We start from the raw sequence: 56,720 nt of genomic DNA on the forward strand, positions 1-56,720 counted from the left end.
GAGCCCATCCTGGCAGCTCAGGACGCCAGGTGGGAACCTACCCTGGACAGGGCACAGTGCTCACACACCCACACTCACTCGTGCTGGGACCATGCAGACTCACCAATGAGCCTAGCGTGCACAGCTTTGGGACATGGGAGAAAACCCACGCAGACGTGGGGGAGAATGCAAACACCACGCAGACAGTGGCCCCTGCAGGAATCGAATTTTTCTCTTACCAATGTCATGACGAAAAGACATGGAATGAAATGACGTTATTCAAGGACCTGCTGTATGTGAATACTGGCTAACTCAATGAGCACTTACTATGTTCCAGGGATGAGCACAGACCCTACCCATGTACTAACTCATTTAATGCTCACAACCATCCTAAGAGGTAGGTTCTGTTCTAAGCCCCAGTGTACAGATATGGAAACAGGCCAGTGAGCAGAGAAATCACCTGCCCCAGGCCACCCAGCCAGTAAGCCCCACACTCTCATCCACAACACTGCCCGTGGTTGCTGGTGGGTTTCCTGCTCTTGTTCACCCAGCTCAGCGCCTGGCACAATGAGAAGTTCTGTAAGCCTTTATTGAGTGAATGAATGCTGCCCATTGTCCTGCACCTACAGAGCTGTTTTCCCTGCTATTGAAGGGGCATGACTGGAGGCACAGGCCACAGAGGTGACCACACCAGGGCAACCTGTAGTGCCAGTGCCTGGTTCCACCCGGGGGGCATCTGAGAACTGTGTCCTTCCATTCCTGAGTCCAGCACTTCCCAGGCCAGGTCAGCACTTTAATTCCTTGGGAAGTCTGTGTTTATCTTATTTGATTCATTTTAATTTTTTAAAAGTTTTTAGAAATAGAGAAAGGGTCTCACTTTGTTGTCTAGGCTGGTCTCAAAGTTCTGGGCTCAAGCAATCGCCCACCTCCGCCTTCCAAAGTGCTGGGATTACAAGCCTGAGCCACCACGCCCAGTTCTGTGTGTTTGTTTTTTTTTTCTTCCTTCCTTCCTTCCTCCCTCCCTTCCTGTCTCCCTTTCTCTCTCGCTCTCTCTCCCCTTCCTTCCCTTCCTTCTCTCCCTTCCCACCCTCCCTGCCCTTTCTTTCTTTATTTTTTTGTTTTTGTTTTTGAGACAGAGTCTCACTCTGTCACCCGGGCTGGAGTGCAGTGGTGCGATCTTGGCTCACTGCAACCTCCGCCTCCTGGGTTCAAGCGATTCCTCTGCCTCAGCCTCCCAAGTAGCTGGGACTACAGGCGTGTGCCACTACGCCCAGCTAATTTTTGTATTTTTAGTAGAGACCGGGTTTCACCATGTTGTTTGGCCAGGATGGTCTCGATCTCTTGATCTCGTGATCTGCCCCCAATGTACTGGGATTACAGGTGCCACCGCGCCTGGCCTTCTTTTCTTTTTCTCTCTCTCCTCTCTTCTCTCTCTCTCTCTTCCTCTCTTTCTTTCTTCTCACTGGAGTCTTCCTCTGTCGCCCAGGCTGGAATGCAGTGGCATGATCTCTGCAACCTCCGCCTCCCGGGTTCAAGTGATTCTCCTGCCTCAGCCTGCCAAGTAACTGGGCCTACAGGCACACACCACCACGCCTGGCTAATTTTTGTATTTTTTGTGAAGATGGGGTTTCGTCATGTTGGCCAGGCTGGTTTCCAATTCCTGACCTCAGGTGATCTGCCCACTTTGGCCTCCCAAAGTGCTGGGATTACAGGCTTGAGCCACCGCGCCCAGCCACTAAGTCCCCTTATTTCTATCTCAAGCCCAAGTTGTCAGGAACTCACTGAGTTCTCCCATCTATGGAGGAAAGAGATCCATCTCACAGCTTTGCCACCTGAACACCCTGGGACAGCTGCCCAGGGGTCTGGGCTGTAGTCTAATCTGGTCAGTCTTCTTTCCTCCACTCGGATTTTTCTCAAATAGCGTCCCTTTCTCCCCAGACTAACCCATTTTCCTGAATTCTTCTGATTCTTTTCCACATCTTGTTCCCCTCTACCCTCTAAGTCTTTCTTCTCCCCTTTTCAGCTACCCATTTATTTCCATATTCATTGTAAATACAGTTATTTGAAGTCTTTTTCAGATTGTTCTATTATCTCAAGTTTCAGGGACAGAAATTCTATTGTGATGTATGCTGTCTGTCTGTTGCTCATAGTGATTCAGTTCCTGATGCATTTGATACTTTCTGATTGTGAGCTAAAGTTGGATTTTTTTTTTTTCTCATGGTGGATCAAGTGGCCTGGGTTGTGAAGGCTCCCTCCAGACATGATTTTTCCTTTGTCACTGTACTCCTGGCCAATGTAAGAATTCCTGTTTTTCTGGTGGTGGTTGTTACTGTGGTAAAATATAGAACATAAAATTTACCATCTTACCCATGTTTAAGTGTCCAGTTCAGGGGCATTAAGTATGAACATTCATAGCATTGTCACCGTCACCACTGTCCATCAACAGAACTTGTTCCTCTTCCCAAACCAAACCTCTACACCACTAAACACTAACTTCCCATTCTCTCCTTCCTCTAGCCCCCAGCAATCACCGTTCCATTTTCTGTCTCTATAAATTTGCCTACTCTAGCTAGGTACTGCATATAAGTGGGATCATGTAAGATTTGTTCTTTCGTGTCTGGCTTAGTTCACTTAGCCTAATGTCTTCAAAGTTCATCCATGTTGTAATATGTGTCAGAATTTCCTTCCTTTTTAAGACAAAATAATAGTCCATTGTATATGTGATCGTACATTTTGTGTATACTACTCTATTCATTCATTCATTGATGAACATTTGGGTTGTTTCCACCTTTTGGCTATTGTGACTAATGCTACTATCAACACTGGTGTAGAAATATATTTGTTTGAGTCCCTCCTTTTTTTTTTTTTTAAGACGTTGTTTTGCTCTTGTTGCCGAGGCTGGAGTGCAATGGCACGATCTCGGCTCACTGCAACCTCCACCTCCTGGGTTCAAGCGATTCTCCTGCCTCAGCCTCCCGAGTAGCTGGGATTACAGGCATGCGCCACCACACCCGGCTAATTTTGTGTTTTTGGTAAAGACAGGGTTTCTCCATGTTGGTCAGGCTGGTCTCGAACTCCTGACCTCAGGTGATCCGCCCACCACGGCCTCCCAATATGCTGGGATTACAGGCATGAGCCACTGTGCCCGGCCAAGTCCCTGCTTTTAACTCTTTTGGGTATATACCCAGAAGTGAAATTTCTGGCTCATATAGTAATTCTGTGTTTAATTTTTTTGAGGCACTGTCACAATGTCTTCCACAGTGGCTGCACCTTTTACATTCCCAGAAGCAATGTACAAGGGTTTCAATTTCTCCATATCCTTGTCAACACTTGCTATTTTCTGTTTTGTTTTGTTTCTTAATAATAGCCATCCTAATGAGTGTGAGGTGGTATTTCACTGTGGTTTGATTTGCATTTCCCTAATGGTAAGTGATGTTGATCATCTTTTCATGTGCTAATTGGCCACTTGTATATCTTCTTTGGAGAAATGTCTTTTTGACAATGAATAATTGCATGAATAATTGAATAAATGAACAATGAATTTTCAAGTCCTTTGCCTATTTAATCAGATTTTTTTTTCTTGAGACAGGCTCTCCCTCTGTTGCCCAGGCTGGAGTCTGGAGTGCAGTGGTGTGATCTCGGCTCTCTGCAGCCTTGACCTCCAGGGCCCAAGCAATTTTCCCACCTCAGCCTCTCTAGTAGCTGGGACTACAGGTGCATGCCACCATGCCCAGCTGATTTTTGTATTTTTTGTAGAGATGAGGTTTCACCTTGTTGCCCAGGCTGATCTTGAACTCGTCTCAAGCGATCGGCCCACTTTAGCCTCCCAAACTGCTGGGATTATAAAGTGCTGAGCCACTGAATCGACTTCAAATTGTTTTGCTGTTGTTGTTGTTGAGTTGTAGGAGTTTAAAATATATATCCTAGATATTGGCCAGGTGTGGTGGTTCATGCCTGTAATCCCAGCACTTTGGGAGGCCAAGGCGGGCAGATCACTTGAGGTCAGGAGTTTGAGACCAGCCTGGCCAGCACGGCGAAATCCTGTCTCTACTAAAAATACAAAACTTAGCCAGGCATGGTGGCACACGTCTGCAGTCCCAGCTACTTGGGAGGCTGAGGTGGGAGAACCACTTGAACCCGGGAGGCGGAGGTTGCAGTAGCCAAGATCACACGAGTGCACTCCAGCCTGGGTGACAGAGCGAGACCCTGTCTCAAAAACAACAAAAACCCACAAAATATATATCCTAGATATTAATCCCTTATCAGATACTTGATTTGCAAATATTATTTCCAAAAATGGGAAATTGTGTCCTTTTTTTTTTTTGAGACTCTGTCACCCAGGCTGGAATGCAATGGCTGGATCATCTTGGCTCACTGCAACCTCTGCCTCCCAGGTTCAAGCAATTCTCCTGCCTCAGCCTCCTGAATAGCTGGGACTACAGGCGCCTGCCACCACACCCAGCTAATTTTTGTATTTTTAGTAGAGACAGGGTTTCACCATGTTGGCCAGGCTGGTCTCGAACTCTTGACCTCAAGTGATGCACCCACCTTGGCCTCTCGAAGTGCTGGGATTACAGGCATGAGCCACCACACTCTGCCCCCGAAAGTTCTTAATTTTAATGAAGTCCAATTTATTTTTGTTTTGTTGCCTATGCTTTTGGTGTCATATCCAAGAAATCCTTGCCACATCCAATGCCAAGAAGTCTCCCTTATATTTTCTTCTAAGAGTTTTGTAGTTTTAGCTTTTATGTTTAGGTCTTTAATCCATTTTGGAGTTAATTTTTTAATATACTTACGGTAAAGATTCAACTTCATTATTTCGAATGTGGACATCCAATTTTCTAAGTCTTCTTTAAAAGACTTGCCTTTCCCTCATTGAACGGTCTTGGTACCCTTGTCTAAAATCATTTGACCATATGTGTAAGAGTTTATTTCTGGGCTATTCTATTCCATTAGTCTAAATGTCTGTCTTTATACTAATACCATACTATTTTAATTATTGTAGATTTGTGGTTACATATTAAAATCAGAAACTGTAAGACTTCCAATTTTGTTCTTTTTCAAGATCGTTTCGACTATTTGAGGTCCTTTGAGATTCCATATAAATTTTAGGATGGATTTTTCTGTTTCTATAAAAATATTATGATTTGCATTTCCATAGGGATTGCACTGAATCTGTAGATTGCTTCAGGCAACATTGACACCTCAGCAATATCAAGTCTTCTAATCCATGAATATAGGATGTCTGTCCATTTATTTGTGTCTTCTTTCACTTTGTTTGGCAACATTTGTGATTTTCAGCGTACAAGTCTTTTGCTTCCTTGGTTAAGTTTATTGCTAAGGGCCAGGCGCGGTGGCTCACACCTGTAATCCCAGCACTTTGGGAGGCCGAGGCCGGCGGATCACGAGGTCAAGAGATCAAGACCATCTGGCCAACATGGTGAAACCCCATCTCTACTAAAAATACAAAAATTAGCCAGGCATGGTGGCGGGCACCTGTAGTCCCAGCTACTCGGGAGGCTGAGGCAAGAGAATCGCTTGAACCCGGGAGGCAGAGGTTGCAGTGAGCCGAGACCATGCCACTGCACTCCAGCCTGGGTGACACAGCGAGACTCTGTCTCAAAAAAAAAAAAAAAAAGTTTATTGGTAAGAATTTTATTCTTTTTATTCTTTTTCATTGCTTTTATAAATGAAATTGTTTTCTTAATTTCCTTTTTGGATTTTTCATTATTAGTGTATAGAAACAACTAATTTCTATGTGTTAATTTTGTATCCTGCAACTTTGCTGACTTTATTAATTCCAATAAGTGTGTGTGTGTGTATGTGTGTGTAATCCACCTTGGTTTTGTTTTTATTTTTACCTGGAGACTCAGGCAGGGACAGGTTTTCTTGTCATCTTCCAAAGCCCGTGGGTAGGCTTTTACTAGGTCCCTATTCACTGAGGAAGCAGGCTTCAAGGATCCCAGCTGTCCTCAAGAGTACTGGTTCCAGCTTCCTGCTTCATGAAGGCCAAAGCCTGGGTCATGGCCCCTGAAAGGTCAAGGTCATTATAATGCCAGCACCTGGCTGCTAAGCCTATTTCCCTTCCAATACCCTCCCCTCAGAGCTCCTGGTGCATCAGCTCGTCCAACCTTCTGCTTTTCTGCTGTCTCTTGATTTAAGAAACAGACACATTATATTTCTACATATTCAGAGCACAAGGGTCCCAGCATCCCACTTCCAAATGAGCACGTCAAGCACATGCATTCAGAGGATACCTGGAAGCCAAAATTTTGCCATAGTGAAAGGCCTTATTCCTGAACACAGCTAGAGTGGGGAAGACCTTGGCTCCTCCCCCGACAGGCAAGAGTTTTGCCTCCGCATGGGGCTGGTGGCCTGCCAAGGCCCAGACAACAGTGGGTTGTCTACTGTTACTGAGGGCCTACTGTGTGCCAGATACCATACTAGGTGCTTTACATACATTATATGTCATTAAGTCTTCCCTCTAGTCCTGTGAGGTAGGTACTATTATTGTCACTGATTCACTTGAGAAAGCTGCCAAAACACAGATAGCAAGGGGCAGAACCAGAATTCTGATTTAGGTTGGCTCAGCCTTTTATCAAATACATCTGGTCTTCCTCTGTCCTTTCAAAAGCCTATAGCTTTCGCATCTTGCCCACTCCTCTGCGGGTAGGGTCTGTGGTTTCCTTTCTCTTATCTATCCTCAACACACAGTGGGTGTGACCTGGGTGCAACCAGTCACAGCTCTGCAGAGGTTACTGTGATTTTGCCCCTGAAGGATCTATCCACAACTTAGGAATTCACACAGCTTTTGGCCTGAGCCCCCGTTACCGAGGGAAAGGAGGTTTTTGCCAAGGACTCCAAGGGGAGTGCACTTGATGCTGGTCGGGACCCAAAGCACCCAGCCCTCCCTGAGACATTGTGTGAGTCGGGCTGGGCCTCAGACACGGCCCCCACTGCCCCACCCCAGCCAGGGTGGTGCTTGTGTGGGAAGGACTTTAAATCCAGCTGCCAGACCCCTGGACGGGAGAAGGAGAGACGGCTGGCCACCATGCACGGCTCCTGCAGTTTCCTGATGCTTCTGCTGCCGCTGCTGCTACTGCTGGTGGCCACCACAGGCCCCGCTGGAGCCCTCACAGATGAGGAGAAACGTTTGATGGTGGAGCTGCACAACCTCTACCGGGCCCAGGTATCCCCGCCGGCCTCAGACATGCTGCACATGGTAAGTGTGGCCACGGCCCTTGCTGGCTGGGATAGAAGGGGTGCTGGCCAGGGTCTGTCACCAGGCCCTCTTACCCTGCTCCTCATGCTGAAGCTATTTCAGAATTCCTCTCCTTTTTCTGGTCAGTGACAGAGTCCCCGAGTCCCTGACATCATATTACATTACTTTAAATGGCAAAAACCACAATTACTTTTGCACCCGCCTAATAAAATTTACAGGCCCCTATAAGCAGCCTCATAATACAGATAAGGAAAGTGAGGCTCAGAGGGATTTGTTGGGGTCACACAGCTGGCAGAGCCAGACCCAAAGCCCTGGCTTCCCACTCCAATGAGCTTTCCCCAGCACTTCCTCAAATGCATGTGCCCTCGGTGGGGGAACCCGGGAAGTTCTTAACACCTTTGTGAAAACGGTCTTTCACATGCCTGCCAAGGAGAGGACAAGAGGAAGCAGGGCAGCAGGATGGGCGTGGGCACCTGGGGTAGGAGGCAGGTGCTAAGGAGGTGGGTGACAGCAGGTAATCCAGAAGCAGAGAGGGCTCTGGATCACATAGTCCAAGTTCTGTCTCGGTCACCTACAAGACCTGTGATTCGAGGCAAGTTCTGTAACCTTGCCGATCCCATGTCTCATCTGTAAAAGGCGGTCAGAATTAGAGCTACGTATACCAGTGTGGACTGAATCTCACAGATATCCTACTGAATGGGGGAGGAAATAAAATCTCTAAAAAATATATAGTAGGTTCTCTTTATATGAAGTCTGAAAACATGTAAAAATACTAGTTATGTCCTGGTGAAAGAAGCAGACGTGGTAAACATACATGTACATGCACACAGGAGACAGAAGCCAGGTTTAGGGTTGGTTACTTCTGTCAGGAAGAGCTATTTATGGTAGGGTGAGAGGCGGGCTGTCTATATGCAGGATTAAAGGAGATAAAGTGAGAAATTCACCCACTTCCTGTCCTCCCTGAGGGCTGAACTAGCTTGTCCCCTCCAGCCACCCTGAGGTGGCTGGGGAGGTTGCTGGGCAGTGTTCAGGGACCCCTGGAGCTGGTGCCTGAGAGAACAGATGCACCTTGGGGAACACAACAGTGAGCCTGGGGCCCCAAACCTAAGTTCTAAGCTCAGCCCAATGTGATCTGGCTGAAGTAACTCTGGGTGGACCTCTTTCCCTTCAAAGGCCTCTGTTTCCAGATGGAAACATGGGGCTGGCGATCCCTGCCCTGGGCGTCAAGACAGGATGACATGTAAGAAAGATCTAGGAAGAGCTCTGCACACACACCCAGCACTGCCGTTCACAGCTGTGCCAGCCTGGGCATCGAGGAAAGGTGGACAACAAACCAGGAGTCACAGATGCAGCTCTGCCAACAGCTCCCTGATTGATGCCTGCGACTCATTGTTGGGCTTCAGTTACCCCATCTGTAGATCCCTGATGCCCTACAGTCTTGCCGGCTGAGACTGGGGGCCACACAGGCTGGGAGCTGCTTCTCAGACAGAGGTGCACCTTGGAGTGGGGCAACATTCTGGGAGGCAGTTGGGATACTGAGGGGATATGCTGCTGCCTAATGGGGAGTGATATGAGGAGGAGGAGATGAGGCTGGGGCTGGGATGCCAGGAAACATTCAGGACAAGACTCAGGTTCAGCCTCAGCAGTGGTGAGGGCAGGGACTCTGCAGCCAAATGGCCTGGGTTCAAATCTTAGCTTTGTTACTTATTAGCTTTGTGACCTTGCCCAAATTAAACTCTCTGTGCCTCAGTCTCGTCATCTGTAAAATGGGGATGGTAACAGTGGAATAATTCCCTTGTAGCTATAGTGGTTGTAGGGTTAAGTGAGTGAATATGTGTAAAGCACTCAGAAGCAATGCCTGGCACACAGTCAGTGCTCAATAAGTGTCTGATTAACACAAAAGAGGGAATGGATCCAGGGTGAGGCAGGTGGAGGTTATCATGAACTCTTCCTTCTCTCTCAGCCTCCAGAGCTAATCAGCACCAGTTTTGCCACCCCGAAGGTTCAATTGTCCTTGAAATCTAACCCTTACCCCTACCCCCTTCTCTTCTCAGCACAATCCTGGTTCAGGTTTCTTTCATTCTTCCATGCAAGGACTCCTAGGATAGCCTCTACCTGTTCCCCAGCTTCTGGCCTCTGCTGTCAGAATGAATAATCCCACACATGGGCCTGACCCTGCTCAAAATCCTTCAGTGGCTCCCATGGCTCCCTACTGCCTCAGGTTAAAGCTCCAGCTCCTAACTGAGAAGGTTCTGTGTGTTCTGGCCCCTGCCTATCTCTCCATCCTCCTCTCCCGCTTGCCCTTTATTCTTCTGTAACCTGAACAGCTTGTCTTTTCCCAGCCAAAATGTTTCCCAGCTTCATGCCTTTACTGATGTGTACCTTCTGATTAGGATGCCTCTCCCCTCCAGCTGACTAATGCCTCATCTTGTAACACTTAGCTTGGTGTCTCCCTCTCCACCTTTGGCTGGGCTAGATGGATGGCCCTCTTTGGTGCCCCTATAGTACTTGTTGCACATCTGTCATTTACCATGTGGTGGCCCAAATGACTTTTATGTCAATGGAAACTTGGGCTTCTTGGTTCCTGCTTGACACAATGCCCAGGACTGTTGAATGAATGAATGAATGGACTTGCTTCTAGATGGTGACCATGTGGCCAATGCGGGTGGGTGCTGAGAGTCTTACAACTCCACAGGGGGCTCTAGATGACTGAATGAGAATCCTTAAGACCAAAGCAATGATGCTAATGGTGGGGCTCCAGATATCTAGTCAGAATGGAAATTACAGCCAGGCTCTGTAGGGGGAGACTGCTTTAAGAAGGGCCCTGTCTCAGTCATCAATAGTTGACAAGTATCTGTTGAGCACCTACTATGTGCCAGCACTGCGCCAGACACTGGGGATCCATCCATGCCCTACCGTGACGACACTTACAGTCCAGCCCGGCACCTCGCAGGTGATCTCAGACACCCTGACCCTGGTCCCCAGTGCCCTGCCCCTTTCCCACTCCCAGTCTCCCACTGTTGCCAGAGTTGAAAGAATCTCAGGGGCCAGTGATTTGGGACAAAAATGTCCAGAGAGGGAAAGATACTCACCCAAGGTCACAGCTGTGGAGCTATCCCAGCCAGGTGCACCCATCCCCATGCCAGGCAGCGGCTCCTGAAAGCCTTGAGTGGGTGGGGAGTAGGTGTGGCCACACAGCCACCTCCCCTCAGGATCACCCAAGCTCTTGGCGCTTTATGGGCTGTCTGGCTCCCAGAGCTGGCTGGGCCCTCATAGGGTGGAGCAAGAGCTGCCGCCAGGCCATGGATTTCCAGGAGAAGCCAAGGACAGCGTTTAATGGGATCCAGGTTTCCCCTCCTCAGTCCTTTGGGTCGGATGCCTTGTTAATCCCTCTTCCCACCCACACTCGGCCTGTCCTGTCAGCCAGGGACACAATCTCAAAGGCCCCGAACCTAAAATTCCTCCTGTCACCATCTCACCTGAGGTCCCCTCTGGAGAACACTGTCACTGGGGTCTGACAGTGGGTTACCAAGGCTCTGAAAGTAGGCCCCTTGGTGAGAGGCCTGCGACATTCAGTGTCACATAGAGACGCTTAATTTTCTTGGAGAAAGGGGGTTGCCGTTGACAAGGGTTGGGAGCAATTAGGAACAACACTGGGACGGGAGCCTGCAGAGGGCAAAGGCATGGGGGCTGGGTGTCCCAAGGGGAGGGTCGGGGCTTAGAGGGAGAGGAAGGTGCCAGCCCTCAAGTCAGGTTCATGGTTGAGGGGGAGGGAAATGGGCTGAATAAACAACCCAGCCCCTCGACATCGATCACACCGTGATCTTGTGCTCTTCAGAGAAGTTCAAGGGGGCCTGGGAGGTAGGCAGGGGCATGTATGGCCACCTTTTTCACATGAGGCTTTTAATAATAACACTGTCACCAACACCACCTCATCCACTCTTCCCAGCCCTCTGAGGGTGCGGAAAGGTTAGACAATATGTGCAGTCACACAGCTGGTGAATGGTCCAGCTCCACGGCCTGGGGTGGCATCCTCCACCGTCCCACAGACGCCCACCCAGAGCAGAGACCTGTTCCAGGCCATGCCCAAGAGTCACCCCGCTAAGGAGGTGCCGGAAGGATTTCCCCACGACCTCCTCGACCTTTTGCTTGGTCCCCACAGCATCTGTGGGCATCCTCACCTCCCTTCTCTCACCTGCCCTGCAGAGATGGGACGAGGAGCTGGCCGCCTTCGCCAAGGCCTACGCACGGCAGTGCGTGTGGGGCCACAACAAGGAGCGCGGGCGGCGCGGCGAGAATCTGTTCGCCATCACCGACGAGGGCATGGACGTGCCGCTGGCCATGGAGGAGTGGCACCACGAGCGTGAGCACTACAACCTCAGCGCCGCCACCTGCAGCCCAGGCCAGATGTGCGGCCACTACACGCAGGTGTGGGCCCGGCGGGCGGGGCGGGGCGGGGCGGAGCCTCGCGGCGTGGGGGTGGGGCCACGTGCTCCCTGGGCGGGGCCACCTCTGCCATCACCCCTCCTAAGCGTCCTCGCTGCAGGAGGCGGGCTTCACTCCAAGCCCCCTCAAACGCTTTGCAAATCTTGTCCTCTCACTGCAGCTAATACGCTGTCTAAGCCTCTGACGGAGTCGGCTTCTCCTAGGCCGCTAGGCCAGGCGCAGTAGCTCACGCCTGTAATCCCAGCAATTTGGGAGGCCGAGCTGGGAGGATCGCTTGAGGCCAGGAGTTGGAGACCAGCCTGGACAACATGGCGAGATCCCTGTCCCTACAAAAAAATACAAAAAACTTTGCTGGGCGCGGTGGCGCGCGCCAGCTACTCTGGAGGCTGAGGTGGAAGGATCACTTCAGCCTGGGAGGTTGAGGCTGCAGTGAGTCGTGATCGCGCCACTACACTCCAGCCTGGGCGACAGAGGGAGGCCCTGTCTCAAAAAAAAATAAATTAAATAAATTAATTAATTAATAAAAAGGGGTGGGGGCGGTGGGACATGTTAGGTGTCACAGACCCAGTTTTGTGGACGTGGTTATTGTCCTAGGCGATACTGTACTGGGCTCCAAGTGGTCCCGCCCCACTTCCCCCAGAGAGTGCAGGGCTGTTTGCCCCAGCAGCAGATAGTCCCTTAACTTCTCTCTGTGGCTCTTTTGCATTTATTGTGGTGTCTAATTTGCTACTTCTCATCTGCCAGGGACTAATAATGCAAATAGACAATTTTGCTTAGTTTTTCTTTTGCATTTAACAATTATGCATAACGATGAAGAACAAATTGTGGCTGAATGAAAGGCTTCAGGGAGATTTCTGATAGAATTTCCTGCTCCTCAGTCACACTTTGCTCCTGTCTGGGTTCTCACTGCATTTTGAAAGTTTGGGCTTGCAGATAAGATGTGTATGTGTGTGTGTGTGTGTGTGTGTGTGTGTGTGTGTGTGTGTGTAGGGGAATTAACATTAGTATTACTGAATTATTTTTTCTCCTCCCAGTGCTTATGTGTTGTACAAATAATAACATGACAAACAAAAGAAAAGAAACCAACCATCTTCCCACCCACATCCACCAATTCCATTTCTCAGTGTCTCTTTTTCATGGTATTTTTAGTCTTCATCTTTAGGGAGGAAATCCCAGCAGCACCCACCCAGGTCAGAAAGTTGTGAGGGCCCAGCACCCTTCCTGGCCCTTTCCCTCTGGATCCTGCCACCCCTCCCTCTCCCTCCACCCCCACCCACTTGCTCCTGCAGGGATTGTTATCAGGGCCCAGCAGGGAGTGAGTCAGCCCAGCTCCACCCCAGCTTTCTCTGGGGCTGAGGGTGCATGCACTCTGGAGTCGTTTCTGCCCAGAAGGTGCTCAACACCGGGGAGACCTTCAGCTGATTTCAGCAGAGATTCCTGGGCAGATTGAACCTAGAACCAGCAAGGCAAGGCTGCTGGTCTCACCCCATGGCAGCACACAAATGTTGTTTGACTTTTTGTTTGATAAAGATAGAAGTCTTTCTAGCAGTTAAGAGACCCACACTGAGAAACAACCAGAACAGGTCCTGCTCACCTGTGATTTGGGGGAAGTTCCACTTCCAAAATGCTTCCTCCTGCTGCCCTCCTTGGACTTTTCTTGTTGCTGAGGTCTAAAATTCTACCATTTGAGGTTCTTTCCTTTGGATATATCCTTCATTTAAAATGCAAGGGCCTCTAGGAAGAGCCCACAGAAAAAAATTAATGAGGGTATATCACAGTCTTGGAGCTGAGGGAAGGTTTTGAGAGGAAAAGAGACCTGGCAAAGTGGTATGTGTGGTTGGCAGAGGAGAGTAGACTGTTAAGGACAAACTCCCTCCATCCCTCCCCCTGGTTAGAGTTTTGTCCTGAACCTGCATGGCCCTGGGGACGTGGATGTCACAGGCTATAGGGTGCCTCTTCTCCCCACCCCTGTAAGGCAGGTATAGTGGGATGCCAGGAAGGCACCATGCCACCTCGCATGGGGCTGAGCTGCTAGGTTTGCCCTCCTTCAGGTGGTATGGGCCAAGACAGAGAGGATCGGCTGCGGTTCCCACTTCTGTGAGAAGCTCCAGGGTGTTGAGGAGACCAACATCGAATTACTGGTGTGCAACTACGAGCCCCCGTGAGTGCCGCGGGGAACCCTGGAGATGGAGAGGGGGAAGAAGGCACAGGCAGAGCCAAGGGGAGGGCGGAGTCGGCCACAGCCTGAAGGAGTGGGAGGAGAGGGGTCAGTCTGGAGCTATACCGTCCAGGGAGCTGTGAAGGCACCGATGGGGGTCTGCTGTCATCCGCCAGAGAGGGCCAGGAGGAGCCCAAGGTCGCCCAGCAAGTGAGTGGCTGGCAGTCAGGAGACCCAAGGGCATTTCCAGAGTAGGTGTGTGTATAGGAGTTGGGGAGAAGGTTGGGAGGGGTCGACCCCCTCCCCGCAGCATCCTCCTGACCTCCTGTAGGGGGAACGTGAAGGGGAAACGACCCTACCAGGAGGGGACTCCGTGCTCCCAATGTCCCTCTGGCTACCACTGCAAGAACTCCCTCTGTGGTGAGTCCACGGGTGGATGGGTAGGGGCAGGGGGTGTGGAAGGGATGCGATGCAGACTGGATGGTCTAAGAGCCTCCCTGGACTGAGCGGGGCGTGGGCAGGGAAGGAGCCTGGCGGGATGAGACCACCGGGGGCCCCTGGCGGCTCCCTTAGCCCTCCACGCGCCGCCACTTTGGCGCCCAGTCCTTCCAAGTGGCAGGATTTCAGCCCTTCAAAGGGAGGTTGTTAGAAAGTCTGGCGGCTTCGCGGGGTCCCGCGCGAGGTGGGCGTGGCCACACGTTAGGGTCTCGAGGAGCGGGCTGGGGCCAGACCGGTGGGCGTGGTCAGAAGGCTTCAAACGGGCTAGGCCAGCCTTGCTGGGGGCGTGTGAGGGATGTGAGGGACCGGGATCCCGCTGGAGAAGTCCCCTGAAAAAGGGCAAGTACGAATGTAGAGAGACTTGGACCAGGAGGTGGATAGAGGAGCAACTGTGTCAATCACCAGAAGTAACGTTTCTTTTCTTTTTTCTTTTTCTTTTTTTGGACGGAGTTTTGCTCTTGTTGCCCAGGCTAGAGTGCAATGGCTCGATCTCTGCTCACCTGCAACGTCCGCCTCCCGGTTTGAAGCAATTGTCCTGCCTCAGCCTTCCGAGTAGCTGGGATTACAGGCATGCGCCACCACGCCTGGCTAATTTTGTATTTTTAGTAGAGACGGGGTTTCTCCATGTTGGTCAGGCTGGTCTCGAACTCCTGACCTCAGGTGATCCACCTGCCTCAGCCTCCCAAAGTGCTGGGATTACAGACTTGAGCCACCGCGCCTGGCTTGTAACTTTTATTTTCAATGAGGGGCATATCCGCTGGAGAAGTGTGTGTGCGTGTGTTTGTGTGTCCTGGTAGGACATTTGGTCGCGTCACTTGGTTTGCAGTGCCAAGAGAGATGTGGGGTCCTGCTTGCAGCACTCATGCCCGTTCTCGTCTGTCTTATCAGAACCCATCGGAAGCCAGGAAGATGCTCAGGATTTGCCTTACCTGGTAACTGAGGCCCCATCCTTCCGGGCAACTGAAGCATCAGACTCTAGGAAAATGGGTACTCCTTCTTCCCTAGCAACGGGGATTCCGGCTTTCTTGGTAACAGAGGTCTCAGGCTCCCTGGCAACCAAGGCTCTGCCTGCTGTGGAAACCCAGGCCCCAACTTCCTTGGCAACGAAACACCCGCCCTCCATGGCAACAGAGGCTCCACCTTGCCTAACAACTGAGGTCCCTTCCATTTTGGCAGCTCACAGCCTGCCCTCCTTGGATGAGGAGCCAGTTACCTTCCCCAAATCGACCCATGTTCCTATCCCCAAATCAGCAGACAAAGTGACAGACAAAACAAAAGTGCCCTCCAGGAGCCCAGAGAACTCTCTGGACCCCAAGATGTCCCTGACAGGGGCAAGGGAGCTCCTTCCCCATGCCCAGGAGAAGGCTGAGGCTGAGGCTGAGTTGCCTCCTTCCAGTGAGGTCTTGGCCTCAGTTTTTCCAGCCCAGGACAAGCCAGGTGAGCTGCAGGCCACACTGGACCACACGGGGCACACCTCCTCCAAGTCCCTGCCCAATTTCCCCAATACCTCTGCCACCGCTAATGCCACGGGTGGGCGTGCCCTGGCTCTGCAGTCGTCCTTGCCAGGTAAGGCCCATAGCATCTGTCCCACTTTCCTCCTGGCTCTGGAATGTCAGTATCCTGCCCCAGCATAGGTGGTATGAGCATGGTGGGGCATGCGCCCTCTGAGTAGGAGCTTCCTCCCTGGCTGCTGCCCCACCTCCTTGCATGGTGGGGTGGGCGGGATGTCAGGCACAGCTGTCTCTAGGCTGAGGCAAAGCCTCTTTCTTCCCACAGGTGCAGAGGGCCCTGACAAGCCTAGCGTCGTGTCAGGGCTGAACTCGGGCCCTGGTCATGTGTGGGGCCTTCTCCTGGGACTACTGCTCCTGCCTCCTCTGGTGTTGGCTGGAATCTTCTGAAGGGGATACCACTCAAAGGCAAGGCCTGGTGCAGGGGGCCCTGGCCTCATGCCCACCTGGATTGCCTTCCTCCAAGTGAGAGGCCACAGCTTCCTGGGCAGGTCCTGCTCTGTGGCCCAGCAGCCCCCCTTCACCCCAACTTCTGGCCAGATTCCAGGCCAGCACTCTTGTCCTCCTGGGAGGCATCTACAGGGCCAGCCCCTGGCACTGCCCCAGGAGTGCCTCGGCTCTGGGTAGGCCCATCCTTCAGCTGGCTGCAGACTGTTCTGAGTGGTATTTATATGTGCCCACTGTCAGGTTGTCCTGTGGCCATCAGTTTCTCTCCCAGACAGAGGATCTCAGGCTTCCCAGGAACCCCCGGGCCCCTCCCAATCCCCTGGCCTCTTCCTTGAGCCATCTGAGTCCAGGACTGTTCCCCAGAAGTGCCTCTTGCCTTCTCAGGGTGAAGAGGTCAGCTGTCCTCCTGTCATCTTCCCCACCCTGTCCCCAGCCCCTAAACAAGATACTTCTTGGTTAAGGCCCTCTGGAAGGGAAAGGCTACTGGGCATGTGCCTCATCACACCATCCTGGAGGCACAAGGCCTGGCTGGCTGCGAGCTCAGGGGGCCGCCTGCGGACTGCACACCGGGCCCACACCTCTCCTGCCCCTCCCTCCTGAGTCCTGGGGGCGGGAGGATTTGAGGGAGCTCACTGCCTACCTGGCCTGGGGCTGTCTGCCCACACAGCATGCATGCTCTCCCTGAGTGCCTGTGTAGCTGGGCATGGGGATTGCAAGGGGCAGATGAAGGACAAGCCCCACTGGAGTGGGGTTCTCTGAGTGGGGGAGGCAGGGACGAGGGAAGGAAAGCAACTCCTGACTCTCCAATAAAAACCTGTCCAACCTGTGGCAACTATTCCTTCTCTTTCACATCCCCCTCCTCTAAAACACTCCGTTTAGTGTCTCCTGTTTGGGACGCACCCTTCATTTCCTTCCTATAACTCTGGCCTCCCCCTAATCACAGGTGGCAGGCAGGAAGGGGAAGAGCCAAAGGAAGGCCAAGGGCGCTGAGCTGACTCCCCCAGCTTCAGGAATCACCAGCGGGGCCTAGGTGGGTTTGGAGCCCAGGATCAAAGCATGGCATGCGGCCTCTTCACGGGGGCGCTGCTCCTCAGACCTTTCTGGGACACAAGGTCAGAAATGTACGTCAGGCAAGGCTCTGCCAGCCCCAGGTGCTTGGAAGATTCCTAAGAAAGGGATCTGGAGTCCCAGAACCTCCCCAGGGGAGCACAGCAGGACCGTCCAGAGGTGCTGAGGATCAGGAAAGCACACATATGTTGGGGTAGCAGTGGTGGGTGACTGAGGGTGGCTTGGGTGGTAGGGAGGGGCAGAGCAAGTCTCCAGACTACCGCTGGAGGGTGAGCAGTCAAACAGGACACCACCCAAGTCAGGCCAGGGCTGGGAACCCACCTGTAACCAAGGAGGACACTCCCCTTTTTTACTTTCTTTTTTTTTTGAGATAGAGTTTTGCTCTGTCACCCAGGCTGGAGTGAAGTGGCGTGATCTCGGCTTACTGCAACCTCCGCCCCCCAGGTTCAAGTGATTCTCCTGCCTCAGCCTCCCAAGTAGCTGGGATTATAGGCACCCGCCAACATGCCCAGCTAACTTTTGTATTTTTAGTAGAGGGTGGTCTTGAACTCCTGACCTCAGGTGATCCACCGGCCTCAGCCTCCCAAAATGCTAGGATTACAGGTGTGAGCCACCATGCCCGGCCTACTCTTATGTTTTTTCCAGTTCTATTCAGATATAACTCATAACATAAAATTCACCCATTTAAACTATGCAACTCAATGGTTTTTACTATATTCACAAGGTATATTCACAAGGTTGTGTAACCGTCACAATTTTAGAACATTTTCATCACCCCAAAAAGAAACCCCATACCCATTAGCAGTCACTCCCTGTTTCCCTCCAACCTCCCCAGCCCCAATCTACCACTAATCTATTTTCTATCTATATGGATTTGTCTATTCTTAACATCCATATAAATTCTTGACATATCATATATGTTATGGTCTTTTGTGACTGCTTCTTTCACTTAGCATATAAATATATATAATTTGTTTTAGACAGGATCTTGCTCTGACACCCAGGATTATAGCTCACTGCAACCTCCAACTCCTGGGCTCAAGTGATTCTCCCATCTCAGCCTCTTGAGCAGCTGGGACTACAGCTTGCTTGCCACCATGTCCAGCTAATTTTTACATTTTTTGTAGAGACAGGTTCTCACTATGTTGCCCAGGCTGGTCTTGAACACCTGGCTTCAAGCAATCCTTCCAAAGGACTGAGATTATAGTTGTGAGTCGCTGCTCTCAGCCAACATAACTTTCAAGGTTCATCCATGTCGTAGCATCAATCGGAACTTCATTCATTTATGTTGCCAAGTAATATTCCATTCTATGGAATATTCATTACATTCTATAGAACATTTCCATTTTATTTGTCATCGGACACTCAGGCTGTTTCCACTCCTGAGCTACTACGAATAATGCTACTAAGCATTCATATACCAGTTTTTGTGTGAATGTAAGTTTCCAATTATCTTGGGTATATACCTAAGGGTATATATAAGAAGGTCCCCAAAGGCCTGTCAGAGGCCCTTTCAGCTTTGCCCATTGGATGAGGTTTCCCAGGATGGGAGGAGGACATTCCTCCTGTCACCCCTCCCTTTGCCAGCAGCTGAGGTCTCCCCCTGCCCAATCCCACCCAATCTCCTTTCTCAGATGAGGACCCAGCATCCTAGTTTCCAGGACTAGTCGACAGGAAACACACCAAGTGCTAGGAGGGCAGATGGACAGGGTCTCACCCCCCAAAGATCAAAGGGTCTAGGGGCATTTCGCACACACAAGAATTTGAACTGAAAACTTCTTGTTTTATTAGATTAAAAACCTGTACTTTGCTCAGCCAATAACTGGGACACAGTATCAAAAGAGGTTTTCATGCCATTTCTGAGTGTGGAAGATGGCTTGGGAAATGAAGTTGAAACCCCCAAATTCAGGAAATTACTTGGGGGACAGCAGCAGCCCTCCCAGAGGTGACTGGCCAAGGCCACTAAAACCTTGCTCTCTACTCTGGGCAGCCTCTCTGAACTTCTGGGAGGAGATCTTCACATCTAGCTTAGCTCAGGCTCCAGAGATACAGGTGCCCCTCAATCTGGGGGGGCCTTAGGAACTAACCAATGCAAAAACAGGATCTGAGGGTGGAGCAACAGGAAGAAAAGATACCCCAGAACAGTGGTCAGTGCTGTGGGAAAGCACACTGGGCTGGAGAGAGGCCGCAGGGCAGACTCCCCTCTGAAGGGCCTGGGAACCCGAGGCCCTCCTTCTCTACAGGCCTGCCCTGCCCACCCCTGCATGTGTTCTTCCCACTACCTTAGCCCTCTTGGGTGTTTCCCTAGGAAAGTTAATATGGGTGACAAAGTTATGAGACCTTAGTGGCCTCAACCAGTGTACATTTACATAACACCCACACAGGCACACTTCTGCGTTCCTGGGAAACAAGGACATGTGAGGTGAAACTGCCTGTGAGTCCACTGTTACTAGGCCACTGGGAACACCCACTTGTGCACAAGCATCCCAGGGACCTTCCCTTTGGTGGGGGTGACTCAGCCCCTACTTGTGAGGGAAATATGACCAAACTCACCAGACCCCAACTCTCACAAGCCAGGTCACCTCGAACAAGGGCACAAATACCTGGGGGAACCCAGCTGGGCCTCAAAATATTTGTAAGCTTTGTCTGCTACAGACTCCAGTGCTGGGCAAAAACCATTTGATGGAAGGGAGGTCGCCCGTTCTGATGTAACCATGGCCACTACACCAAGTGACTCTTCGTAAAACTGGAAGCTATGTCATCCTCAAATGGTGCTGAGATATGACAGTCAGGGGTGTGAGTGGAACACTTTCTGAAAGGCCTGTCTCCCTGGCAACAGACCTGCGCACTGGTTGCTGCTGTGGAAACTGACACCCCAGCCTCATCACCCAGTGTCTCCCTGGAGACTCAGCTACACCAAGCTCTGGTACCTACATCTCCAATCTGGCAGCCCCCTGCCCTGCCTCTTCACAGCCCCTTCTCACACCAACAGGAAGGACTTGGAAAGACAGACTCTATAGATAGATTTTTAAACTTAGAAAAATAAGAGACTCCCCACAAAACTCCAAATCACCAATACATTTATTTGCGGGAGATGAGGTGAAATCTTACCATGAACTTTAAAACTGGGTAGGACTAGAGACACTGATCTGCCCAACCTCTGGGTATTCACAACTGCACAGGTAACCAGATCCTGCACGCGAGGCATCACCATTAAACAGATGAGCATTAGATGAGGAGGACACATTCTGAGTAGTTGCATGATTTCCCATTCAGAGGCAGGTGCTGCCCTCATATCAGAAAAGTAGTGTTGAGAAAAACACAGGCAGAGCCTGGCCATTTGCCTCCTAGCATAGGCCTAGACATGATGCTGGCCATGTGCCAGGGGACCACACCCTATGTACAAAGCAGGAGAATGATGCTCCCAGCTGAGCTGCAGGATGGGCGCTGGGCTGACTGGAGGGGTAGACGGGGTGGGGTCTGACCCCATTAGCCTTTCCCCATCCAACCTGGGCCCCCATAAGCCATTCTCTGGCCCTCTGCACAAGACAGACTCAGCAAATCTGCGAGGTATGGGGATTCTGCCAACTCCCCACCTCGCCTCACCTTCCCTAGGTCTGCCGGGTGACCAAATCCACTGGGTGCAGCCCCACCCCCGCTCAACCCCACATCTGGACAGACACATGGCAAATATGGAACTGAAGCCCGGCTGGGCTGGAGTACATCTGGTTGTTGTTGGGTTGGAGTCGTCTTGCAGGTGTCCCAAGGTGGTCAGGCCTCACCCACGGTGGCCAGGTTGAGACTGTGTTTTTTAGATGATTCAGGTTACTCCAGGGCGAAGCATGATCCTGATGACACCCGGCGGAAAAGCAGGCTGGAGCCTCGGAAGAGCTGGCCCTGGACCAGAAGGAAAAGTAGGGTGAGTGAAAGGGAGGCCACGCTTCCTTGTGCCTCCGAGAGGAAGGCCAGTGTCAGGCAAAGAAGGGTCCAGGAGCTCAAAGACCCACCTCCGGGGTGGACGGCCTCGACCTACATCCCTGGAGGGCAGAATCTGCCTGTGTTGAAGCAGAAGGGAGCGGTTCATTTCCTGCCCAGGGGTGTCTTTGGGGCTACTCTGTAGGAGAGCCCTAGAGAGGAGGCTCATTGCCCCTCTTGTTTCAGAGCCCAAGTGGTCTAGGACTCTTTCAGTGCTCATAGGGAGGACGAGACACACTTACGCTGACCAGGGCCACTGGGAAGAACTGTGGCTCTCCTCCCTGCTTCCCTCCCATCTGTCCTCTTCTCAGCCTGGAGGCCAGTCAGAGCTCTGGCTCCCTCCGGGCCACTGCCCCATTTCACTGTGAGGCAAATCAAGGCCAGGAAAAGGCAAGGTTCTGCCCTTGGCCAGAGCCTGGACCCCTGACTGCTGGGCCCAAGAGCTCCAGCCAGGGAGAGGTAGCTTCGGTACAGAACACGAGAACCCAAGGCTGGTACTGCTGCCAGGTCCCCACGTGGCCCAGCCCCACCCACAGGCTCTCCTGGGCCCAGGAATGTGCTGCAGGAGGGAGGAGTCGGTTTCCAATGCCAGCCACCCTAACAAGCCAGGAACTCAGCTCAGCTGGTTACAGACCTCGAATTTTCAGCCCATGTTACTTGAAGAAGCAGCAGTTCTTGGGCTTTACCACCTGCCACCTGGGCCAGAGTTCTCTTATCCTTATCCTAAGAGTCTTTAAGACTCAAAGAAGAAAAGGTCTTGTCTGATGTATAATCTTAAAATAAACCCACACTTAGCCACCTCAAATCCTTTCTGAAATTATGTAAGATGAAAACTTAACTCAAATGCCTTATAGGATACCAAGTATCTCCTCACAATATTAAATTCCATGAAACCACTTATCTTTGCATGCAATGAAGCATCCACAAAGCCATTTCAGCTGAAGGATGTAGCAAAGAACAGGAAAGGCCTCCTCTGTCCAGTGCTTGCTCACCTGCACACTCAGGTACTTCCAGCAGTGAATCCAGGATTTGAACACCGGGGAGTAAGGGGGGAGCCCAGCTTGCAGCCTGCCCAGGAAGGAGAGTGTAGATGCAGAGAACAGCGGGAGACAGCCAGCCACGGGAAAGCCACTTCAAGAAGGAATGCCTTCAGGCTACCACCCGTCCACACCCTGACCCCTGACACCACAGTTTACCCCAGGGGATGCTGGGAAATCCCAGCGGAAGCCAGGGTGCCTGGCAGGCCAAGCCGACACACAGAGCAGGTGGGAGGGGGCTAGAAGGGCTCGGTGGGTCTCCCCCGCCCCACAGCCTTGGTAGGTAGAGTGGCAAGTAAAGGGGCGCACACCTACCCGCAGTTGTTCACAGCCATGAGGTCGCCAACTAGCAGGAAGGGGTAGGTCAGCATGCTCACTGCAATCTGAAACCCAGAGAGGCCTGAGTGCCAGTGACCCACCCCGGCCCAGGGAGCAGGGACACACCATGCCAACACCCTGTACCAAGACCTGCCTCCAGCCATTACCAGGGTTGGCCTCCTAGGCCCCACTTGGGTCCACAAGGCAGTGGGAAGGAAGGGCAGCTGGCACAACTTACCCCCATCACGAACTTGGTATAGCTCCGGATGGCCAGGGCCTGGCTGAACTGAGGAGACAAAAGGGAACAGCGGTTTGCCACAGGCACCTCAGGATGCAGACTTCAGCAACACATGCCCTCACCCCACCCTCTGTGCTGAGCTCCTCACAAGCATGCTGCACATGCCTTTCCTGTCAGGCCTCACAGTCACTGCCCAGAGAAGGCCTAGGGGGCAGAAGCGGGGTAAGTGGACTGAAGGGAGTCCCGAGAAGGAGACCCGGTAAGAGGAATCAGCTGCCGCTGCCTGTGCAACCCCACTGGACTGTGAGCCTCAAAGGCTGAGCCCGTGTCTGCCTGATCAACATCCAGGGCTTGGCACGCAGTCGGTGCTAAGACAGACATGCACCCTGAAACCCAAAGATGAATCCTGGCCTGTGGGGTGAGGTGAGGGCAAGTCCAGGCTTATTGCCACCTCCACCTCAGCAAGCTTTTCCCCCTTCAGACCCCAACTCCTCAAATACTGCTTTGCTGAAGCAAACAGCTCCTAGTGAGGAAAGGTGACTCCCCCACCCTCAGCTTCCTGTGGAGCGGCCATCCCACCAGATCGATGGCCTGGGTCCTTGGTCAGAGATTTGCTCAGATGTCTGCCTGAGTGGCTTTGACAGCCCGGCAGCCTCATCTCGGCCTTTAAGCCACATACAGAAAAGCACTCAAAAAACACTTTAGACAAATCTGTTGACGGCTATTGTTGCTGATGTAAGCACGGCAGCCTCTGGTCAGACAGCTGCCCACCTAGACGAGAAACCACTTAGCTGTGCACTCCTGGCCACCCTTGCTCTGTATGTGACAGCAGCAGCTTACCCACCCACAAGGCCCCCCAGAAGGGGCAGAACTGCAGGAATGTGCCACTGTGATTGCAGATGGGGTGGGTCTCTATGGAGCCACTTTAATTTGCTTACATTGAAAGGCCAATGAAGACTCATCTGCCCAGGTCAAGTGGCCAGTCTCCCTGCAAGCAGAGGCTCCCATCTGGGATGGGGCACTCCTCACCACACAGAACAGACATGTACCACACACACACACATGCTGAACATGACGCCCTTCCCACCCAGGTGATTCTGGCAGACACGTCCCCAGGCCTTCCTAGCCTCCTGGGAGGGAAAGCCACTTCAAGAAGGAATGCCATCCTTCTTGAAGGCGATCCCCACTGTGAGAATGTCTGGACACTGCAATCCCCAGCCATCGCTGCTCCCTACCTCTTATCTTGGTTCAGGCAGAACCAGTCAACCCCTCAGGTACCTGGACGGCCTTCCTCAACAAGTGCTGTGTAGAAGGACCAGGCCTTCCTATGCCTGACCCGACCTGCTGAAGGGTCTATGTATACTAGGCTGTGTAGACCATAGCTAACAAAATAGGAGGGTGTACCGGACTGTACACTTCCTAGCAGATCTGAAAAAACTCAGAGGAATGCACCCTTGGCCTGGCCAGGGATCTAATTCCAGCCCTGTCAGTTCCAGCTGAGTGACTCTGGAGAGCCCAGAGTCTCTCCAGAATTTGGGATCTCTGGGTCTCAATTTCTGTATTGGTAAATGGAACATTATACCTGCCCTGCTCCCTTCACAACTAGGATGTCGTCAGATCAAAGGCCATAACGTTCACAAAAGGGTTTTAAAAAGCAAAAGACGTGATGCAAAGGTCAAAAGGTGATCACTATTAGCTGGTCTATCTTCTGACTTCCTGAGCCCTAGTTGGGTCACTGCCTCGGAGCAGCCTTAGATAAGCTGGGGTCTGTTTCTAAGGCTGCCCAGGGACAAGCATTCCATTAATTCCTCCCAGGTCTGGGTACTAATCTGGAATCTCGCCTCTTGAGGCCATTCTCCCCTTAGACAAAGATGACTCCAGGGACAATGAGAGGTCCTCTCTCACCCTCCGGGCCTAATGCTCAGAATCCCAGAATCCTTGAGTTTGTCCCAGACCCTGGGCATCAGCAGTACACGGAAAGAAGGACAAGTCCTTGTTCCAACCAACCTGGGAACCTGGATTCTGGTCGTTTCCCAGCCCCCCTGGGGTGTCACTCACGCTGTCATCCACCAGGTAGGCATTGATGAAGTGGGCCAGCAGGTTACAGCCCCACAAGAAAACCACATCGCCCAGGAGGTGAGGGATTAATCCACTAAAAAACAAGGTAAGCAGAGATGAGCAGGAGAGGGAGAGGAGCAGTTCCTGGGGGCTCCACACCCAGGAAGCAGGCAGGGATGTTCCAAGCTCAAAATCTTAGCATATCCAATGGCACAGCCTTAGAAAGGAGGCCTGCAGGGGCCAGCAGCTATGCACACTGGGAAGGTAGTGCTCCTTTTCCCATGGGGAGGTGTTCTATGCCACTTTGGATGCCACAAATTAGTTAACAGTCTCAAGCAGCTTTCAAACCACAGAAGCCAGGGATCAAGATGTGAATACTGCCAAATTTGGAATTTCCAAATACAGATAATAAGAGTGCCGACATGTTGGTAATTTTCTCCTGGCCTCTTTACCTAACCAACTCTCAGAAGACACACTGCTCAATGCATCTGTTCTCTTTGCCCCTGAAAATATTCTATCAAAAAGATTCTATGCAAGCATTTACAAGGAGGGCTAACTTTTTAAGTGATGGCCTTTAGGATAAACAGCTCTATAAATTGCTAAGAAAGGTTCCCCAAGATGCAGTGCTGAGGGCAAAAGGCTAGTTTGAGGTCAGTGGGTCCCATGTGCCTCTTGTGTTTTTTACAATGTATTTGCTTGTTTAGGTAGAGTGCCCTGGGAGGCTCTCCAGGAGAAGGATGGCTGTCTCCTGGGAGGAGAAGCAGAATTATTGTTTTTGAATTAAAAAAAAAATCTTATATTTGAAAAACTCAGAAGAATATATGTAATACATCTATGAAGAGTATTAATAAAAGGAACGTCTGTGAATGCAATTTCTAATCTTGTCATCCCTGCCTGTGCTCAGATTGACTTCGTGCTATACCCTTTGGTGCTTTCTATGCACTGTAACATGTATGAGTATCACCTGTTCCAAAATCACATGGGGAGAAAGAACCCAAAGAGTAGGCATCTGTTGTGCGGGAAATCGTATTCACACACCAGAAGAGAACTACGCAGTGTGAAAAATGCCAGAGGTGGTCATTTGCAGAGTTTCAAGATGGGTGGCTGTTTCTGTAGAGCAGCCATTGGCCGGGGTCCAGGGGCTGCCCCTTTGGCAGGGCACATGGTCCCTGAGGGCCACAGACGCCCTGCACTTTGTCACCTCACATCCAACTTACTTCACCTCTAAAGAAAGCACATACTGAAAAGACTATGTTCAGAAAGAATAAAGCACAGACAGAGCCCAGAAGCCAGGCTTGATGAGTTGTTTTTTGACTTGCCGTTTTAAGGTCTAGGCGGTGACATACATGCTGATAGGTATGTCACAAAGGTTGGTTTGTTACCAGGTACATGTGCAAATATATGTATGTATAAATACTTACACATACATATATGTGTGTGTGTGAATATAAATCAGAGTTTCTCAATCTTGGTACTATTGACATTTTGGGCTGAATAGTTTTTTTTTTCCCCAAGAGACAGGGTCTCACTCTATCACCCAGGCTGGAGTGCAGTGGTGCAATCATAGCTCACTGCAGTCTCCAACTCCTGGGCTCAAGCCATCCTCCCACCTCAGCCTCCTGGGTAGCTAGGACTACAGGTCCGTGCCACCACGCCCAGCTGATTTTTAAAAACATTTTTGTAGAGACAGAAGTCTCACTATGTTGCTCAGGCTGGTCTTGAACTCCTGGCCTCAAGTAATCCTCCCGTCTCGGTCTCCTGACAGCTGCAGAAACCACTGGGACTAATCCCGAGTAACTGGGATCACAGATGGAAGCGACGACACCTAGCTGAATAAGTCTTTGTTGCGGGGCTGTCCTGTGTACTGTAGGATGTTTAGCGGCGTCTCTGGCCTCTACCCACTAGATGCCAGTTGTGACAACCACAAGATGTCCCCAGACACTGCCGATGTTTCCTGGGGAGCAAAATCACCTCCTACTGAGGACCGTATATATATTTCTGTATTATATACACATACATGCACCTACAAGTAGTCATTTATTGGTTAAACAAGGAGCTATAAATAAAAAAAAAATCTGACAAACTGGAAAACCATGCTATAAAGACTTCTTATGAATAATATGGAGACCTGTATCGAGTACAGCGGATACTGTTGTATACCATGTGTCTACCACATTTGTGACATACTTATCAGCATGTATGTTACTGCCTAGACCTTGAAACGGCAAATCAAAAAACAACTCATCAAGCCTGGCTTCTGGGTTCTGTCTGCACTTTATTCTTTCTGAACATACTCTTTTCAGTAGTGCTTTCTTTAGAGGTGAAGTAAACTGGATGTGAGGTGATGAAGTGCAGGGTGTCTGCGGCCCTCGGAGACCATGTGCCCTGCCAAAGGAACAGGTCCTGGGTCCTGGCCGATGGATGCTCTATAGAAAGAACCACTCAGCAGGACAAGATTTTCTGACTTTTCAAAAGATGCCAGAAATGTGGAATTTTGTGCAACATATCTTAAATGTTAACGTCAACAACTAATTTGTCAGAAAAGCAATGTCAAACAGAATCCACTGGCTGTGGTCAGCCTGTGAGCTTCCAGAGCTCCACCCTCAGTCCAAGTCAGATTTTCAGTCATGTTTCAGCAATGAGGCCAAGGACTATGCAGTGACTTAGCTCATGAAGACCTGCCCTACACCCACCACAGCTAGATGAGGCCCAGTGGGGCTGGTCAGTTCATCTCCCCCATGTACTAGACACACAGTTCCACTTTTACATGAGCCATGGCCTGAAAAGGGCTAAGCAGCTTGGACACGCTATGGAGCTCTAGAGAGCTGGCTGCAGCATTCAGGCTAGGGCAGGGCCATGTAGTTAAGTCCCAGGCCAGCAGCTGTGGTCTGAGAGGTTGAGGACACACCTGTTAGCAGAGCCATGCCCGTGGCCAGTTATGGGGTGTATAAACTCACGTACACAAAGAATCCCAGCAGCCCTTCCTCTTTAAAAATCTTCCCAATGGAGCTCAGCACACCACTGTGAAGAAGGCAAGACAGAGATACAGGGTCACGCAGTCACCTACCAGAAGCCCACCCATTGGTGTGGGGCTGAGCCCACCAGCTCTGCTCAAATCCAGCCAGTCTTGGCGGGGCTGGGGAGGACTATTACCATGAAGAACCAAGTAGAAAGGCAGAGAGCCTCCTCACCTTGTTCAGGGTGAGGAGGAGTTTACACAGTTCACGGAGACCGGGTAAGCCCAACCACCCATGGGAGCAGCCCACTAGCAGTCCTCTACTGGTGTTTTCTGTGAGATCGGAGTTTAGGAATGCATCTCCTGACTTGGGCCACTGCTGCAGAGGCGGCAGGCCCTTCTCTTACCCGGCCCTCACACTTATCTCTGGTTAAACAACCCTCCAGCAGAGGAGCCCACAGGCCTGCCCAAGAGAGTAAGAGTAGGAGGGGGTAGTGAGCAAAGAGAAGTACTTTCCCAGAGGGCAGAGAAAGAATACAGGGCCCTGCAGGAGGAGGCACTGGAACCAGCCTAGGAGAAGACATCTGGCACTCCTCAGCAGGGAGCCACCGGGCACTCATGCCCTGGCCACTGCACCCTGTTAGAGATGAGAGGACAGGCTGGATGAGAGGACAGGCTGTGGGTTCTTGGGTGTGAAATGCCAAGGAAGCTCAATAACAACCTTTGTGACCTGTGGCTGGAAATAGCAACTGGCTTGTCCTGAACGGAAGCTGTGCAAAGCCCAGATGGAAGGGGCAACCTAACAGAGGGAGCCAGTGGAAGGCAAAGCCCTGGGTAGCCCCGGTCCCAGATTATCCCAGCCCTGCCAGGCCCGGCCCCACCACTCAGAACAGTGGTAGCCAGATTATACCCTTCTGGTCCCAACTACCAACCTCATACTCAGTCTAGGGGAACGGGCCATTCCATTAATGACCCCAAAATGAGGCACCATGGCAGCTGAGCTTCCTGGGGTGGTGGCCCCGCAGGACAGCTGCAAAAAACACTGACCCCAGGAAATGAGAATCTTAAGAGAGGAAGGGCAACCCAGGTGTGTCCTTCTGCCACATGCCTCCAAGACCCACCTCCGTGTCAACACATATGCCCCTGGCATCTGCCCAGGGCTGCACACGGCAGATCTAGGTGAGGGTCTGGTACACAATGGAAGGGATGAGCCCCAAGCCCATGGGGTGGATGGCTTCTTCATAGGGGATAAAAAGAGCTATCAGCCTATGAGGGCCGGAAAAATCATTAGAGCATTACTTCGGGAATCCAAGAGGAGACCCCAGCTCAGTCCTAAGTGGCAGAATCAGCTCTCTGGGGCCAGAAATCTTAATCCAAGCTGACTACAATCCCACTCACCCCTCTGCAAAGGTATCTAGGCTCATCTAGGGCTGCCCTTCATAAGAGATGAAGAAGAGAAAATGCCCCTGGACAGACTATGGAAGCCACTGCCACATTCCTCAGCAGCCAGGCAGCAGGCTGAACTCATACAGGACTAGGGCAGAAAAGGTGCAGCAACCAACCCCAGCACGGCCTGCCCTGGCCGACTCTGAAAGGGTAACAGGGCCACTCTGCCAGTCCCAAGAGTTACCCACCTGTACTTGGCCTCCCGTCCCACAAACTGGACCATGCAGCGCATTGAGATGACTGAAGAAAAAGAAAACACACACAGGTGATGTGGTGGGCCACACCTCATAATGCTCCAGCCACCGGGTGCCGGGTGCAGAGTGGCCACTGAACAACGTGGCCTATTCAGAGAGCAGGAGAGGAAAAGGGCCTTTGGGATTCCCTGTTACACCCCATGACCACAGCATGCCATTTCTACTGCCTGGGAAGAGCCCCACCTCCCTTTGGAAAGAATTCCAATCTCTCCTCAGTGGGGTGGGTTCCAGTAGAATACCCCCAACCCCACTACCACTTCCCAACCGGTCTACAGCTGTCTATCTACAGTCCACGAGGGGGCGCCCCCTCACTCCACGCCCCTGATCCCAGCTTAGATACAGTCTAGGGGGGAAGGGGGGCGGCTTACCATGCAGGGGGTGGGCCAACATGCGGGACACACACTGCATCATCATCTCGTAGGAGGTCTGGAAGAGAGCATGGGGTGGGGACTCGCCACCCTTGGCCTGTCTCTGGAACTGGCCCTCGAGGGGAGCTACAAGTGCTCAGGAGGGAGAAACCTGTCCCAGGGACTGCACATGGGGTCGGTCTGCCAAGGATGGCTCCACCTGTTGCCCACTCCCCAATCCCCCACCCAGGAGTGCTGTCGGGTCCCAGGCTAGGCCCAACAATGGCTGATTAGGCTTTCCAAGGTTCCCTGCACATCCAGGCCATGGCTTCTTCCCTTACCATCCCACCCATGCCTGCACAAGGACCCAACTCTTCGACTTGTCAATGACCCGCCCAACTTGGGGGTGAGAAATCATCAGGCGCCCCTCCACGCGCCTCTCCCGCTCCAACTCTCAACACCCACCTCCTTCACAACTTTCTTCAGGGAAGTCTTCATATCATCCTTGTTGGAAACCTGCTCAATCTCATCTGGAGGGAAAACCTGAAACAGAGAAGGGAAAGAACCAAGTTCAGCTACGCCTCTTCCATGGAACTCTTCGGGGACTTGGGCGGCAGGAACCAGCTCCAAATATTTCCTCTGCAGTGTCTATTGGCTGGGCCCACCTCAGGTAACCTCCAGGTCTGGAGCTTGGGGGAAAAAGAAAGCCACCATCTGGTGTCACAGCTGTGGGAAAGCAGAACTGTGGGGTGGGAGCTCCCCCATGGGGCTGGAGTGAAGCCCCCAGTGGTCTGGGAAGGAGGAGGCAAGACCAGGGTAACTGGCTGCTGCAGGGGTGGCTGGGAGTATGAGGAAACCTCAGGCGATTGTTCCTGGCTTTGTGTGGGCTCACCTTCTTCATGCTACCCCGAGTGACAGTAGAGAGGGCGTTGGACATCAGCCGGGGGCTCAGGCCTCGGAACAGCCCTATCTTACCATCCACTTGCACGATGTACTTGGCTGTAAGAAAACAGAGGTGGCAGAGGAGTCACACCCAGTTCAGGGGCACCCACTCCTGGGTCACACACACCCAGACGAGGCTCGGCTTGTCCTTCAGGTAACTGCTGACTACAGGCACAGAAGGGAACATCTGTCCAGGACCTGGAAGCAGTCAGGCCCTAACCCCCAAATGTCTTCTAGCCCATTTCTTTTAGTAAAAGCCTCAAAATGTATTTCTGACAAACAAGTTCATATATTTTCTTCCTTCCTTCCCTCCCTCCTTTTTTTTTTTTTTTTTTTTGCTTTAAAAACTTTACTTGGCAAACTCAGCCATGATTTCTCAAGTCAGCAACTTAAATGCTGCAACACAGAAAACAATTCTGTTGCTTAAAAATTACATTTTTCTTGAGGACAAGAAAATAGGAAAAACAGAGAAACTGCCCTCAGGGAATGATGAAGTCTTCAACCTAAAGGAGGGAAAAAGGAAAAGGAAGGGCTCCCAGAAGATAGGTTCAAGAACGCCCCCTGCACATGCCACGGCCAGGGCAGTCTCCACCCTGTAACTGTGCTACACCCAGGATACCACCTGGCACCTGTTGGCATTTATTAGTCAAGGGAAAAACAAGTCTATGGAGAAGTAACTAAAACAGAAGCACCAATGAACAATTCCATAGAATAAACTTAAATGTTACGGAAGCTAGACCCTACCTGTGTGAGTTAGTGTTTCTTTCACTAGGGTCTGTCTTTCTAAGGATACAATTCATTGTTTTCTATCAACATTTTAAACATGTTTTAAATGGCAGGGTGGTATTTTTATAAACCTGTGCATCTGGAAGCTAGCAGAACGTTCTCTCAGACAGCATGCTCCCCCTTTTAGACCATGACTTTAGCTCTCTGGCACCGCGCAGAGGCAGGAAGAAGCAAATATGCCTTTTGCTCCTCCGCAGATGTCTACCAGCCCAGCAATTCAATGTCACAGCTAGCACGGGTCTTTCATGAGGCTAACACCTGTTACCTGTATATGTGATTGCCTGAGATGAGGGGGAGCTGGAAGGAGAGGAGGAGGAGGGGAGGGGATACTGGGTGACTTGGCAAGGAGCCCTCTTCACAGAGTGAACAGGCAGAAGGAAAATTTGCTTTGGGGGAGGGTGGATCCTAGTGAGGAGAGGGAGCCTCAGGACCTCTGTTTGTGATCCTGAGCAAAACATCTACCCTCTTTCATCTGCCCACCTGTAAAAAAAAAAAAAAAAAGGAATAAGGACCATCATTTCTCTCCATTTTTGAGAGAACTGAGGAACAAGTGAGAGCAGAGGGAGGCGTGCTGAAATGCCTGCAGGGGCCTCTGTGGGTCCCAAGGCCTCAGGCTGGCCAGGGCCTCCCTCATTCTGGGTCTTTCTGCAGTGCCAGGAAACCCTCTGGGAAGTTCTTTCTTCTACACCAGAGAATGTCATGACAGCTGCAGTACTTTCAGCCATGACAAGTAGAGGAGCAGACACTGTCCACACTGTACCAGAGAGCCAAATGGCGGGTCCCCTCCCTGACTCCAGAGTAGGCCTGGTGTCCGGAGATCCCCAACAGACATCAGCTCACACCTAGATTAAAGCTACATTTATATAAACCAGGCTGGGGGCACACCTGAGAACTCCGCTCATCCTCACAAGAGGCAGTTAAGATGGGGGTCAAGTTCCCTCTGCTCTAAGTCCTTTTGGGAATGGCTGTGTCACATGAATAGAGACGATCTGGGCTCTAACCTCGCCTCTCAGAACACAGCACGTGCAACCAGATCCAGAAAAAGCCCCATGCAGGGCCGCAGCCGTCCGCCCCGGCTGCCTTACCTCTCTGTATACTGCCTCACTACTCAATGGTGGGGTGCCTTCCTACTTCTGTCATCCCCCCTCCACTACACTGACAATTTTTAAGTAAAAAACAACACAAACACATCTCCTCACCAGATGACACATTCCACCTGGCCCTAGACTCTGCACTCAACAACACAGGCACAAAACCAGAGAGAAATATGACACCCAATTCTGCCAACAGCATGTGAAACGGAAAAGGTAAGACAGAGGCCAAGCCCCAAGTTACTCAACAGAAAGATAGATTCTGGAGAATATTCTAGACAACCAAACAGGTAAGAGCAGAGGTACAGGAAACTTGAGGGGATTTGCCTGGAATGGAACTCCAGCTGTGAACATGGAGAAAAAGGGTACATTTAAAGAAGGCCTTCATCATGCTCATCTGGTGAGGGTGGGGACTGGGAGAGGGAGAGTGAGGGTGAACATGAAAAGGCCCTGGCCAGACGGCACCTGTGGGCCAGGGGATGGGCAGCAGAGGCAGCAAGGTGGGCTTCTTGATGACAGATGGGCAGCTTGCAGGAAGGCCTGGGCAGGAGAAGCTGACCTTACTTTGCAGACAAGGGGTGCAGCCGGGCCACAGCAGGTAAGTGGCCCGCCCAACCCCACGCAGCACACAGAAGCGAAGCTGCAATTCACTGCACACCATTCTGTAACCAACAGATGGAGACACCAGAGTGAGTAAGCACCACTCACTAACTGAGGAATGCAGGGGAAACAAGACACCCAGGTGGGATAAAAGAAAAAAACTCAGGAGGAGCCCCACAGGCCTCCTGCTGGAGTAGCAGGGCCAGGCTGCTCACAGGGCAAAAGGAAATCACCCCCACGCATGTTCCAGGCACAACCTGGGGCAGCAGAAATAACAGGGACCAGTGTCCTGGATTGGCCCCTCTCTCAGGCACCTGTGTCTGTCCCCTCCTGCTGTCTGGGCTGGCAGCTACAGGCAGAGGAGGTGGACCAAAGCTGTATGGTTCACCTGCTCCCACCCCAACACCATGTCCTCTCTGTACATGCTTAGATCCCCTCCTCCGTGCCAGCTCGACTCTGCGTGCCATGCTGCGCAGTGGGTTCCCCGGGGCCAGCTGGTCCTGCTCCCCACCTGAGGCCTCTTTTCTGTTGGTGTGGGCTTTCCTGCTTGGGAGGCACACTCACCGTAGGTGAAGAAGCTCGGCAGATAGAGGACCTTCCTCCCCAGCACATTGGTCCCAAGGGTGGGGGGCATCGGCTCATGACCCACCTTCAGAATTAACAAAGACAAAGGGACGCTCAGAGTCTCGTGGTGATTCAGCCTCACCACCTCTCCTCACACTTCCTGTCCCCTTTGCTTAACTCTTCTCCCACAAATTCTAATGTGGCTCTCGTTCATGTTTTCCCCATCAAAACACACCAGAAAGCTCGTCAGTGTCTCTAACCATTGGCAGCACGTAAACTCCCAGTGAAGAGAAATGCCTGGTCCCAGATACTGTCCAACCACAATCCAAGTCACACCCACACCCCAACATTCTTACATTCAAATCCCAGATATTCCCAGTAGAGAAACCTCCATTTGTATGTACTTCAAACCCTACTCCCGTCTCAGAACAAATCTGTTATTCTCATCTCCAGATGAAAAACTTCATTCCAACCTCAATTCCAAATGTGGCAGTAAGAAAATACATCATACCCAAACCTCAGACAGGTCAGCCATTAAGTCATCCATTCCAAAGTGCACCCCAAACTCAAATTGCTTACCAAATCTACTGCAGACACCTCCATGTCTATTCTTCCCATTCCCAGGCTTAGCAAACTGTTACTTCAAATTCCAGCTGCTCCTCAAACATACCCTTAGCTGCGTTCTCACCTCAATCACCCTACATCCTTGTGACAAAACGACCCCCTCATTTCTGTAGGGCTATGATAGTTCTTGCTGTACAGATGCTTCTTATATCTGAAATCTTTATTTATTTATTTATATATATATTTTTTGAGATGGAGTTTCACTCTTGTTGCCCAGGATGGAGTGCAATGGCGTGCTCTCGGCTCACCGCAACCTCCACCTCCCGGGTTCAAGTGATTCTCCTACCCCAGCCTCCCAAGTAGCTGGGATTACAGGCACCCGCCACCATACCCGGCTAATTTTTTGTATTTTTGGTAGAGACGGGGTTTCTCCATGTTGGTCAAGCTGGTCTCAAACTCCCGACCTCAGGTGATCCACCCGCCCCGGCCTCCCAAAGTGCTGGGATTACAGGTGTGAGCCACTGCGCCCAGCCTGAAATGTTTATTAAACCCGCAGGTGGGTGAAGGACCATCCATATCCACATGAGGAGCAGGAAGTCTCTGTCGAGGGGTGAGAGCCCCTGCTGCCAGGGAGAAGGCAAGGTGTCAAGGAGACCAGCACCTAGGTGGGGAGTGAGAAGGCCCCTTCCTCCCTTGGCAAGGGGCCAGGATACCAGCCCTGTGCCCTCTAAGCAGGCCAGCTGGGCCCATGGACCAGAGCGATTCCTCTGACATGTGGGAGAGGATTTGGCCTGCAGCTGTGGGAGGCGGTAGAAGTGGCAGGTTAGAAAGCGCTACTTTGTAAACTGGATTAGGAATGCTTCCAGCGCTTTTTGGGATCAACCCTGTCCCCTTTTGCCTTTATCAAGCAAGTGCTTTTGAAAGTTCAGGCTATCTCTTATGGATCTGATTCTGAGAGGCCTAACAGATTAATGACTGTAAATTTAAAAACTCCTCTATGATGGGGACTATCTTTAAAAGAAAAAAATTTTGACCCAGTGGAGCAAAGGAGGAAAGGGGTGAGTCAGCTGACCCAGGCAGTGAGTACTTCCCTTCTAGACCTTTTCCCTTCTGGGTTAAAAGCTCCAAGGTTGTTCTGAATTAAGTTTTGTCTTGATCTGTGTTCTCTTCAATACAGGTGGTATTCCTTTATTCCTCCACTCCAAATCGCCGCCACTGCTCTTCTGCTGTCCTTACCCAGTTTAGTCAACACTATTTGGGAGTCCCACTGACCCCAATTTCATACTTAAATTTGTAACGTTATCCCATATCCCCATGGCTCCCAAATCTGTTGAATCTATTTTCTTAACTTCTATTGGGTTATCATAGGCACACTGGCTGTATCTCACCCCCATTCCTCCCGCCTTCAAGTTTTAATTATTTGTTCCCAAGTCATTAAACCCAATTTCATCCTCAAATCTGTTAACCCAATCCTAACTACGGTAAATGCTGTGGCCCTATATCAGATACCAGCAGGGAGAGTCTGTCATCTTAAAATCTCCAACTCCCAAACCTGACAGCCACATGCCCTGATCTAAGGCACTGCATTCTTATGTACCTAATCTAGACAATCCCCAAATCTGTCACTCCACTCCTGACACCCCCACTCCCAGTAATTTGCTTTTCTGCAAGTTATTACTCTGATTCCCAAACTATACCCATTTAAGATCTTACCCTAATATATGTTACACTCAACACCAGCTGGGTTCAAATCAGACAGGCACCTCTGGTCCTTCAACAGGGCTCATCCATCCTTACCTGCTCACCATCTAGTCCTTCTCACGCTTTGGTGTCCTTCATTCCCCCATTCCCTTCCCAAACCACCCTCATTTCAATGTTCTTTCAAACCAGATCTGCCATCGTCCAAATGATGAAGCCACTTCATTTCCCTCACACTGAGCCCTTGTGCTCCAGTACCCTTCACTCCACAGACTCTCTCTCCCACCTGTGTCCTAAAATCCTAGCCCTCACTCAGTCTCATTCCATCAGTTTCCCGAACCCTCACTTCTCAGGTCCCACCAGTTCCAAAGCACCAGTTTATCTCCCAAACTTCAAGTTCAACTGCTGTAAATACAATCTTAACCCTGTAAGACAGCCCTCATTCCCAAATCACAACCAAATGCCAGTCTTGTCTACACCTTCCACCATCAACAATTTTCAAATCTGTCACAATTACGGACTAGTCAGGCACCTTGATGCCCCTGACTGAATCTCCTCACTCCTTGTCATATTCCTGGTCACACCAACAAATCTATTACCATTCCTCGGATCCCAGATTTCAATTACTCTCATTCTCAAGGCCTTCTCATTCCAGTTGTATTTTGCATTCTCTCGGTTCAGTTATAGAGATGGTAAAATCTGACACCCACCTGCCTCAACTCAAATCTTGGATGGGTCTCCAATTCAATTTTTACCTTCTTCCCCCCACGCTTCTTAACTGGAAAATTCTGGCCTAATGACCCCCATCAAAACTGTACCCATCCCAGCCACACCCACCTAATTCTCACACCTCCACACGCCCTTCATTCCAGCTCACTCCTCTCAAGCAGCACACTTCATCTGTACCACATTGCCGGCCACCACCAAATCTGCCAAGTGCCCATGCATCCCTCTGTTCCAGAGACATCCCTACCTCGGTCTCAATTTCTGGTAGTCCCTACCTATCCTGCCACCTATGTCTCCACTGTCCCTTCTGCCCAATTTGAATACTCCCGTGCCCCTTCTCCTCATCTGCCCAGATACAAGCACTGTGATTCCTCTCTCTGACCCCAACTATGACTTCCATTTCCTCCTCCAAATGCGTCATCCCCCTTCCCCGCTTAAAGCCTCCTCCTAGCTCCCCTCTCTAGACAAATCGCTGCCACTCCCCTCCCCCAGTGCTGGCTCTATCTGTTCCCCTCCCCCCATACGCGTCACCCTGTCCCCTCCTCCTACCAAATCCGTCGTCGCCATCAAATCCAGAGCCCCCATCTCCGGTAAACCGATAGCATTCCCCTGCAAAAGTCTTTGCCCTCGCACTCTCGCACCAAATTAAATCACAATGCAACCCAAGACCTCTGTCTTCTCTGTCCACTCCCAGTCTGGTGTCCTTCTTTCCCTCCTAAATTTCTGGCCCTGGCGCCCACTTTGTCCCCACCCCAAGACGTTTTAAATCCATCTCTATCAAATCCAGAGCCTCCGTTCCCCTCTACTCCAATTACGCGCTCCTCACTCTCTAAACACTTTGCCTGGGCCCCCAACCTTCCTCCCCATCTCTTCACCCAAACTTTTCGCCCCTCCCCCAATTCTATTGCTTCTTCCCTCGCCCCAAATTCGCTACCTTCCCTATCCCAAGTCCATCGTCCCCACTCCTTTATCTCCCAAATATGTTTTTCCAGCCCATCGCTCCCTCCTTGGCACCCCCCCAAATCGCTTGTTCTTTCCGCCCTCTCCCATATCTGTTATTACTCTAACTCCTTCGTCTCCTTTCTGTATCCTAAAACCCGTGACCCCTGCGTTCACAACTCCCTCACGGGTTCCCTCCCCTCCCACCCACTCGGCCCCCCAAACCCGCCGTCCCCACCCCTCTCCGCAAATCCGTCGCCATTGACTGCCCGCCCCAATCCTCCAAATCCTGGCCTGTCACCTTCACATCAGCCTCCCATCTCCCTACGGCGCCTCTGGTCCCCCACCTGGATGAGCAGCTTCACGTAGAGCAGGGGATGGCTGAGCGCCGTCACGCCCGCGCCCAGTGCCACGAAAAGAGCCTCAGTGGTCGGGGCGTTGTCCCCAGACCCCAGGCCCCCTGACCCGCCATCCATCCTGCGGGCCGAGGGCTGAGCCGCAGGCCGAGGGTGCCGAGGATGTGCGCGGTGCGCGGGCGGTGGATCGCGAGCTCGAGCCTCGACCCCCGCCGCCGCTCCGCCGCGAGCTCCCGCTCCAGCTCCGGCTCCCGCCATCCCCGCGGCACCGCCGCGAGCCCAGGGCGCCACTTCCGGGTCCGAAGCTCCCATGGCGCCCGGCGGCGAGGTCACTCCCCGTCACGTGACGGAGGCCACGCCCCCCCGCCGGCGTCAGGGGGCGGGGCCGGGGCGCACCACTCCAGGCCGCGGGGGAGCTCGGGAGCGTGGCGCGGCGGGTGGGACACGCCGGTTGTGGGCCCCGGGCCGGTTGGAGGCCTAGCAGGACACTGGGCTGCGGACCGGGGGTCAATGGTGGCGGGCAGCCGGGGCCCCGGGCTCAGGAGGTGTGGCGGCTGCCGCAGGCTGGGGCGCTCCCCCGGGAGGCCCAGAGCACGCGGGGGCGGGGTTCGGCCCCTCTGGCTGCCAGACGTCCCCAATATGGTCTGAGGCGCTTCCAAGCCCCCTCCCTGGCTTCGGGAGTTTTCTCTGCAGTTCTCTGCCCGCCCCTTTGCGGCCCAGATCCCAGTCGCCGCGGCCTGCGTGGAACTCTGCGCGAGCTGAATCTCCTGCTGTAGGACGAGCCCCGACCCCGAGCCCCATCCCCTCCGCGGTCCCAGCCAGCCTCTTTATCCGATCCCGTTTCCCATCTCCTCTAATGCTCTCCTCACCAGAGCAAATCCAGATGTCCCCTCGGCGACTGTGGGCACCCTCCCCAGCTGTGGAGCCTTCGCACGCCTTCCTCAGAGTCCGTGGTTGTAAAATTTGTTTTGCTCTAAAGTATTTGAGTGCCTCCCTCACTAGATCCTGAGGGTTTTAGTGAGTCCCTCAGTGTGAGCACACGCAGGCACTGCTAGGCGCCTGCAGTTGATTCTTAGTTAATACAAGTGAATAATCACAACTAGACATTAAATTGCAGGGACTATGTGACAGGCACTTTTTAAAATGCTTTACACGTGTTGATTCAAGTGTAATCCTCACAAGAACCCTGCGAGGAAGATAGGACAGTAAGTGCCCTGTTCCTGTTTGTAAACGTGCCCTACATTCTGCAACAACACCTGCAACAGAACCCTGCTAGTTTTGGGGGTTCGCAATAAAAGTTTCTGTTTGAATGGATCCTTGAGTGTGCAGGGACACAGCAATGGAAGACCTGGTCCCTTTGTCTGTACTTACCCTATAGCCAGTTCATTGTGATAAATTTCTTTAGATCGACACCTGCCACTGTTAGTCCGGGTTTCCCAGTCTGTCAGAAATTTCTAACTTCCTTCCTGCCTTACCCCCTAAAAAGCGACCTCCCCCATTCCCACTCCTGATAATGAACACTATGTACTTTCCACGTTCAAAGCATGCCACACTCCCTCTCTCCCTCACCTTGGCCTCCCTAACCCAGGCTTGTCCTAGTGAAATCACTCGCAAAGCCTGCTAGCCCTTTCAACTTGCTGTGTTTTCTCCATCAAACACAATTTTCATCAAACATCACCCAGGAGCACCTTAAATGACTTCCTTTAGCCTAGGTTCTGATTTAGCGTTCTCAATAAGGACCTCAAAGTCAAGTTCCTAGTGCCACACTCTCTGCCCAGAAGAGGCGATAGGTTTTAGTTTGGGGGTGGGGGTAGGGGAGGATGATTTACTTCCCCATCCTTCTGAAACTTCCTCACAGGAACCTTTTCCTTCTTTGGGCTTTTCATCCCCATTTTTCTCCAACTGTCTGTTTTTCCTTCTGAACTTGGCTGTTCACCGTTGAGCCTTTTACTCTGCCTTACAGGGTCACCTAACTTTGGGCCTATACTGTATTTGGCCCTTTCAAACTGTAGTTTCATGTGAAGCGGCAACTTTGTGTTGTCTTGCATTGTTTTGTATCTTCCACAGCATCAGATATAGTACTATGCACATAGTACATGTTCAGTAAAGTATTTCTAACTGATCGAACAATTTCTCCAAGTGAAGAAATTGAAGGAAAAATAGATCAGCTAAACCAGTTAGACCCATAGGGTACCAAGCAGAAGCAAATGTTAAACTGCACGATAGCTGTATTTCTACAACTCAGGGCTCACAGAGACTCCAAGAGGAAGAAAAAAAGAATCCTCACAATAAAAAATGTATGAGCTGCTCAAAGAAACACGCCATCACAAGAGAGAATGGGCAAAACAGGAAGAACTTGAGATAATAGAACCATCTCAAAGAAAATTGAAAGGAAAAAAGTAGGTTTCAAATGAAGGCAAAGATAAATAATAGAAAGTACTAGTAAAAAGAATAGGAATTGTAAAGGAAAAAAAACAGGTGTATTTGAAAAGGAGCCAAACAGAACATCTAGAAATGAAAAGTATACTCACTGAAATGATTGAATGAAAGAAAACCTTCCTCAGCAGTCAAGCTACTGAGCAATCTGGCAATAAACCTTTAGAGCTATAAAGGAGTTAGCTCTGGCTGGGCACAGTGGCTCACACCTGGAATCTCAGCACTTTAGGAGGCTGAGGCGGGTGGATCACCTGAGGTTGAGACCAGCCTGGCCAACATGGTGAAACCCCGTCTCTACTAAAAATACAAAAATTAGCTGGGCATGGCCGGGCACGGTGGCTCACGCCTGTAATCCCAGCACTTTGGGAGGCCGAGGCAGGTGGATCACGAGGTCAGGAGATCGAGACCATCCTGGCTAACACGGTGAAACCCCTTCTCTCCTAAAAATACAAAAAAGTAGCTGGGCATGGTGGTGGGCGCCTGTAGTCCCAGCTGCTCAGGAGGCTGAGGCAGGAGAATGGCCTGAACCTGGGAGGTGGAGGTTGCAGAGAGCTGAGATCGCGCCACTGCACTCCAGCCTGGGCGACAGAGCAAGACTCCGTCTCAAAAAAAAAAAAAAAAAAAAAATTAGCTGGGCATGGTGGCGCATGCCTGCAGTCCCAGCTACTTGAGAGGCTGAGGCAGGAGAATCAGTTGAACCCAGGAGGCAGAGGTTGCAGTGAGCCGAGATCGCACCACCGCACTCCAGCCTGGACGATAAGAGTGAAACTCCATCTCAAAAAAAAAAAAAAAAAAAGCTGTTAGCTCTGGGCTTGGGTAGTGCCCTCCACTTCAGTGCCACCACCCTCTGCATATGCCACCTCACATATGCAGTGCTGACCACACTGCACTGTGACTGCCTGTTCTCTTGTCAGTCTCCCTTGTTAGACTGTAAGCTCTTTGACAGCCAGGACCGTTCTATTCATGGTTGAACCCCAAGCCTGGCTCAATGCCTGGCACATGATAGGAACACAACAAATATTACTAGAAAATGAATGACTAAGCAAACACACTCTCCAAAATTGTACAGGTTTTTATGGTAGCACTAATTACAGAATCAAAACTTTAGGAAGATCCATGTGCCCGATAGGATCAAGCAAAAGGAAAAAAGTTAACAAGAAATAAGACTCGTAGATCTTGAGAACTGCCGAGAATATAGACCATCCCAGGTCCCTGGAATCCTGTGGGATATGTTGTAATGAAAAGTAAATGCAAATTAGTAAGTACCCACCATTGCAATTAATTTGACATCATACTGATCCAGTCAGGAGGGAACTGAGGTGATGTCAAGGGCGGCATCAGAGTTCTGGCCTCACCTGATGTTTTCTGCTGTTAACAGAATACTACAGACTGAGTAAGTTATAAAAAAAAGAAACTTATTTCTCACAGTTCTGGAGGCAGAGGAGTCCAAAAACGTGGCATCAGTGTCTGGTGAGGGTCATCCCATGGCAGAAGGTGGGAGGCGGAGTGAGCACACTAGACAGAGAGATCAAATCGGGGCTGAACTTGTCCTTTTTTCTGAAGCCCATTCTTGAGATAACTAATCCACTCCTGAGATAGGAGCATTAATCTCCTCTTAAACTTCCCATCGTTAATACCATTACATTGATAGTTAAATTTCAACTTGAGTTTTGGCAGAAACATTTAAACCATAGCTCCAGGGAAGGTGCACAAGGTGTAAGGAGAATCAACCTTGGTGTAAAGAAGATGGGCTCATTTCGATGTAGGATTCCCGTTTACTAGTTCTGGGTGAGAACTAGCTCTGGTTGCTGCCTCTGATCACCTGCTTGTCTGGGGTGAGGGCGAGGTGGGAGTGGAAACACTGGCTTTTCTTCTGTCTTGGATCCCTGGGGTCCCACACTCAGACATCAAGCCCACTCAGAAGCCAAGCTGCAGAAGGAGCCAACTTTAGGTCCAGGTTCCAATTCCACTTGCCTCTGCCTCTCCCCACCCTCTTAAAAAGAAAACGAGGCCGGGCGTGGTGGCTCACGCCTGTAATCCCAGCACTTTGGGAGGCCGAGGTAGGTGGATCACCTGAGGTCAGGAGTTCGAGACCAGCGCTGGACCAACATGGAGAAACCCCGTCTCTACTAAAAATACAAAATTAGCCAGGCATGGTGGTGCATGCCTGTAATCCCAGCTACTCGGGAGGCTGAGGCAGGAGGATCGCTTGAACCTGGGAGGCAGAGGTTGCGGTGAGCTGAGATCGTGCCGTTGCACTCCAGCCTGGGCAACAAGAGCAAAACTCCATCTAAAAAACAGTAAATAAATAAAAAGAAAACAATGACAACATAGGATTATACTGAACAATTATGTATGTATGTATGTATGTATGTATGTATTTATGAAAGAGTCTTACTCTGTTGCCTACTCTGTTGCCCAGACTGGAGTGCAGTGGCAAGATCTCAGCTCACTGCAACCTCCGCCTCCCAGTTCAAGCAATTCTTGTGCCTCAGCCTCCTGAGTAGCTGGGATTACAAGTGGCTACCACCACGCCTGGCTGATTTTTGTATTTTTAGTAGAGACGAGGTTTCACCCTGTTGGCTAGGTTGATCTCAAACTCCTGAGCTCAGGTGATCCACCCGCCTTGGCCTCCCAAAGTGCTGTGATTGTAGGCATGAGCCACTGTGCCCAGCCTGAACAATTTTAATATGTAAATTCAATTAATTGTCTTATAGTCAGGGACTCTTCTGCTAAGTGAAGTGAGGCAACCTGCACAGGTGTTCAACTCTGCCTGACACTGTTGTTTGCTTTACAAGTATTAACTCCTCTTACTATTGCAGTATGGGGCCAGGGCTACGATGATATTCCTCATTCCACAGATGAGGAAACTGAGATCCAGAGAAGCTAAGTAGCTTCCTCAGGATCACACAGCTAATAAGAGGTGGAGGCGGGGTTTGAGTCCAGCTGTGCCTGAATCTGATGCCCTGCACTCTTGAATGGAGGGCAAAGACAGAAATGGACAAGCATGCAAAGTGATGACCCTGGACCTCCAGCTGCTGCTGGCAGGCAGGCCAGTGACTTCAAGGGTATTGCTGACACAAAGGTCTTCTGGATGTACAGGCTGTGAAGAGACCAGGATTTCAGCGGTTGAGACACACACCCTGATGGCTCACATGTACTAATGACACCCGAAGTGGGTGCCATGTATATGCGAGCCAGAGGACAGCCAGATGCCAGCCTCACTCTGGTCTTCCTCATTCATGTCATCATACCACCTGTGGAGACAGCCCCTTCCTTTTTTTGTTTTTTATGGGGTGGGGGGTGGGGGGAATGGAATTTCGCTCTTGTCACCCAGGATGGAGTACAATGGTACGGTCTCGGCTCACCGAAATCTCCACCTCCCGGGTTCAAGTGATTCTCTTGCCTCAGCGTTCTGAGTAGCTGGGATTACAGGTTTGCACTGCCACACCTGGCTAATTTTTGTATTTTTAGTAGAGACGGGGTTTCACCATGTTGGCCAGGCTGGTCTCAAACTCCTGACCGCAGGTGATCCGGCTGCCTCAGCCTCCCAAAGTGCTGGGGTCACAGGCATGAGCCACCGCACCTGGCCTGAGACAGCCCATTCTTAAAGGGTCATTACTTTCCCTTTGAAATTACACTCTGCAGCCATGTCTGTCCTTGGGAGCTCTGCAGTTGCTCATTTCTCTAGAAGCTCTACCTGGTGGAGGAAACGTGGGAATGGGAGTCAATGGCAGCTTGCTCTGAATCCTGGCATTGCTGCTTACAGCTGTGTGGCCCTGAGAGCCTCTCTGAGCCTCTTTCCTCAGATGTGCAATATGAACGGGGGATAAGGGATGCGACAGAGCGGCAAAGCCACCACTCAATACATGTGTCTAAAATGCTGCAAAAACATCCAGGGAGAATGCCTCATTTTTGGGTTTGGGAATTTCCTCTGTAAATTGCTTTAAATATATCCCCAACCTCCCATCACTCCCTTCTTTGTGGATGGTTCTTTATTTGTACTACCCAGCCCTTTTCTGCGCAAAGCAGGTTGGTTAACTTGCTGGTGTGGGACCACTTCTACCCAAAGAGTAATAGGGACTTCTTACTAGCTGGTGATAGCCCTGGCAGTTCTTCCCCACCCCCACCCCCACTGAGACAAAGTCTTGCTCTGTCATCCAGGCTGGAGTGCAGTGGCGCGATCTCGGGTCACTGCAACCTCTGCCTCCCGGATTCAAACAATTCTCCTGCCTCAGCCTCCCAAGTAGCTGTGATTACAGGTGCCCACCACCATGCCTGGCTAATTTTTTAGTAGAGACAGGGTTTCACCATGTTGGGTAGGTTGGTCTCGAACTCCTGACCTCGTGATCTGCCTACCTCGGCCTCCCAAAGTGCTGGGATTACAAGTGTGAGCCACTGCACCTGGCCCAGCCCCAGGAGTTCTAAGGGGACACTCTGAATTAAAGAAGCAGAGAATTATTATGAGATAGAGCCATTCAATTAAAAGAAAAACACCTCTTGTCCTTATTATGCTAAAAGAAGGTACATTAGAATTGCAGTCATCTCAGGAATTCTGGCATATCATGCAGGTCACCAGAAGTGTATTGGCATGAGGAATTGCTAAGTCAAATAATTGCCAAGTTTTCATTTATTTATTTATTTTTGAGATGGAGTTTCGCTCTGTCGCCCAGGCTGGAGTGCAGTGGCACGATCTTGGCTCACTGCAACTTCCACCTGCTGGATTCAAGCGATTCTCCTGCCTGAGCCTCCTGAGCAGCTGGGATTATGGGCGCCCACCACCACACCTGGCTAATTTTTATACTTTTAGTAGAGACAGGTTTCACCATGTTGGCTAGGCTGGTCTCGAACTCCCGACTTTAGGTGATCTGCCCGCCTCCGCCTCCCAAAGTGCTGGGATTATAGGCATGAGCTGCCACACCTGGCTAATTGCCAAGTTTTAATGGGGAAAAACGGAAGACAACTTGGGACGGAGAGGCCCAAAGGCTTTGGGGTGAAACTTACAAGAACAAAGAGAGGAAGTGAGGGCCTTTAAACTCCAAGGAGATGTGGTACGTTGCAGTGAGTCCAATACTGTCCCCATGTCAGAAAGGATCATATGCCTTGTTTGTGTTCTGCTCTGTCATTCTCTTGGTGGAAAAAGGCAAGTCCACCTAAATCTTCTGTGACCCAGTCTATTTATCCTAAGAGGTGAAAAGATGTTTTCTTCTTTTGTGGCAATCAGTAAAAATCAAATTTTAATGGGCTCTTGCATGGGGATTTGGGTGAGTTTCAGGAGTAAGATTTTATCAGGACCATTAATTCAAAGGGAGACTATTCAGCAATAAAGAGGAATGAACTATTGATATGGGCAACATTATTCTGAGTGAAAAAAATCTAGACACAAAAGAGCACTTGCTGTGTGATTCCATTTATATAAAATTCTAGAACAGGCAAAATGAATCTATCAGGATAAAATCAGAACAGTGCTTGCCCATGGTGGAGGACTGACTGGAGAGGAGCATGAACAACTTTCTGGAAGGATGGAAATGTTCTTCATCTTTATCAGCATGGTGGTTACATGGTGTATGTAATAGTAGAAGTCCATTAGACAGTACTCTTAAAATCTGGGCCTTTTTTTGTTTTGTTTTGTTTTGCTTTTAGACAGAGTCTTGCTCTGTTGCCAGGCTGGACTGCAGTGGCGCGATGTTGGCTCACTGGAACCTCTGACCACCTGGTTCAAGTGATTCTCCTGCCTCAGCCTCCGGAGTAGCTGGGATTACAGGCACATGCCACCATGCCCAGCTAATTTTTGTGTTTTTAGTAGAGATGGGGTTTCACCATGCTGGCCAGGATAATGGTCTTGATCTCCTGACCTCGTGATCTGCCTGCCTCAGCCTCCCAAAGTGCTGGGATTACAGGCTTGAGCCACCACGCCCAGCCAAATCGGGGCATCTTATTGTGCGAACATTATTCTTTAATTAAGGAAGAATATATTTTAATGTATTATTAAAATTTAACAATTTTAAGAATACATTTTCACATTTTAGTGGGCATCTGGGGGTTTTAAAGGGAAGGGACTGCACACATCCATGTAAATCCTAATGTAATCAGAAAAATGGACTACTCTCTTCACTGCTTCTCCACAACTCTTTGGCAAAGAGTCTGAATCCTTATAAGCAGTGCTGTGCTGGTAAGCATGTAACAACTGGCTCTCTGGGGGGAAAAAAGTTCTGGTTTACAGCGCTTACCAATTCATCTGGTATAAATACTCTCGCCATGGCTGATTTCAAGCTGCTGATGTGATGTCACTGAGCATGAAGTTGGGAAGAGCTGGGCATAATTGAATTTTGCAAGCCAGCATGAGCCAACTCTGGCACATCACTGCAACAACCCTTTATTTTGAAAGTTCAGGGATTCTTGGCAGAGCTGAGAATACATTAAACAGTGTCTTACTCTGGAGCAAATAGCCATTTCCTATTAGTCTGAATGTTAAGGATGATGTAAAGAAACTGACACTGCCCTAAAGTGATAATATGAGGCCGGGTGTGGTGGCTCATGCCTGTAATCCCAGCACTTTGGGAGGCTGAGATGGGCAGATCACTTGAGGTCAGGAGTTCGAGACCAGCCTGGCCAACATGGTGAAACCCTGCCTCTACTAAAAATACAAAACTTAGCTGGGCGTGATGGTGCATGCCTGTAATCCTAGCTACTTGGGAGGCTGAGGCAGGAGAATCACTTGAGCCTGAGAGGTGGAGGTTTCAGTGAGCTGAAATCACACCACTGCACTCCAGCCTGGATGACAGAGCGAGACTCCATCTAAAAAAAAAATAAAGAAATAAAGTGATAATATGAAATACCCCACTGTGGGGTCAGCGTTGCAAGGTGTGGTAGTTTGGTTGAAGTTAGCAACCCATTCGCAGGATCAGGATTTTTAAGAAAAAAATATGGGTTATTTCATTTAAAATTCCTGAATCCTGATTTCTCTTGGGGAGAGCAAAGAGCAAAATCAGGCGCCACAGGGTCTGCATCCCCTCTTGGTAACAACAGGTTATAACAGGGTAAAACCTGCCCCCGTGAGAAGGGCATGGATTCTCCACCCATAGTATCCACGTCTTAACAATGCACCTGCTGCAACCTGGTACATTGTCTGTGTGATTCTAGTCATCATTTGAGTTTGCAAAACCTGGCTTAAACTGTGTCAACTGTGAGAGCTAGTTTGGGGTGTGACTGTGTGAACAGTTAACTTTTGGGTGAGCTGAAGAATACCCAGGCACACCCACAATTTCCCCAGTTGGAGGAACCAGACTTGGCATCTTGGGGTACTCATGCTCACTCTGGGTGCTCCGTGGGACTTGGGACACAAAAGATCGCCACCCTCCAGCGAAGGCATTGCCTGGACCCCCGATTCCCAATCCTGGCTGAGCATTAGAATCGCCAAAGGAGTTGGTTGGTTTGTTGTTGTTGTTATTGTTTTTAATTTTAAATAAGCCCACTCCTCAGCCCAGAGAGTTGACTAAGAATCTCTGGGGATGAGGTCTTAAACTAAAATGTTTGAGTAAGATTCTCCGGATGATTCCAATGTGCTGGAGTGTTGGGACCCACTGTTTCAGAAGGAAAACAATGGCGTTCTCAGAGGCAAGGGCTAAAGTGGCCAGGATGCTGGCTTGCATCTGGCTGGCATCTTGCAACCTGAGGGTGATGTCTTCCAGGTTGGGGGAGTCATAGACGCACAGAAGATAACACTTTCAAAGAGAGACAAAGGAAGGCCCTCCCCCTTTTAGGAAGGTATCATTTAAGGTGCCTTTTCCTTCAGATTAAGGGAAGAGTCACATGTAGCATCCAGTTTTAAGTTCATTTCCCTCGCTAGGCTGTAATTCCTACCTCTAATAAAGGGGCAGGGCAGGAAGGGAAGTGTGGCTTGCCACACCTCAACCCCCACTGGGTACCAGGTAGAAGCTGTATCCTGTCCGGGAGACTTGGGCCTGCGGTTCCAGCAGTGGCCAGAGGCATCATGAGCCTCGGCTCACAGTGAAGCTGGGTGTCCTGGAGCCTCTGTCCTGTGAGAGTTCAGGAGAGATAGAAAGCAATAATTCTCCCGCAATTCCTTTGACCAGTATTCACCGAGCGTCTACCACGTGCCAAGCACTGTTGTAGACGCTGGGGAAAGAGCAGAGAACAAAATAGACAAAAGTGCCTGCCCTCATGGAGCTGATATTCTAGTGGCGAGACAGACAACAAATATAATAAATAAATCAGTATCTCAGAAAGTGATACATGAGAAAAATTAAGCAGGGAAGGGACACTGGGAATGTGCGGTGCTGCTGCAGCTCAGGGAGTCTCCAGGGGAAGGGAAAGGCCAGTGAGATGGTGACATTTAAGCAAAGATTTGAAGGTGACCAGAGGGTGAGCCACGCAGATATCTCGTGGAAGAGAGGTCCTTGTTTTGGGGTGTTTTGAGATAGAATCTCACTCTGTTACCAAGGCTGGAGTGCAATGGCACAATCATAGCTCGCTGCAGCCTCAAACTCCTGGGCTCAAGCAATCTCCTACCTTGCTAAGTAGCTTGGACTACAGGTGCTGACCACCACACCCAGCTAATTTTTAAATTTTGTGTAAAGATGTCTCACTATGTTGCCCAGGCTGGTGTCGAACTCTTGGTCTCAAGTGATCTTCCTGCCTTGGCCTCTCAAGGCGCTGGAATTACAGGTGTGAGCCACTGTGCCTGAAGAAAGACAGTTCTAGATAGGAGGAAGGACAAGAGCAAAGGCCCTGAGGTGGGAGTTTGGTGTGGTGGAGGGCAGAGAGGAAGCCGCCATGGTCCTGGAGCCAAGAGAAAGGGGAGAGTGGCCTAGATGAGGTCAGGGAGTTGGACTTTGCAGGCCATTGGCTGTGGACATGGTAGTCACACCCAGTGAGACAGCAATCAGACCATCCTGATTCAGACTATCCCTAATGTCCTATAATCCCAGCACTCTGGGAGGCCGAGGCAGGTGGATCACCTGAGGTCAGGAGTTCAAGACCAGCCTGGCCAACATGGTGAAACCCTGTTTCTACTAAAAATACAAAAATTAGCCAGATGTGGTAGCAGATGCCTGTAGTCCCAGCTACTTGGGAGGCTTTAAAGCAGGAGAATTGTTTGAACCCGGGAGGTGGAGGTTGCAGTGAGCCGAGATTGCGCCACTGCACTCCAGCCTGAGCGACGGAGCGAGACTCTGTCTAAAAAAAAAAAAAAAGACATATCCCTAATGTAGACCAGAAGAAGGGACCCTTGAAAAGAGTGGGGAAACTGAGGCTAGAGTAGGGCCATCCAGCAAGCTTTCTTCCTGAATTGCCCTGCAGAGGACTGGGAATGTTTGGGGTTTTGTTTTGTTTTGTTTTGTTTTTCTTCCCTAGGAATCAGATGGAGGGAATGCGAGCATGACAGAAGGGAGGGTGGCTTACTCACATTGGAGCCCTGAGGACACAGCTGAGGTGCACAGTGGGAAACTGAGGTGCATTTGTCAGGTCAGAGGGCCCAGGCCCTGGGTGGGGGTGGGGAATAGGGCCGGGGCTTGGCTTGATGGGAGCTGGTCCAAGGAAAGATCAAAAGCCAAACTCAGGGAAGGCAAGAGGTGGAGGAAAGAGAACCTTCCACAACCCCCTCCCGCATGCTGGAACGTGCTGCTCCCCACTCAGAAAGGATGTGTGGAGGGCCTACTGTGTGGCAGGCACTGTGCTAACTTCTGGGGACCCAGAGACAAATGAACCAAGGTCCTGCCCCTTCTGGATCTTGTGAGGACTGAGGCCAAATGGGATTTGGGTTTCATTTCTCCTTGTTTCCCAAGGTCCCAGCACAGGGGCTATTTGCTGAGAGCAAAGAAGGAAGGGACCTGGTGGGAGGAGGGGCGGGAACTCGGCAGCTCTTTAATGGGAGCAATGGGCTGTTAGTGGGCTTCTGTGTGGTTGTTACATAACAGCTCCCTGGAAGAAGGTAGAGGAGGAGCCTAGTAACAAGATGCATTCATGCAGAAATCACAGGCAGAGAATAAGTTGTGCTACTGTGTGGGAAGATAGCGGAGAGGTAGCACAGGTGGGGGAATGGGTGGTGGGAGAAAGGTTGTCAGTGGGGAGGGCAGCGGGCTGGCTGTGCAGGAACAATTTGTTCCCTTTCTCCACTTGGAAATCTGTCAGTTCTCTCCAAACCACTCATGTTTCTGTGTGAGCTGCTGTGAAGAACCAAGCAGTCAGGGCCTCGAGAAAGGCCCACAGCTATTTGGATAGAGAAGGAGCCTGTCGCCAGGTGTGAGGCCCCTACGTGGCGGCTGAGTGCTTGCACTCCGGGTGCCCTCTCAGGCACGGCCTGGCACCACTCCTGGGCTCTGGCCTTGCTTTACTGGCTCCCTTCTGGCGCCTCCCTGCCCAGATCCCGGCCCTGGCTCTGCCAGGCCCCCTCTCCTCCCCTAGAAACACAATCCTTGCCTCTGCCGTCTCCCAGTGTCCTGGGGGCGTATCTCCTGCCCGCCTGCACATTCACTGTGGGTTCAGCCCGCCTGCGATTTCACTCTTGGTTTCCCTCCCTGGGCCCCACCTGATCTTTGCTTCTGGTGACCTTGAGTCTTTCCTGAATAGTGGGGTGGGTGCCAGGGCCTGGCACAAGCCTTGCCCAATCCTTGTGAATGCCAACTTTGAAACTAGATAGTTCACACGCTGAAGAAGAAAGAGCTGTTTATGTTCTTCACTGACATCCTCTGGCCACCCACGTCAGGCCTGACACCCATCTGCCCCCCACATCAGGCCTGACACCCCTTTGCTATCTGGGCTGTGCTCTCAGAGCGGATCCTCCTGGGCAGTGAGCCGCAAGGAGCCGGTATTGAGAGAGGTGGGTTTCGCCTCCCGGTATTCCTCACAGGGCTGAACCAACTCGGAATAATTCCACTCCTCAGGTTGACAGTAACATTTAGGAACACCCAGGCCACAGAGGGTCAGGGGCATATAGCAGGCAAAATATAGGGAGGTTCCTGGAAAAGGTGAAAGCGGGAAGGCCGGAGGGTCTTCCACAGAAGGGGCCAGCACCCTTCCAGAAGAAAGCCTCGACAAAGGGTGGAATTTCCAGCAGAGGGACAGAGTGCAACAATTCTGGCTGCTTGGAGGAGGGGACAGATGAGACAAGTCTCCAAGGGAGCCCAGCTTTGTTCAGCTTCCTCCCTCCAAGCCAGGGATCGGAGGCCCTTGGCGCCCATCCCTCCCATCGGCGGTGTGTCCTCTGCCCACCATGTGACTACCCGGACAGAGCCCTCACTAGGGCCTTCCAAAAGCAGGGGCAGGGGTGGGGAGGAGGAGGGGGTGAGGCGGAGACCGGGAGGGGTGGCAAGGGTCACAGCAGCCTCCGCCACAGGTTTCAGCCGGCTGCCTGCATCCTCCCTAGAGCCGCATCATCCCAGCTCACAGGCCTGTCTGTCACGGGCCATTAAGCCCTCGGCAGGTGCTGTGTGCTTGACTGAGGCTGGAGGTGGGATGGCTGGCAAGGGGGAGCCTGGGAACATGCCAGCCTGTCCCCTCCCAGGCCTTGTCACCTTGAGGTTAAATGCCCCTCTGGGGAGTCCTCACTGTCCCCTCACTGTCCTCACTGCTATACCTTGTGAACCCCTGCAGATTTGCTACACACACACCGTTCATACACACAATGCACACATACATACATGCACATGCACACACGCACAACCTACACACACACCAGATACACACATGTGTCACATACACACCCCACAAATACACACATATACACTCATAGCATCCTGATCCTAAGTTGTGACACTTCCTCCCTGGCAGCCTCTAAATGCCCCTTCTGCTTTGCCAAAGTTGCCCCAAGAGGTCCTCTGGGTGCCTCCAATCTACACACCAAGCCGCTCTGCACCCCAGGGTAGAGCTCCCTCACCAGCCGAGGCCCCACCCGGCCCTGCAGTTCCACTTGGGCATCCCTCCCGCACCCTCCCTCCCACCTTCCCCCATCTGAGCTGCAGGGAACTGAGCTCTTCCATCTTCCCTTGGGCTTGAAAGCAGAGAAGAGGAGAAAAAAAAACAGAGGTTTATTCATGCCAAAGACCCCAAGAGCCCTGAAATGGAGACATTGCCCCTGCTCAGAGGGAGATCTGTAGACTGGATCAGGGGCTACTCTGCTGAAAACGCTATACTCACTCCCCTAACCTTATAAGCACCTCAGTTTGGCAGACAAAGCCTAGCAGGCCAGGCTTCCAGGACCCCTTCAGCCGCAGATTCCACCATTTCCCGGGCCCTGAACACCCATGTGTGTGAGGCCCTGTGTTCTTCCCAGTCTAGCCATGGTAGCCATGGTCTCTCAAGCCCATATCCCTTTGCACACACTGTTCCTTCTTCTTCGAATGCCCCTTCCTGTCTTGTCCACACAGAGTTAACTCATCCTTCATCCTTCATCTTTTTTTTTTTTTTTTGAGACTCTGTCGCCCAGGCTGGAGTGCAGTGGCGCAATCTTGGCTCACTGCAACCTCCGCCTCACAGGTTCAGGCAATTCTCCTGCCTCAGCCTCCCAAGTAGGTGGGACTACAGGCACCTGCCACCACACCTTGCTTTTTTTTTTTTTTTTTTTTTTTAATTTAATGGAGACAGGGTTTCACCATATTGGCCAGGCTGGTCTCAAACTCCTAACCTCGTGATCCACCTGCCTCAGCCTCCCAAAGTGCTGGGATTACAGGTGTGAGCCACCGCACCCAGCCCATCCTTCATCTTTCATCCTTCAAGTCACCTCTGCCACAAAGCCTCCTGATGACCCTTCTTTGGATGTTCATAACTCCCTTGTTCAAAGCTTTCATCACATCCTATTTTAGTGGTTAACAGGCCCGTCTTCCTTATTAGAGTTTGAGCTAAAGGGCCGGGGACTGTGTTTAATCTACAACCTCTACTATAGTATTGACACATAGTAGGTGCTCAAGAAACACTTATCTACTGAATGCGTGACTTAATGAATAGGGCAGAGAAGACAAAATTAAACAGAGAGGAACACCAGGTCTCTGAGGAGGAAAATGAATTTCCAGCAGTAGGTATAAAGGAAGGCTTCCTGGAGGAAGTGAACAGGCTGTTGACAGACTGAAGACACTCTAGGCCAGGGATCCCGTAACCTATTAGGAACTGGGCCGTACTGCAGGAGGTGAGTGGCGGGTAAGCATTACCACCTGAGCTCTGCCTCATGTCCCATCAGCAGTGGCATTAGATTCTCATAAGAGCGCGAATCCTATTGTGAACCGCGCATGTGAGGGATCTAGGTTGCTCACTCTTTATAAGAATCTAATTCCTGATGATCTGAGTGGAACAGTTTCATCCCAAAGTCATCTCCCCCTACGCAACCCCAGAAACCAGTCCCTCGTGCCAAAAATGTTGGGGACCACTGCTCTAGGCAAAGGGAACTGATTGGTCAAGGCAGAGCGGAGCTATAGCAAAGGCTTCTCTCAAAAGTAAGAATGCTGGTAGCCAACAGTCACTGAGTGCCTACTCAGTACCAGGCCTTACTCTAATCACTTCTATATATTATTATCCCATTTAATCTTCATAACAACCACAGGAGGTTGGCAGTATAATTATCGCCATGTGGCAGAAGAGGAAAGTGAAGTTCTGTTACTGGTCCAAGGTGCTACAGAGAAGCAGAAGGACTGGGAATGACACAATACATAATATAGAAGAGCTCAGTTCCCTGCAGCTCAGAAGGGGGAAGGCAGGAGGCAGAAAGTGTGAGGGAGGGATGCCCAAGCCAGAACTGCAGGGATCCAATACAGAATACAGAATTTGACCTTATACAGTGTGGGAGCTTCTTAAAGAGTTAATGCTTCTGAGTCTAAAGTAAGCAGGGCAGGCAGTGGGGAGGAGAAGCTGGCAGTGAGGTAGGGGGAGCAAAGAGGAACTGAACTAGTAAGGAAGAGCTGGGACTCTGGAGGATGGACACCTCCATCCTCCTCCAAGCCATCCCACCTCCAAGTCATCAACTTTGATGACACAGGTTATGTTTGTCCTGGAGCTAAGCATGCTCCTGGCCCAGAAGCTGGACAAGCTGAAAAGGAAGAAGATCAATGGAGAAGCAACAGACCCGCATCAACATGCATGAGCTGCAACAGGGCTGGAGCCCTGCACTGACCCAGGAACAAAACAGGGCTGCTATATCCCCTCCTGCGTCCACGGCTAACAGTAGTCCAGACCATGCAGGGAAGGGGATTCCGGGGCTGTGGCTCAGGTTAGCTCAGCCACAGTACCCGGCAGGTCTGGATCCCAGCCCAGATTGGGTGTGTGCAGGGAAGAGGTAGCTGAGAGTGTCAACCAGGAGGATCTTGATGGCTGCCCCAGTGAGTTTGGGATGACTTCAGTGCAATAATGGTGCTGGCTTTAGAGAGTTGTGTGTTGAGTTGGAAGTAAAGGTAGGCATCTACTTGGTGATATCCTGAAGGTATTGGACATATCCGCTGGGTAGAAGGGCAGGAAAAGGTACAAGTGGGACCTCCAGGATAAATTCGGAATTGGGTGGGAGGTGTGTGTGAATGAGGAGACCAGAAGGCGGCGGCTGAGTCTCACGTGATGCCTGCAGGCACGGGTAGAAAGGCTGGCAGAGTGTGAGGGGCCCAAGTCAGAGTGGTAGGGGACAGGGGAGGCAGAGCCCTGGATGATGAGGGAAGGTTGTTTTGGGGGTGTAGACATCTTGGCCTCTTTTTCCTGGAGGCAAGCAGCTCTGATGGTGCCTGTGCCATCTTCAGGGTTGGGGTATTGGAGGCCTCGTGAAGGCCCGCCTACCCACCCATCAGCCCCCATGGGAGGGGCAGGTCCCACTGTTCAGGCTTGGATGCTCAAAGCACTGGCAGCTGAGGGGTAAGACAATCCTCTGAGGCTTGGGGTGTGATGTCTGTCCATTCCACATGCCTTCTGAGGCCCCACTGTATGCAGAAAGGGCGCTGGGGTTGGGGACCCACCAGGAAGTGCAAGTGCTCAGGTGTGCCCTGCGTGGAGGGAGCAAGACAGCCAGTGAGCAGACAGACTAGTGGGAGGCAGAGGAGGAAATCAGGGAGAGGAACACCAGGGAGGAATGCGCCCCCAGGCCAGGAAGGGCATTGGGAAGAAGTGGCATTTAAGTGTGTTTCTGACTGAGCCTCTAGACCTAACCACCATCTGCAGGAAATCCAGGGTATGGAGCTGCAGTGGGCTAAGTCCTGGCTGTGGGACCTATAGGACCAACAACCCAGTGTCCTCTCCACTATGCTTTGTGGGAAAACAGAAAGAACCAGAGGAACCTGTGGATGAAAAGTGAATTCATCCATGTGATAGCTCAGGGAGTGTGTGGACCTTATTTGGATTCTGATTTTATTTTTTAATTTAACATTTATAAGGAATTGGCCCTTGGAATGTTTTCTGGATGTTTAATTATATTGAGGAATTATTGCTAAATATCTCTTGGGGTATGATAACGGTAATATTATTTCATATGTATATACACATGGATATAACATGTAAAACATGTATGTCTATATAAAACAATATTACTATTATACATGTGTATATATGCATATATATTTCTGTGTGTGTATATTTAGTTATTTAAAGGGTTCTTGGCTGGGCGCAGTGGCTCATGCCTGTAATCCCTCTACTTTGGGAGGCTGAGGCGGGTGGATCACCTGAGGTTGGGAGTTCGAGACCAGCCTGGCCAACATGGTGAAACTCCGTCTCTACTAAAAATACAAAAAATTTTTTGTGTCTCATTTAGAGACAATTTGACTTTTGTTCCAGTGTTTAAACTTTGACAAAAATGGTTTTGAATAGATCTTTATAACCTGATGCCATAAATACAAGATTCTCTAATACTTTCATTTAATATATCAATATTGGGCCTAAAACAGTATTCTGTAAAGCTTAAATTGGTATGAACTATGATCATCTTGATGTCTATGATAGATAATAAACAAGGTCGTACATACCTTACTAAACAATTTTGGTTTTTCACCAACATTTTATTCTTTAAAAGATTTAGACTAACAGAATTATTTAGCATTTCGAGTCGTGTGCTTTATTTAGCAAGTGAGTAAAAATACTGGAATAT

The 56,720-nt window shown here is 50.8% G+C and overlaps 2 protein-coding genes and 1 long non-coding RNA gene across 9 annotated transcripts; 1 reads left to right on the top strand and 2 right to left on the bottom strand.

Moving 5' to 3' along the window:
* Nucleotides 1-1,202: 1,202 nt before the first annotated feature.
* Nucleotides 1,203-14,493, bottom strand: LOC129059924 (uncharacterized). Of its 2 annotated transcripts, XR_008526152.2 has the most exons (4): nt 14,165-14,493; nt 13,242-13,381; nt 5,841-6,009; nt 1,203-2,308 (listed from the first exon to the last, which is right to left on the bottom strand). It is a non-coding gene; the product is annotated as an uncharacterized LOC129059924 (long non-coding RNA). The 2 variants fall into 2 exon arrangements; XR_008526151.2 differs by lacking the exon at nt 14,165-14,493 and having other exon boundaries at nt 13,242-13,382.
* Nucleotides 6,950-17,085, top strand: PI16 (peptidase inhibitor 16). 3 transcript variants are annotated; one of them, XM_003776827.4, is made up of 7 exons: nt 6,950-7,201; nt 11,408-11,629; nt 13,699-13,808; nt 14,137-14,225; nt 15,192-15,869; nt 16,080-16,219; nt 16,643-17,085. In XM_003776827.4, the coding sequence occupies exons 1-6, from the start codon at nt 7,031-7,033 to the stop codon at nt 16,199-16,201; spliced, it is 1,392 nt and encodes a 463-aa protein (XP_003776875.3). In that variant the 5' UTR covers nt 6,950-7,030; the 3' UTR covers nt 16,202-16,219; nt 16,643-17,085. The 3 variants fall into 3 exon arrangements, with proteins under 3 accessions (XP_003776875.3, XP_054413416.1, XP_054413415.2); XM_054557441.2 differs by having other exon boundaries at nt 6,956-7,201; nt 15,192-15,290; nt 16,080-17,085; XM_054557440.2 differs by having other exon boundaries at nt 6,978-7,201; nt 16,080-17,085.
* A 3,304-nt stretch (nt 17,086-20,389) lies between these two features.
* Nucleotides 20,390-38,913, bottom strand: MTCH1 (mitochondrial carrier 1). Of its 4 annotated transcripts, none has more exons than XM_009241819.4 (12): nt 38,213-38,913; nt 33,939-34,023; nt 30,848-30,954; nt 30,421-30,498; nt 29,977-30,034; nt 29,543-29,594; nt 27,914-27,973; nt 24,953-25,046; nt 22,895-22,942; nt 22,654-22,721; nt 22,294-22,369; nt 20,390-21,223 (listed from the first exon to the last, which is right to left on the bottom strand). In XM_009241819.4, exons 1-12 carry the CDS (start codon nt 38,531-38,533, stop codon nt 21,152-21,154), a joined length of 1,119 nt encoding a protein of 372 aa, XP_009240094.2. In that variant the 5' UTR covers nt 38,534-38,913; the 3' UTR covers nt 20,390-21,151. The 4 variants fall into 4 exon arrangements, 3 of the variants coding, with proteins under 3 accessions (XP_009240094.2, XP_024103811.1, XP_063580833.1); XM_024248043.3 differs by having other exon boundaries at nt 24,902-25,046; nt 38,213-38,590; XR_008526150.2 differs by having other exon boundaries at nt 21,089-21,223; nt 21,334-22,369; nt 38,213-38,556.
* Nucleotides 38,914-56,720: the final 17,807 nt, after the last annotated feature.

This window comes from Pongo abelii, chromosome 5 (genome assembly GCF_028885655.2).
Source record: "Pongo abelii isolate AG06213 chromosome 5, NHGRI_mPonAbe1-v2.0_pri, whole genome shotgun sequence".
Lineage (NCBI taxonomy): Eukaryota > Metazoa > Chordata > Mammalia > Primates > Hominidae > Pongo > Pongo abelii.

Bases quoted from the DNA above. Each gene is read 5' to 3' on its own strand.
- PI16 (XM_003776827.4), top strand. From the start codon at position 7,031: ATGCACGGCTCCTGCAGTTTCCTGATGCTTCTGCTGCCGCTGCTGCTA. The intron at 11,630-13,698 runs GTGTGGGCCCGG...GCCCTCCTTCAG, and splicing joins TGTGCGGCCACTACACGCAG to GTGGTATGGGCCAAGACAGA. The intron at 15,870-16,079 runs GTAAGGCCCATA...TTCTTCCCACAG, and splicing joins TCTGCAGTCGTCCTTGCCAG to GTGCAGAGGGCCCTGACAAG.
- MTCH1 (XM_063724763.1), bottom strand. From the start codon at position 38,533: ATGGGAGCTTCGGACCCGGAAGTGGCGCCCTGGGCTCGCGGCGGTGCC. The intron at 30,955-33,938 runs GTGAGTGTGCCT...GTTTTCTTACAG, and splicing joins GCCGAGCTTCTTCACCTACG to CCAAGTACATCGTGCAAGTG. The intron at 30,499-30,847 runs GTGAGCCCACAC...TCTCTGTTTCAG, and splicing joins CTCGGGGTAGCATGAAGAAG to GTTTTCCCTCCAGATGAGAT.